General features: G+C 47.1%; 2 protein-coding genes across 5 annotated transcripts; one reads left to right on the plus strand and one right to left on the minus strand.

The window, feature by feature from the left end:
* Nucleotides 1–5,872: 5,872 nt before the first annotated feature.
* NOCT (nocturnin) lies at nt 5,873–13,192 on the plus strand. 2 transcript variants are annotated; one of them, XM_084264069.1, is made up of 3 exons: nt 5,873–6,092; nt 10,236–10,505; nt 11,038–13,192. In XM_084264069.1, the coding sequence occupies exons 1-3, from the start codon at nt 5,906–5,908 to the stop codon at nt 11,871–11,873; spliced, it is 1,293 nt and encodes a 430-aa protein (XP_084120195.1). In that variant the 5' UTR covers nt 5,873–5,905; the 3' UTR covers nt 11,874–13,192. The 2 variants fall into 2 exon arrangements, with proteins under 2 accessions (XP_084120195.1, XP_084120196.1); XM_084264070.1 differs by lacking the exon at nt 5,873–6,092 and adding an exon at nt 10,106–10,120.
* A 5,930-nt stretch (nt 13,193–19,122) lies between these two features.
* On the minus strand, nt 19,123–58,266 carry ELF2 (E74 like ETS transcription factor 2). Of its 3 annotated transcripts, XM_084262828.1 has the most exons (9): nt 58,205–58,266; nt 50,289–50,475; nt 49,130–49,295; nt 29,267–29,380; nt 28,090–28,263; nt 25,954–26,040; nt 22,080–22,272; nt 21,331–21,684; nt 19,123–20,887 (listed from the first exon to the last, which is right to left on the minus strand). In XM_084262828.1, the coding sequence occupies exons 2-9, from the start codon at nt 50,358–50,360 to the stop codon at nt 20,260–20,262; spliced, it is 1,788 nt and encodes a 595-aa protein (XP_084118954.1). In that variant the 5' UTR covers nt 50,361–50,475; nt 58,205–58,266; the 3' UTR covers nt 19,123–20,259. The 3 variants fall into 3 exon arrangements, with proteins under 3 accessions (XP_084118954.1, XP_084118955.1, XP_084118956.1); XM_084262829.1 differs by lacking the exons at nt 49,130–49,295; nt 50,289–50,475; nt 58,205–58,266 and adding an exon at nt 32,401–32,419; XM_084262830.1 differs by lacking the exons at nt 49,130–49,295; nt 50,289–50,475; nt 58,205–58,266 and adding an exon at nt 29,982–30,165.
* Nucleotides 58,267–60,948: the final 2,682 nt, after the last annotated feature.

The following is a 60,948-nucleotide window of genomic DNA, read 5'->3' on the forward strand; positions in this document are numbered from 1 at the left end:
CAACACCTGCACGCTGGGAAGTGCATCAGCACCTCCACCAACCCGGACTCTGGGAAAGCATCAGTCAGTGCCGTGCCCTTCACAGTGCTTGCTCTACCTGCCTTCCATTTGCCTTGTGCTCTCGGTAGAGGCAGGTGAACCACTCCTGCATCACGAAGGGCTCCGGGGCGTGCCAGCGGGTCAGGGGGACAGGGCAGCCCTGCCAGGGCCTGCAGAGCCTGGCCTTCCTAGAGTCCTCGAGAATCATGTCACCATCCAGTAGCTGTTCAGAAGCTACCACCGAAACGCTGACGGTCATGCTGGCGTCCTGAATGGGCAACGTGCCCTTTGCTGTCTCTCAGAAGATGGACAATGGGCTGAACAGAAATCTTGTCCTTCCCGTGCTACCTCCCTGTCCTCAGGCACAGCTGAGCACAGCAGCACAGGTGGCTGCGGCAGCTCTAAGGAGAGCCATTCACCCCCAATCTCCCCCTTGCACCTCACTAGCGTCCCCAAAGGGAAATCACAGCAGCTTGGCCCCAGCAGCTAGGTACCAGATCCTTGGGGCATAACGTAATCATTCCCCAACTCGTTAAGAGCAGATTCAGAGAGCGGCTGAGCAAGTCAAGCCAAAGGCTGGCTGCCACGTGGGGAGGTCGTGGAAGTTGTGATTCAACAGGCAGGCCTGACTTCTGGATCTGAAGTGCTCTGTTTGCTCATCCACACTGCAGCGCGTGTTTGGATCCGAGATGAAGTGACACACTGTTTATGTAATGAGAAGCCAGAAGTGTCACTGTCATTCCCGGTCTCCTCCTTAGCTGCGTGGAAGACTTTACCATCTGCTGCCCAGACTTACAGCTACCTAGATACTGGGTTAACGTGGCAAAGCTCCACTTTTGGAGACACTTTAGTCACCAAAGCACTTAAGACATCAGAGCTGAGAGTGTTGAAAAGCTCTCTCAGCTATCTCTGGCAGCGCTGCCTGTGTAAACATCCATCCTCTGCCCTGCTGCCACATCAGGTGAACCTCTTTAGGTTCACTGACCAATCCTCCATGTCTGCCACCACGTTCTGGCTCCCAGCTTCTTCCCAGGTGCCCAAAACCAAGATGAAGTACAGAGGGGAAAGCTGGCGGGCACTCCCAGTCCTGCGGCTTGGGGAGGGAGGACACCTGTCAGTCTGGCAATGGTGGGGAGGTGAAGGGCTCCTGGGGACACAGCAGGGAGAAGCAGTGTCCCAGGGATGTATTGCATCCCTGGGCTCTAAAGCATCCCTGGGAAGGCAGCCAGCAGCCACCCCCCAGGTGATGGTGTTGCTCACGGGAGAAATCAGAAGATGCTGGGATGAGTGCACCGTGCTTGCAGCCATCTGTGCCATGCAGAGGCAAACTGCTACCACCTTTTCCCTGTAATCTGATGTGATATTTTAGTGGTTACTGTTCTTTTCCCCCCAAGATCATAGTTTCCTTTCAGATCACACTTTTTTCAATTTGCAAATGCAGGCGGGGGGTACAAAACGCAGCACGGGTGCTTTCCTGACACAGGGACGGTCGGCTGGGAGGGGCTGCCTGGCCAAGGAGGTGGAAGGATTGTTATCCTCAGGTCGATATTCACCCCAAGGAGGTGGAGGTTGTGGGTAGCACTGTTTTTCCACATGGTGGAAAAACGTTCAGCATATGCGGATTTTTTACTATGTGCTGCCGGGCCTGGGATTTCCACAGCATCCTATGAACGGGCTGTCCACTAACCAGGATGTTTGAAACATCAGCACTTCCAGGGTAAGAACAGGTCAAAGAGTTAAGAAAGAAGCATTTCTCAATGTCTTGTGCTTACTGTTCCCACCTCATGGAAACATCAGCCAGATGTGCAGGGGTTAGCAGAGACCACTTTACAAAGAAGCTCCTCTTTTCTCTGACTTACATGTACCTAAAATTAAGTGCATCTTTTGTGTATTTCCAGAAGTATTCTATTTTCCGTGGAAGGCTATTTGGACTTTTGAATCACCCTGAGAGACGTCAAGCCAACACTGACTCATATTTTGGAACTAAATCACCATTCTTCCCGAGTCCTGGGGACAAAGTGGGGAAGCTTTGGAAAACAGCTTCGTGCATCATCAGTAACTTTTTGATTCCTTGAAAAACACCCTCTGTTATTGCCAGGCTGGCTCGTTCACACACACGGCTTAGAAAAGCCACCACACAAAAGAGCAGAGCAAAGCACATTGAGTACAGCGGGGAGCAGGAAAACTCTCCTTCCTCCTCCTCGCAGCTCACATGAAGAGGTGGTTTGGCCTAAACCCAGCTACTTGAGTCATCAGAGTAATAAACTGAATAATAAACATGTCATTCCTCCCGGTCAACAGTTACTTAACGACCGCTGAGGTCTCCAGGCAATGAGCAGGGAGGGAGGATGAGCAGCCAGCTCCAGGGGTAAAGGGTTTTCCATGGGGCGGGGGAAGCAGCATGAAGGGCCACCAGGCTAAGATGGACCCAAACATCAGCGATGGCCTGAGGGGAGCTGAGGACATGGAGCTCAGAGACGAGCCCAGCTGCCTCATCTGCTGAGCGGGACCACAAAGCCAGCAGCTGTCAGCCAGCAGCTTCCCTGTCACCAAGCCTGCCATCTGTCAGCAGTGCTGCAGCAGGTAATGCAGCCAAACCTCTTCTCTGTCCCTAAGGCCACTGCTGCTATGCCATTAGGCCGATTCTTTGCCAAGTCCTGCCAGAAACGGCAGAGCCATTAGGAGAGCCCCTGGATTACTCGGGTCACCAACCACTGTTCCCTTCCAGAAGTGTCTGGGCTTCTAGAAAGGGAGTGGGTGGAAGCTGGTTACAGGTCATCACACACAGCAGGCAGGGAAATAAGCGCTTAGTCATGACTTTGCCCGACTGATAAGCATTCCCAGACAAGCCCAGCCAGGCGCCAAGTCTAGTCAGTGAGGAGCCAGGGCTCACTGCTCCGCGCGGAGACAGAGCCGCTGTCCCCACCGTACGGATTTTAAGTGGAGAGGAGATGAAATCAGAGCTGAGGGATCTGCAAGGAGCGGCCACTGCGTGTGAAAGCAGAGAACTCCAGAAAGCTCCGGTCCTGCCCTCCCCAGCTGCCTCTACCCTGTGCCCCCAGCGCTGGCAGGTCTCCATTGAGGGCAGGCAGCTTCGTTTTACCCAAAACAAAACCAATGAAGTCAGCGGGATAATGTTGCAGTTTGGCATAGCTGGGTCCTGGCAGAGGAGCGGGGGCTGCTATGCTGTTAGGCTGGTTCTTTGACGAAGCCTGCCAGAAACAGCGGGGCCATTAGGCCAGCCCATCATTTCTCCTTCGTTACCTTCATTTAAAACCATTTAGTCTAAATTAGAGTACCAAACATTTTGCTGAGGGAGGGGTAGCCAAGCCTACCCACGGCCAGGTGGGGGTCTAAGCACCAAGCTCTGGAACCCTCCGCTGCAACCCCAGCAGGTCTATACAGGCTCCAGCTCGCTCTCCCTTTGTGATCAAGAAGTGGTGTAGAGAGGAACGTGGTCAGCAGCAGGCTTGCAGGGCTCCCGCCCCCCATGCTCAGATAACTGAGAAGGGAATGAGGAACAGAGACAGGTAAGATTGGAGTTGGGAAGAACAGATCAGCACAAACCCCCAGGGATGAAATCAGGGTGGCTCGTAACTGAAATCAGCCAGAGTCAAGAGGGTTCAAAGCACCAAAATGGTACAAGGCACCAAAATCAGCTCTAGGAATTAGAGGGAGGACGTGGAAAAGTCTATGGGAAAGCAAAGCGATTTGAGGATGGGCAGAGTGCAAGCTAGCAGATACCCCCATCATCCCAGAAAGCTCTAGAAGTCCCCCCCAAGCCACCCCTGAACCCTTAGCAAGCACCTTCCAAAAGCCAGGCAAGAAGAGCGGTTCTAGGTGATGGAGAAAAGACAAATGATACACCTGCCTTCAAAAGGGGAGGAAAGGGTTACTACGGGGACCCTTGCACTACAAAACCTGACATGAGGAAAATTCTAGCAAATACAAAGGTCTGTGACTGGAATGAAGAGTAGCACGGCCTGGCCGCCGAAAAGATGGGGGCAAATTCATGGGGGGCTGTGCGGGAGGCAGCGAGGAAGCGCAGCACCTCGCTTCTGGGTTGGGGCAGGCAAGGAGAGGCTCAAGGAGGAAGCAGTGAGAGTTTTAGAAGAGGTGATCCCAAGGTATTAAGTTACTTTTTTCTGGGGGAAGTAAAAGAAAGACCAAGGGGCCTGTGAGGGCCTTCAAGTAGATTAAAAGGCTGCTTGAACAAGGGTAGTGATCAAACACTCTTTGTGGCTCCCAGAGCCAAGGCTGGATGCCATCCCCTTCAGCGCTGGGGAAACCAGGGCAGGCTGTCACGCTGAGGAGTGAGAAGTGCATGTCTTGTCCTGGGCAGCCAGAGCTCTCATCACATCAGAGCACCAACCCTCTGCAAAAGAGGATTCCCATCTGATGACACCTGGCATTTGCTTCCAGCCCTGGCAGGCCAGTCGCATGCCCAGAAACGTGAAAACTCCCTTTCCCACGTGCCCCGAGCATGCCCGCACGCCCGCCCAGCACCAAAAGCAGACGGAGTTTTCTGGAAGCTCTGTGGGGGTGTGAAATCCCCTTCGCTGGCAGCCGGGATTGAAGCTGAACACATCCTGACAGCACCAGGGAAAAGGGCACAGCTGAGATCCTCTCCAAAGTGTGTTTTCTCGGCTCCTCTGCCTCACCTCCGCAGGCTGCAGCCGCCCAGAGCCGGGCAGGCAGCGGGCTGGGAAACAGCACGCCAGCACCCAGACACCAGAACCAGGGAGCAGCTGTTGGGTCCTGGGAAGCAGAGGGAAGGTCTGAGGAGAGCGGGGACGAGCGCAGACCCGGGTCTCACGCTGTGTCACCTGCCCGGCCTGGCTCCCGCAGCAGCATGGCTGCTGTGCCGCTACACCCCATGAGTGACCTCAGCCTTCTGTCACACACACAAAACACATGGCGCTTCGGGAAGGCTTGCCTTTTCCCAAGGAGAGCACATGCACTCGGCTTGTTCTGAGCACCCTGAATTTAGGGTGAGGAGCACTGCGTCCCTCTGCCCTCACGCACGGCCCAGGGCCCCTCGGCAGGCGCAGGAGGATGCCAGGAGCAGGCACCCAGCTAGAGCATCCCCAGGCCCCCGCTTTGGTTCCAGACCCACCCCCCCCTCCCCCCCCCCGTTACAAGGCATCTCTCCATCACCCCGCGCCTCACAGGCTCCCACACGGGATGCCCCGCGTGGGACAGCCACGCTGGGGGAGCACCGGCGTGGAGAGAGGGGTGCGTGGGGTCCGCACCGAGGGCGAGGCGGGTCGGCGCCGCTCCCGTATGACGCAACACCACGCGTCCTCGCTCTCGCCTTATAAGGCATCGCGCGGGAGTCCCACGCGTGGGGATCCCCCACTCCCGGCCCCGAGGGTCACAGCCACGGCTCCAACAGCTCGGGCGGCCCCGGCGGGGAAAGAGGGGGGAGGGGCGGAGGAGGAGGTCACAGTGCCACTGACCCCCACGCTATGACGTCCGTGGGAACAGAACGCTCCCCTCTCTGACGTCACCAGCGGAAAAACTCCGCCGGGCGATACCACTCCACGGCGGCGGGGGGGAGGGGGGGGTGTAGGAGCGGGGCAGGAATGCGCGGTCGCGGGGAACAGCGCAGCCCGGCAGCGGAAAGCGCGGAGCGGCCGCGGGAAACGCCGCTCCGCTGGTCCCCGTGGGCGGGCTCCGGGCGGGCAGTGACTCCCGCGACGCGCCCGTGTGTGCATCTCCCCCCCGCCGGGTGACGGTGGTAGGTGCCGGATGTACCGGCCGCGCGGGGCGCCGCCGCCTCTATAAGCGCCGCCGTGGGGCGGGCGCGGGAGCCGCTGCTTGGTGCGCCTGGTCCCGTCCCGATCCGCGCCGCCCCGCCGGGAGCATGTACCAGAGCCCCGCACGCTGCCTCTGCTCGGCGCTGCCCGCCCTCTGCTGCGCCCCCGCCGCGGTCTCCGTCCTGCCGCCGCGGCCTCGCGCCCCGCCGCCGCCCCTCGGCCCCGCCGCCCCGCGGGCAGCAGCAGCAGCGAGAGCGGGCGGCCCGCCCGCACCGGGGCCGTCGCCCCGCACAGGTGGGTACCGGGGGGTAGGGGAGAAGGGGTGTGAGGGGCGGCCGGGCTTAGGGGAACCGCGCCGAGGCGGCGGGCGGGGTTAGGGCCGGGGGAGCTCCGGGAGCGCTCGCCCCGTAACCGGGCGGCCGGTTCCTGCTCCCCCGCAAACCGCCTTTCCGTGACCCCAAAACCGAAGCGGCCTCAGAAGCGGAGGCAGCGACCGCGGCTTTCCCGCTCTCAGCGTGAGCCGGCGGCATCCGGGCGCGGAGGGGCAGGAGGTGCCGGGCTGTGCCCCATGGCGGGGCGGGGGGGCCGGGAGCGCTGTCTGGGTGGGCTCGTCCTGCGACCCGGGGCCGGCTGGATGCTCGGGAACGGCGCTCCCGCTGCCCGAGGGGCTCAGCGCCTCTGTCCCGCTGTCACAGCGGAGCTGAGCCGTTCCCTTCCTCGCCGCGTGGGCGGTACCTGGCTCAGGGAAAGCCCGGCTCGCCCGGGGGCAGGCGGGGCGGTGATGCGAAGCCGCCGGCCTCCCGCCTGCCCGCACCGTTAGGTGTCAGTGGCTGCGCCCCGTCCCTCGGTCCCGAAATGAGACTTGGAAAGGCCCCGCGTGCCCTTGGGAAGACAGCACCCTGGCACGCACCGCGCTGCCAGCCCGGGGGCGAGGCGCAGAGCGGGGTGGGGACACGCCTGCCAGGCCTCTACCCCTCGGGTTCAGCCTTAAGCCGCCTCTATTGGTGAGCAGCTCACGTCCCATCCTGGTTGAAAGCATGGAGATGCCCCTGCTGAAAGTGGGGCAGTGGCCACCTCTGCTCCAGGCTGCTGCTGGTGGGAGAGGGGTACGTCTGACACCCTGGATGCAACATCTGAGGCTGCATTGCATCCCCTGGTGTGTGGGAGATCTGCTTTTCCCTGCTGTCTCAGCTGGCGTGGGGATGAAGCGTGTTCATTCCTTGTTGGTGCCAGTAGTCTACAAGCCAGGCAGTGTGCTGCTGCTTTTCCTGCTGGAAGCCAGGATGCCAAACAGCAGGACTGAAGCTTCACATGGGTACCAGGACAAGGAGCATAAGTGCCTGTGAGCTGGCAGAGTGCTGCTTGTGGTTAGAGCACCCGTGAGAAGGGCTTCCAGAGCTTGTGCCAAGCACTGATGCTGTGTATTGCTCGGGGCAGTGGGAGTTGAGGCTCCCTCCTCACCCTGGTGTTGCCTGCAGACTATGCGACAACTCCCTTGGCGTGATGAGCTCTCTGAATCCCTCTTATGAGCATCCCAACTGGCCCAGGTACCAAAATTTGACTCTGAGCAGCAGCACCCAGAGAAACCATTCGGCTTTGAATGAGGGTGTCCAGGGCTGCCATCCCATCACTGGCTCGGACAAGGCTGTACATGTAGTATGACACTCTGTAGCACAGGATTTGTCACGTGGGGGTGGAGTCTGCCAAGTTTCTCCTAGAACTGGGCTTGCAGGAAGGGTATCTCTGGCTGTGGGAGCTGATGCAACCGTAGACCAGGCTGCATGCATGTTGGAGCTGTTCACCCAGCAGCCACATCCCTGCGGTGAGCAAGGTGGGGACTCTTTGCCAGAAGATGTGCTGGGAGGCAGGAGATGAAGGGAAACTAGAACACTGTTTGCTTTACCCAAAAGCTGAGTGCCCTGGCTCTGACACTCTTCTGCAGCTCTTGTCTTTTCAAATGAAGTCCCTAAAATGAAGTCTGTGACTCCTTGTTGCCTGAGATCTTAAGAAGTTCAGCTAGTCTGTGCTACTGCTGGATGACACAAGAAACCTTGAACTTTCCAACCTGTTCTTCTGAAGGTTAATGAACAGTTTAAATTCTTCCCCTGTCCTTAATGTGCTGAGGCACTACCCTTGCTGGGAGGAAGTGTTTTGTATTTTAAGTACCTTGAAGAGTAATCCCTGAACTGGTGTTCCCTGTTGCAATGTTGCACTGAGAGAATCATGTCCATGTTCACCATCCACTGCAAAGTGCAAGCTCTGGAGTCTGCTGGTCCCTCTGCACACACCAGCACCATGGTGTTCCAACTTCAGGGTTGGAAAGGATCTCCAAGATTTATTCCAACTGTTTCCCTACTACCTGTATTACTAACTAAACCAGGTCCCTAAGTGCCTCATCCAATCTCTCCTTGAACACCCTGAGGGATGGTGACTCCATCACCTCCCTGGGCAACCTGTTCCAATGCCCAACCACTCTTTCTGAGGAGAAATTTCTCCTAATTTCTAACCTGAACCTCCCCTGGTACAACTTGCAGCCATTCCCTCTTGTCCTATCGCTAGCTATCTGTGAGAAGAGGCTGACCCCCGGCTCACCACAACCTCCTTTCTTCTGCCTCCGCTGAATGCGGCTTCTTGACAACAACTGTAAACTTGTGGAGAGCGAAAGGCTTCAGATATTGTTCCCCTAGGAAGGCACTTGTGTGGACAGCCCAAGCTCCTGTCTCTGAGAAACTTGTGGTACTGTAACTGAAGGGCTTGAGGTGGGGAGAGATGTCCTGTGTCCTGTTTAAATTCCAAGCTTACATGTACCACCTAAGAACTGTCCAGAGACACTCTTCCACTGGCTTACACATATGAAACATATGTAAAAGTGTGTTTCTGTGTCCATTTTCCTAAAGGTGAGGACATGTGGCTCCTGCTGTCTTCTTTTCCTTTTACTCCTCCTAAGTATGCTTACTGAACAGCTGGGGCTTCTGCCTTCTCCCCGAACCCGCTCCATCACTAGCTCTTGCAGCTGCTATTCAGACTAGCAAATGGCTGAACTTGCCAGGGTGTGGGGCAACACCCCAAATCTGCCCTGAGATGACGTCTCTCCCGTTTTTATGTAACTCTGAGGTACAAAGTTACCTCAGAGCTGCTGTGGGTCAACAGCGACGCAACGCTGAAGTGCTTTTGCTCAAGATTACCTTTGCAAAACGCTGTCAGGGTAAATAAGCTAAGGCAACAGTGAAGCTGTCAGTGCTGCTCCAGCTGTGGTGCAAGCGCTGCCCTTCCTGCCTGTGCTGGAAGGGAAACCAGCTGACCGAGTGTAGAAGAGCGCAGCCTCCTCTCTCCTGCTCCCAGTGCATCCCGGCACCTCGGAGCAAAACCCTCCCCTCAAAGAGAAGTTGGGAGAGATCTTGGGGCATGTGGGGCCATGCCAAAGGGCTCGCTGTGGAGAGGTGTAGGAATATTACAAGCTCTGTGCAAACTCCTCTGCAGAGACCCTGAAGCCCGATGCTCAGCGTGTGCAGTCCCTTGGGGTGTTTATGGCTGCACTGTTGTGCACCACGCTCTTGGGATGACTTTTTATGGCACAGTGCTCGTGAGGGCTGCTCTCGGAAAGGATGGATCTGCAGAGGGCTGCGGCCATCCCTTCTACATAAGCCAGAGGGCAAAACAGAGTGGGGGGCACGCACACCCCCTCACAGCAGCAGTGACTTGATGTGGGACCTCCCTGCAGGTGGCAGGGCCATGCAGGGTTACCTGCTTGCAGGCATTTCTGGGGAGAGCTGGGGGACAGCTGCTTGCTTAAGGTGGCCAAAGGAGCTGGGGGCTGCTGGAGGCTCCTGAGCTAGGGCAAAGTGTGAAAGAGCAAGGAGCTGAAGGGAGGAAGGAGGGTGAGGTGAATGAGCATAGGGGCACGAAGGGGGAAGCGGGAAAGACCTCCTTCTCCGCTCCCCACCCTTGGGCTAAGCCAGCAGAAGCGCCTGGCTGCTCTGGGCACATAATTGCTGCTTTCAGAGCAAGTGAAGCACTGATCAGAGGTTCCTATTAAATATTAACCCAGGGAATGAATGTGTCACCCTGCTTGGTGCTTTGCAGGCAGGAGACCACAGCCCAGCAGCATCCCAGAGAGGCACCAGGGGCTAGGCTAGGCCATCTCCGTTAAGACAAGAAATTAGGAATGGAGTGTGTTTGCTTACCTATTGTGAGAATGAAAAAAATACTCTCCTGTTTCTGCAACACGTGCAGGAGTTGAGCTGCTGCTGTGGATGAAAACCTCCTTCCTTCCCTTGGAAGACACCTGCACGATACCTTAGATCTGACCATGTGGTGCAGAGGTTGGCAGCCCCGGGGAATAAGCAAAACTGTGGACAGGACTGCCCCTGTCTGTGCATCTGTATCTCCTGCACAAGCCCCAGACTGCACTCTAACAAGGGTTCTTTTACTTTCCAGTGTGTTCCATGGGAAACAGCACCAGCCGGCTGTACAGCGCGCTCGCCAAGACAGTGAGCAGCAGTGCCGTGTCCCAGCACCAGAACTGCCTGGAGCAGGCAGACGTGGCACAGCTGGATCCTATAGACCCCAAGGATTTGCTGGAAGAATGTCAGATGGTTCTGCAGAAACGGCCACCCCGGTTTCAGAGGGACTTTGTGGACCTGAAAAAAAATGCTGCCAGTAACCACCGCCCCATTCGGGTCATGCAGTGGAACATCCTTGCCCAAGGTAAGAGCTGCCTCTGAGCTCAAGCTGTGACCTTGAGATCAAATGCAGCAAGGGAAACCTTTCCATGCAGATGTGTGTACAAGGTTCGGTGTGCCTGGGGCAGGTGGAGCAAAGGGAGGGGTGAATTACATGAGGCATAACTGTGGGGGGGGGAAGCTTTTCAGCACCTGAAGTAGTGGCTTGCTTTCCATTCTATAGGAAAGGAAAAAAGGTCTCCCCTTGCAACTGTGAGGGCTCTGAACGCCCATCTCATGCCCATCAGTGAGCTTCACGCACTTAAAGTCAGCGGCTGCTCCTGAAAATCCCACCGCCTGCATGTGTAGAGTGATGTACACGCCTTCCAGAGAGGAAAGCAAAGCGTTGCCACAGCCTCGTGCCACTTCCTCTCACAATCTCTTGCGCTGTGACCCCGCTGCTCTCGTGCGGGGCTGCAAGTGCCCACTGGCTGCTGCAAGGTGGCAGCTGGCTCCTGGAGGAAGGCAGCCTGCCTTAGCCATCAGTAACATTTTCTCCCCCTCTCTGCCAATTTCAGCTCTCGGAGAAGGCAAAGACAACTTTGTTCAGTGCCCCATGGAGGCGCTGAAGTGGGAAGAGAGGAAGTGCCTCATCCTGGAGGAGATCCTCGCGTACAAGCCTGACATCTTGTGCCTGCAAGAAGTCGACCACTACTTTGACACCTTCGAGCCACTCCTCAGCCGACTCGGGTACCAGTGTACTTTCTTCCCCAAGCCGTGGTCCCCGTGCCTAGACGTGGAGCAGAACAACGGGCCGGATGGCTGCGCCTTGTTCTTCCTCAAAGACCGCTTCGAGCTCATCAACAGCGCGAACATCCGGCTAACTGCCATGAAGCTGAAGACCAACCAGGTGGCCATAGCTCAGACACTGAAGTGCAACGAAACTGGAAGACTGTTCTGCATTGCTGTCACTCACCTCAAAGCCCGCACTGGCTGGGAGAGGTTTCGGTCTGCGCAAGGCTGCGATCTTCTCCAGAACCTGAAGAGCATTACCCAAGGTGCGAAGATCCCTCTCATCATCTGCGGAGACTTCAACGCAGAGCCAACCGAGGAGGTCTACAGGGAGTTCTCCAACTCCAGCCTCAACTTAAACAGTGCGTACAAGCTGCTGAGCCCCGACGGGCAGTCAGAGCCCCCATACACCACCTGGAAGATCCGGCCCTCGGGAGAGTGCCGGCACACGCTGGATTATATCTGGTATTCCCAGCATGCCTTGAATGTGAACTCAGCCCTGGGCTTGCTGACTGAAGAGCAAATCGGGCCCAACAGGCTGCCGTCGTTCCATTACCCCTCTGATCACTTGTCACTGGTGTGTGACTTCAGTTTTAACCAGGACCCTGATAGGCTGCTGTAAGGTGTTGGAACACCACCTGGCATCGCAGTGTCTTAACCCACAACTGTTGTGTTTCAGAAAGAACTCTGGAAGCTGTCAAAGGACTAAGTTCTGTTGACTAGGCATTATTTCGGGCACTTGTTTGGAGTTACGCTTGCTGTTCAGCGCTTGTTAATCTGGAACCTCCCAGGGAGGACAAAAGCAGTTGGTGTTGTCCTCCTCATGGTGTTCTTGCCACATTGGGCTTTGAAAACTGGAAGGCAAATGAGCTTTATCCTTTCACTAACCCCTCTGTTTAAGGATTTAATCCTCTAATGAATGTGGATGCCTTAGGATTTAAATCAAAACACCTGTATTTGTATAACAACTTGCCCTGACAGCATGCTGATTTTATTTATTTCATGTTAAACTTGTCCAAGTACCAAAGGGAAGGAGGCTCAACCACCCAGGGAGATGCTCTCAGATCTGTGTTGCAATACGATCAAAGCTTAGTGCAGTTTAGATAGGAACAAATCTAAGATCACGCAAGCCTGGTCGTCTTGTTTTTACGTGACTCGAGACGAGGGTGTCATTAGAAATGAATGGGTAACACAGCAGTGTGAGGAAGGCCCCCCCAGCCCCAGGAAGAAGAGCAGGTGTGGAAACAGAGGCTACTGCTCTCCATTGTGCATTAACACCCTCACTTCTCCAGATGGCTGTGCACGTGTCTGTTACACACCTACGGCCCGTAGGTATGCATACACAGTGACTGTTACCTTTGTCTCTTCTGTGCTTCCCTCACGAGGACACCCCGAACCAGGGAGTGTTTTCTTCCCTTGCTTCAGTTACTACTTTTCTAAATGGTTTGAATTTGTAGTCTTGTCGATCTTGCCGTTTCAGTAAAGAGACGATCTTCACATTTAAAGACTTTCCTTTATTTATCTTCAGAATCTAAAGCTACACTGGAACCTGATAGGAAAATAAAATTTATTTATTGAGAGAAGTTGGCGATCCTGCATCTGACTTGAAATCACACAGCAGCAGTGTTGGGGAGCCTCTGTCCATGGCCCAGGGGAATGCTGGCTAAGCACCTAGGCTACAACAGAGCTGTGTTAGCGTAGTAACTCTTGTGTGTGGAGTGAGTGGTGCTCGTTGGTATGATGTAGGTATTGCATATATGGATTGTAAACACACTGCTGTGCCGGAAAATGTGGTAGGGAATGGAGAGGGAAAAGAGATGAAGCAACAGCTGGCATTGGGCTGACAGCTGGGAAAGATGAGTACAGTACTTCTGTGTAGAGTAAGGCCCATAGTAACTCTTAAATGTTCCAGGTGTTTCTTAATAAAAGTTTTGGAGAGAAAAGGAAAAAAAAAGCAATGTCTCTGCTGCCATCTTTTTCATTTCCCTATCATAAGCAGGCATTTCAAGCCAGGGGTGATGCTTCTCATTCCGGACCCCAACTTCACAGCCCTGCTCTTAAAAGTTGGCAAGGCTGCTTTGCCTTCATAGAAGATGCTCTCTCTCAGACTTGTCAAGCCCGAATTCCACAGCAAACCCCCAGGGAAGGGGGTCGCCTTTAGCAATGTTAAGATGCTCTCTCCCCTAGCTAAAAGGCAATGCCCAGACTCTGTACTACTGTAACTGCTGCTCTTCATCACAGTTGTGTGGGGCTGCAAACCTGGGTGGTGCTGCAAAGCAGGGCACAAGGACAGTCCCTGCATGCCCTCAGCACACGAGCAGGGCTGGCTCCTCCCAACAGGCATCTCCCTCTGTCATTTCTTTTAAAGGATCATTTGAGGTGCAGGAAAAACCACAGGCACGTGTGCTACACAGCCCAGAAGTTGCTGGTAAGTACAATGCAGAGTCTGGCAGATGGAAGTCCTGCATTCCCACGCAAACACACTCCCTTTCAGGAGGATGAGTGAAGCACTGTGTTGCGCAGCTGTAATGCACACTGCACCTCTTCCCGACCCTCTTTGGATGAGGGTGATGATCTGCACCCCTAAATGGCCAGGGGTGCAGGACTCCACGGGCAAGTATGGATTTTAAATCCCCCAAACAGCATTTTACAACCACGGAACCTGACTTCATTGGTGATTACTCTTACCTAGCTGATGTTGACATATTGACTACAACTAGCCAGGGTCCCTACAGCTGAAATTACAGGAAAGTAATTCCTTGTGTCCCTGGCTCCTGTGGGGGGAGATCCTGGGCTGGAGGTGAGGTGTCCCTAATGCCCCACAGAAAGGCAGAGCTTTGAGCACCCCTGCCATAGGAGTTTTCATATCGGCTAGACTGAGATGGCTTCCTTCCCGAGGCGGGGGCGAGGTGCAGTGCTGTTCCTTTAGAGCTGTCTTCTCTTAGGATCTTCCCTAAATCCTCTTTGCAAGAAGATGACATAATACGATTGCCCATTAATGGAGTTATCTAGTCATCGGTAGCTAAAGGCTTCTAAAAGCAACAGCACAATGTAGACCTGTAAGATGATGCCTTCAGAAAGTCAAGTCCTTGCTCATCTACCACAAAAAGTAACAGCAGAAGCTGTGGAGTTTCTATTCAGCCTCTTCTGGAGGTTTCTAGAAGAAACTACACTTGCAGTACAAAGTCCTGACTTGAGAGCAAGGATAATACTGTACCAAGAGCTGTATGTAAAACAAAGCAAGCCCCAAAAACCCACTGCCAAAACAAACAACTCACCACCACCCCTCCCCAATAAAAAGTCCTTAATTTCCATTTTACTTCTGCATAAGCAGCATTGCTTTCCTAAGGCCAGCCAAGGCTGTCCATCAACATGGTACCGTCTCACTGCTGCCAGGGCACGGAGCTGCAGCAGCAATTATGGTAGGGTTTGTTTCCCAGCGGGAGCTACAGCCCCCCTACCATCGCTCTCACAGCGTGATGACATTTGGTTATCCAGACAACCCTTGCACTGCTGTCCTTTGCTTTCCACCCTAACTGTCCTACAGAAGAACCCAGACTGCAGGGAAACAGCATGACTTCTAGAGCACTGCCATCACCACAGAGCTCCTCTGAAATGGGAAGAGCTGTGATTTTTATTTCACCCTGGACACGTGGCAGGAGATGTTCACTGCTTCGTGTCCTTAAAGGGAGATTTTGAAGGCGAGGGGAGAGCGGAATAACAGTGAAAAGCCCAGGGAATCTCCCCATCACGGTGCAACTCTTGGTATTTGTCATACTTGGAAAATCATGCAGCCCTTCTACAACAACAGCGCAGCCGCCTTCTTTCCTCTTTTTTAATGAAAAGTAGACAAGACACAGGAATTAACTGGTAACTTCCCAGTCAGCGTTACCCTTTTATTCTGGTACTTGCTATAAAATACATTTTGCAGGCACTCTCAGTAAACCTAAGTGAAATAATTGCCCGTGCTTTGTTTTGTTCAGCACGGGGCAGGCAGCCTGCAGCCCTGAAAAGCTATAAATAGCAGCACACTGAGTAGTTTTCATAGGAAGGAGGAAGGCTTTAATTTTATTTTTTTTTCCCTATATAACAGTATGACTCTTACAGTAAAAACGTCTTCAAAGCTCTTCTTGTGGCTGGCTGCCTTATAAGCACACCAAGGCAAAAATAGTCTCAGCAGATCCCTTGCTCTAATCTCGACGAAAAGCTGCGTTAGCTTTAGCCGTGACAGTTTCCCCCCACCCTCAAGCTAGCTGAAGGAAGAAATGACCCACTTACTTAATTTGCTGAAAGGCAGGAGCTGTTGCAAGCTAATTAGAACACTATCTCTCTTAGAGAACAATCAGATCAGAAGCAGATAGTGTCACTTGAATCTGCTTCACTTAATAAGCTTAATACCTGCTATTTGAATTGTCTCTCCGAAGCAGGAATTGAATTTGGCTTGTTCTGGCTGGGGCAATCGTTAGGCGTAACTGAGATCCCTGCTGTACTTGTCAAGGTGAGCAGGAGCCAAAGCTTCAGGCACCTCTCCACTTCCTCATCAACTGTCCCTGTCTCACCCATCCCTGATCCGCCCAATGTAATTCCCCAACCTCCTGCAGTTGATGAAATCCATTAGCAGAGGGCCCCAAGAGCTCAGCCTGCCCTGCAGCACACTTCACCCGATCTCTCCTCCTGCCCAGGCACAGAACCCTTCCCTGAACAAGACGGGCTTTGTCCAAGAGAGTAACAGAACCAGCGGTCTCTGGGGTGGGGGTCCCCTTTCAGCTTTTCTTGTCACAACCCAGAGATTTTGATACTCAGATCGTTACTCCGAGTTGCAACTCACAGATACTTTCCTGTAGACCACATGGCATCACCCTGCCTGTCCTATCGCTCCTAACAGCAGTTCCTTGGAAACAAAGCATGTTTGTGTTTGTACCTGTAAAGTCAGTGATACCTGTAAAGTCAGTGATACCATGGCTGTCTGCGCCTCGATGCCCGCTGCATAAAGCATGCTTGCTTCACACCAGTTTCATTCCACACATGCATCTAGAAAAGCTACTACCTGCCAAGGATGAGTGAAGCCTGGAGCCTTCTCTGTGAGCCACCAGCTTCAGATGTGAAAGTGAGTTTTGCTTTCACACGTGAACAACAGTTGCTTCACCGGGACTGCAGAAGTCTGAGCGCCTACCTAGCTAGGTACCAACTCCTTCAGTGTTTTAGTGTCCCTGTGTCCTTTTCAGATGTTACAACCCTGACCAAAGCTCCCTCATGCTAAGGTTACGTCCTCCACCATCACCAGTAAAAATATTAGAGCAATTAATTGTGTGGGCATAAAAGCAGCATGTTGAAGAACAATTTTCCACAGACCCAGAGGGACCTCACCCCTCTGACACTGAGCTGCAGTCATCCCAGGGAGAGGCTGCCTCTCGGAAGAAGCACAGCTCATTACCCAGACTGCACACCGCTTCCAAAGAACAACCAGACCTCAGAACAAGTCGGAGGAAGCACACACACGCAGAGCAATGCTGCGGCGCTGGGAACACCACCTGACTGTGTGACAAGAAGCCAGTCTGTACTTCTGGCTAGCAGCTGAATTTAAAAAACCAAAAAAGGCAAGGAGTCCAAAGGCAGATGTGGGAGGCCAACAAAAAGCGTCTTCACTGTCTGGGTTAAGTACCCTTCATGTCTCAGTGGCAGCGCATCCTTGTACAGCACTTCACAAGTCCCGATCGATGTCCTCTCTGGCAGCACGTGTGCCGCTCGCCGGGTGGCCAGGGGAGAGAGCCAAAGGACCACGGGCAGTGGAGTGGCGAGAGGCAGCACCGATGGGAAGAGCAGGGTCTGGAGCCCGGCCTCAAGCTGCCCTCTCGCCAGCAGCAGTCACGTGCACCCTCATTCCTTTCATTTTTGCCGTTGGTGGTAAAGTCTTGGCTCTAACTTTAAGGGAAGGAGGTCATCAGCTGGAGATCTTTATCTATTCCCAGGAAGATAACTTGTCCCCATTTGACTTCCAGTGCTTCTAAATTAAGTGTCGGAAAGGTCTTAACCACAAATACTCCAGAGAGAGACATTTCACACTCTGAGATACAGCGTCTTTCATACACGATCAAGTAACAGCCATTTATCTAAAGTTTTCTTACAGAAAAGACTTACTAATGTGGGTTTAAAAATACTACTTTTCTTTCTTCCTGTCTTCTAGCTCCAATTTGTTCTACCTCTCTTCACACTGCTCCATGTCCCTTTGCCCAGAACATCAGTGCCTCTCAGACTACCGAATTAGTCAACCCACTGCCCAGCTTCCCTCTATTTCCCTTTCTGTACTACCTCTTTCTTGGCAACATAAATCCTCTTCTCCTACATTTCCTCCTGTGAAGAAGTCTTTGTCCTCTATCCCAGCCCAGAAACACAGCACATCTGTAAGAACCTTTGGTTCCTGCTGGTGGGAGGGATTGCTGCCTTCTACACCACACCTTTTTTACCTGCTTCAGCTTCTTCATTTGTTCTTAAACTCTGCTTCCCTGCTTAGAGCATAAGAATCCCTTTTTTTTAGAAGACTTTCCCCACATGCTGGCTTGGCTGTATAGAGCTATTCCCATATTTCCTACCAAAGGGATGAAAGGGGCTTACTGCTAGGACTCTAGAAGTAACTATTTTCAGCATTAAAAGTAAAGTGAAAAAATAAACTCCATTGTAAGTATTTAATTCTGATCTCCTTTCTCATTACTGAAGACTTCAGTTCCATAATTCTGATTAAATTGCTCCTCTAGGCACAAAACACAAAGGTGGGTATTTGGGCTTAAATTCAAGATGGCACACGTTCCTGGTCTGAAGGACTGTCCAGGGCATCTCACCAGGAACTGGGGGTGCCACTGGGTACCTGACTACCCACAGGCTGATGTGCTGCTCCTCCACCAACGGCTGTAGTGCCACTGTGGTCTCCAGGAAAATAGGGCAAGCTACCCTGCTTCTATTTTAAGCCAAACTCTTGCACATGGAGTGACTTGTGTACTGTGTGTTCTCGCCTGACCTTTACCCTAATGTAGGGTAATGTAGGGTAATGTAGCATGATACCCAAAACTTTCCATTATAAATGGAAACATATTTAGATACTTACTTCATTCAGAAAAAGAAAAAACAACAACAAACTCACACGCATCTACCTGAAGCCATGTATTTGCGCTGAAGGCAAAGTAGTAATAGCTGGAAATGGCAACAGCAACAACATCAAAAGGAGCAGCACAGTAACTCGGCGCTTCTCGTTCTTCAATGCTGCCTCTGAAAGATGCAGTACTTTCATCCTTCCCCTATGAGGGCTCAGAGAGATTAGTACACTGGAGCAGCCCACTCAGCTCACTGCTACCTTCCCTTGGCCATGCAGCCTCAGGAAATGAAGGTGCAGTGGGAGGAATGGTGAGGTGATTCACAGATCTCTACACCTACGGAATCTCAGAATCAGTCAATCAAACCCTGTCTTCTTTGCATTAAAACAACCGGCAGCACGCACAAAGTTATCACCTGCCAGCTGGAGGGCAGCAGCTCCTCCAGCTACTCAACTTACTCCACAAGCACTGGTGATCAGCCACAAGGCAAGAGCACCGCGTACACCCACCTTCCTGAAAGAGCGCCAGGGAACTGAACTAGGCCCTGCCAGAAGTCCCCGCCGCGACTACCGCCAGCTTCAGAGACACTTCCACAGAAAGCATTTCGGTGCACTGTGTGAGGGAGGGGGCCAGCCATTCGGAGTACCTGAGCAGTGAGGAGTTCCCAACTTCCACACTGTATCAGCTATCTTAGGCTGAGTGCCTGGAAGATTTCAAATAAGCAGAGAATGTGGTTATAATGGGTTGAAAGGCCAGTAAAGATAAATAAATAAATGTATAAAAAGCAGACCGAACACCGTTAAATTTCATTTCTATATTTCAGTAAAACCTACTTGAATACACTTTGAAACAAGAGTACAACAAAATAGAATATACTTCAAATGTTGAATATACAAACTATTATAGTTCATTCTGAACACTGGTACTTCCCTCTTAACTTCAACTAAAAAAAAAAAAAAAAAATTTACAGGTTTAGAACTACCTGACAAAAGCTCATGCTGGGCGTGACCTTTCAAGTGACAGGGTAGAGCCGAAACTGAAATGTATGCACGGATGTCAAGGCTACGTGGGAGACACAGGCAGGTTACAGCAGGAGGCCGAAAGCCCGCTGCTATCTTGTCCACAATTAAGAAATTTAGACAGACTTTTAACTACCATACAAAATATGTTACATGTAATTCTATAACAATACTGTGCTAGGTACAAGATTTTTTTTTTAAAAAAATTTGTTTTAATAAAAAAGCTTTACACAAGCCATTAGCTTATTTCAAGAAAGGTAACTGAAAATCAGTCTAAGGCTTTCATTTTGAATTTGCTTAAGCTGTATGATACAAAAATCCCTCTAGGTCTCTGTCTTCTTTTAGAAGCTCTTTAATCTTCTCCTTTAATTCATATTCTACCATACCTAGTAGCAGAGTTTTTCACATAGCACCAGTTGAGTACTGCGGGCACACAGTAGTAATTGCTGGTATGCATATAAAATGCATCGAATTTGCCATTTGTAACAATGAGACTTTCCTCTCCCCCTGAAAACTAAAAACCAAGGCAAACCTCTCACACAACTCTCTCTTAGTGTTCCAGGGCTTAGTGTAACTCAGTAACGGGCAACGTAGTGAGCTGTTTGGTCCCTTTTGAGTCCCTCTCTCTCTCCTTCTCCATAGGTTCAGCTGTTTCCCAACTGGCAGAGGCGGATTTTGTCAGCGTATCAATGTGGTTCAATTCCCACTGAAACACGGGAAAACAAATACTTTTTTTTTTTCTTTTTTTTTTTTCCAGTAAGTCTTCAACATGTGCACGTTTATTAACATTTCAAAACTCTCCTTTTCGACTTGGTGATCGCATCCACTTCCCTCCCCCAATCATGTCAGTATATTCAAAACCGTAACAGTCTAGAAGAAGTCCATGCCAGAGGCGAGCTGTTCTTCATTTCTCGCACGTCATGATTCCTTCTGATTTCATTGTTACCGGAAGGGCAATAGCTGAGGGTGTGCTAACTACTACTACATGGGTCACAGTCTTGCTTCCATCTGCCGGCTTCTCTTCTTTTACCAGCTGCAGCGTTTTCACTTCACGTTCCTGTTTTAAAGCCGCGGTGTCTGATTTAACTTCTGGACTTTTTATAACCGCACTAATCACCCTGGGAGGAGTCTGGGTTGATGCCTGCTGAGCAGGCACCGATAGTCTCATTACTGGTGTCCCATGAGCTATAGACACCGGGGTAAGTGCTCTAACAGCCAAGGGGGTTCCCACGATGTTAATACTTCCTGACCCAGACAGGCCTGTTTTCGTTTGCAACTGGCACTGCGTAAGTTGGGTGGCAGGGATCGTAATGATTTTGGCAGGCTGCATGGTGATTTTCTCTCCGTTTTCAGCAGAGGTTGGCATCACAGTAGGGATTGTCTGGATTACTACCTTTGGAGTTGTCGCTGTGGTGGGACTCGTGTTGGTTATTAACGGTGACCCTGCGTTTACTGACTGCACAGCCACGGTCGAGATTTTCTGCCCCAGAGAGGTCATTACGACAGGCACTTGCATGGCCACACGTACCGTCCTGCAAAACAAAGGAAGATGTGGGTGTTTGAGCCGGAACGCAGGGCGCTGTTGGAGGTGACAACAGGGACAGGCAAATCTGGGATTTACAGATTTTTAATTGACTCTTACGCAAACCAACGAACGAACAACAAAACAAACCCACCCCAACCTTTTGCACATTTGGTAATAAGGCTTCTGAAATTCAGCAGTCCTCATCTCTTTCTTTTACCCTCCCTCTCACCACCTAATTTTAAAATACACGTGAGTGTGCACTGGCAGTTGATTCAGATCTCATCAACCAGACTTTCATGGTCGTCTACCACGTTTCTGATTTGCAAGCAGCAGCGTTAACGATTTCCAACCTTTAAAAAGTAAAACAAAAAACCCAAACCAAAACAGCTTCCTAAACCAGGAACTGCTCGTCATCAGGAAATGACAAGCCCAGGCCACATGAATACAAACCTGGGAGCTGTTGTTGCTGGGACAGTAGTGGTGGTACTCGAGGGCCGAGATGACGATGTATCATGCGCTGGTGAGGCGATATTCACAACTCTGGTGACCGCTTTTTCTGTTCTAGTACAGTTTAACTGAGAGGAATTTTTTCCGCCCCGTGCAGACGCTGCCGCTTTTAAAAGGTTTTCTGCAGATAAAGACACTCTTTCCAACGATTTTTCATCTGTAGGCATTGACAGATCTTCATTGCAGGACTCGCTTTTGTCATCATCGATGACAACTATGTTTTTTGGCATCTCCTTAAACTGATAGACAAGCCTCTGCCCCTCAACTTTTGCAAGGATTCCTCTTTGATAGTAGTACCTGCAAGAAAAGTACAACTAAGTAGTAACCAACAGCGACAGATTTTAAAGAGAACCTCATTCCAAGCTAACAGAAAACCTGAAGTTACCACAGCAAAAACCTACAACATGAGAAGGTATGGAAAGAAGCTGGCAGAACATTCTGGCAAAGTATCTGAAGGATCTAGCTGGTGAAAAAGATCTGACCTTTTAAATAAATACTTCAGGAATTAAATTGCAAATTAACTGGTAACATAAAAAGCAACAGGAATTGCAAGACTGATGCTTTTTAACAGTTAAGCCAGCAAGAGGGCAAAGTTTTTAAAGCTTTTAAAATTTCAGAACTGCTCTATTTCTATAAGCAAACTTAAGAATCAGATTTAAAAGGACAGCAGATAAATATGTAGGAGTTTTTACCTCAGAGCTCTTCCCATAGTCTCATAGTTCATGTCAGGTTTGTTTTTGTGTTTTCCCCACAGTTTGGAGACAGCTTTCGAGTCCACAAGTTTAAAGATTCCCTTCTCTCGCTGAGTCCATTTAATGTATCGAGGACAAGTATTTTTGTCCTGGAGAAGGTCCAGAAGAAACTCCCATAAGTACGTTGTATTTCCTATAATCAGAAGGTGTTTAAACATTAGAATCCCACTTATAAAGATAACAGGAAGGTCTCCATATATAGTTAACTCTGAATTGACCTGCATGCCAAGCAAACGTTACAGCGGGTGGCATGTAATGTAGCCTGCACGTACCCATTCATTCTGTTAAGTTTAGCAAAGCTTCCATAAATATTTACATTCTGAAAGGAGCTAATCCAAGCGATCTGCTATACAGCACAGGAGGCTCTTCAATCCAGCACCCTTTCTCCATTCCTGAAAAGAAGTGTGAGAGGGCGTTCCAAGTCACTACAACCTACAGCTGCTCAGCAGACAGGATCAGAGCTCAGAATTTTCTCCTCATTTTTGCTCACACAGGGAATGGAAATGCCAGTGCATTTTATGATGCTGAAGGACAGGAGAATATAAGTCAGTCATTTTTAAAAGGCACACAATCTTCAACAGCAAACCATCTCGGCCGTGGTGTTTGTAACAGAGCCTCCCAAACAGGATCTGGGCTCTCACACCAACTGGTGACAGGCCCACGTTCAGACCCTTCCCAAACACACACTGCAGAGTGGCCAACTTCCACCTAGGTCCAAAGCCAACCCAACTTCTTGCTGCAAGCATACATATGGCAGAATTGCCGTGTACCTTCCTGCAATTAGGGGGATCTAGAATGATGTCAGCCTACAGAAGAAAAACACGATGCACTTCTCCAGTATTCAAGCAGTAGGCCATTTCCACCGGAGGAGCCCTAAGGCAGGGTTTATGACCGAGACTATCAGGATGGCAATAAAGTGCAACACAGCGGTAGTCTGCGCTCTGACTATGCCATCTGCATCTAAGGAAAAGGGGAAGAAAAGCAGAAGAAAAAAACCCAGATCACATTCCTGTTTCTACAGCTGGAGAAGACTCCTCGAGTTATCTGCGAAGGGAGAACTAAGGCAGAGCTACAAGAACAGTAACTGCGGAATCTTAATCCAAATTCTTCACTTGATCACACTTCAGGAGGTCACATGGGCCTAATAAAATTATATTAAATATTTTTTCGTGAAGAAAGGTCATTAATTCCTGAGATTTAGTGGCCCAGCATAGCTGCTGTTATACCATAATGAAGACAATTAAAATACATTAAGACAGGTTAAAGACTACTGTTGCAAACTCCAAGGAGTTAGCTATATCTGAAACACCTCAAAGGGTTAAAAAAAAACCCAAAACACAACACAATTTCCATCTTCTGGAAGACCACTTCACAGACAGAATAAATGTATTTTAACACATACTCCAATAAACAGCAAGTAATGATTCAAGAGCTACCAAAATCCATCTTCCACAGGATTTCAGAGATGTCTGACTAGGACTGATACGAGTAAAGAGTCAACAAGAGAGCTCAGGAATCCTGAAATCATTCCAGATTTTAGGGGATTAATCCCCTCCACTTTTTTTAAATTAGCTCCACAGAAACAGGATCTCTGAGTCCACTACAAAATGCTGTGGGCCTCCAACAGATTCTCTGCAAAAAATAAAAGTAGTCTTCAAGAGAAATCATTCCTTAAAGTGCCTAATTTTTCCCCACAGAAACAGTGCTGCTGACTAAGCATTTTTTTTCTTTCTCCTCATACTCTATTGTGACCTAAATAATAACTTTCTTTTCACAAGAGGAGTATGCAATACCTACACTATTCAGAAGTCATCTACTAGTGCCAGTAAGATCCAGTGACACTTCAGGTAGGCTGCTGCATCAGCTTTAGTAGCTATGCATTTAACACAGAAGGCTTGTTTTAGGAGTATTTAATACAATTTTGAACCATTTTTAAACTCTTTCCCCATAGAACCAGACTTCCCTATACTATGAACCTAAGCTTACATGCTCCTGAGGAAGAGAATGACATGGCATTACCTTAACAGGTTTGCATCTGTGCCACTCTTAAGCACACTTTGCTACGCAGAGAGACCTTTTTAACAGCACACAGCTCTCATCTGGACTCCCAGATAGGTCTCAAGCTATCCAGCACTGCAAGCGACCACTGAGCTGGACATCATTATTACCCATCTTTACTTCAATACAGATGAGATTTTGCCCAATCAAAGCCATTTTTGTGGTTGGCTGATGATGACAGCTGCCAGCTAGTTAACAGTGTTAGCTGTTGTCTCAAAACAGAGGATTCATGGCCAGAAAGCATGTGAATCAGGCGCTGCGTGTATCAGTGAACTGCTGCCTCGTTGCCAGCATCTATGTGGAGAAGCTCAAAGCCCGTTTTGCTCCTTCCAACTGCATGCACTTTAAAAAGAGCATTTATGCAAATGAAAAACAACATCTGGAAAGAGAAACCACGCCTGAACTCCCAGCCCACTATGTGAGAACAGATACTACACTGTCACTGCAAGGAAAAATACTAAGTCTCCAGTTCCTGCTGTGTAACAGACTGAGGGACACAACCTCAGATTTGCCACTGTGCACCAAGGAAGTATCAGGAAAGCACCTACACAGGCCATAAGTGATCCCCTTTCCATTTGCACACAACCAGATGTCCTACTCTTTTTTTCTCCTCCAACTCTGCTCACAGTACTGAGCTCTAGGAATAATTACTGGTTTTCCAAAAACATGCTAATGGAAAGCTGTGCTAGCAAAATCAGGATTAGGGAAAAAAAAAAAAGCGCTAAGATGGCTTTAAAAATGCTAAAAAAAAAACCCCAAACAAACTCCACCCAAACAAGATGTAATTTTAAGTACTTCAGATGCCAAATCTGTGCTCTTCATTGAGGCCCACTGCTACACCGAAATCCGACAGTGGCCAGTTCAGGGAAGTTTAATTACTGTTTGCACTGGTTTTCCTGAGCTAACATCTTTTCCTTGCCTCACTGACAAATGCGATGAATTATGTAAACAGTGGAGATCTTGCTTCCAAACAAATCCCACAATAATAGCGGAGCTGACCACTGCACACTCTTCCAGCTAGTATGCTGCCACTAAAAGTCACTGAACTTTATTTCTCCCAGCAATAGCAACATCCTCAGAATGAGGAAGAGATCCACATTTTCCACCTATAACCAGAGGAAGAGCTGTTGCACTGCATGCCAACTCAAAGGTAACCTGTGAACAAATGCCCTGGTCTGTCTCTCTGCGGGGTTAACAGCAGCAGCTTGGAGTCCCAGGAAGGACTCACTATTTTATCAGGAGAAACATGAGGCAAGTATGACTCTCCTGCACAAAATCCCTCACTCAACCAGTGAAGAAACACATCATTGCTTGTCTCTCCTTCAGCCAAACCGAATCTGTTAGTCAAGGGACATACTTCCACTGATGCTTGTCAATCAACTAAGAGAATGTATTTTCAGCCATGACCATTACAAACACCCACCAAGCTGTCTCTACTCAAGAACAAGGCTTTCAGCAGCAGCTTAACCAATTACATGTCTGGCAGTAAGCGAACACAAACCACAAAAGACAGCGCGAGTCAAAAAGCAGAAAGCAAAGCAAATGAAAAAAATCAGTTACAGGGCACTGACAGCAGTTCCCTCTGACGGATCTTGTGCACATAAATTTGAAGACATCAAATGAAATTAGAACTCTGATGAAGTCAGTGCAAACTCATCTACTTAACTGTAAAGATCTGCGTATTACCTATGACAGATCCAATACATATATAACGCCGCATAATTGTAAAGGTTTGATAGATGGAAAAAAAATATACCTTTGCCTTCTCTTGGTTTCTTCTTTATACCTAGATCTGGAGAGCCATCAGATAGAGACGACTGTTGGGTCTTCGGCTTACGGCCAGCTGCACATGAAACAAAGGGGAGGGGGAAGTATTAACCATATGCAGAATGGTTAATGCATTAACCAAATGCAGTGTTTTACAGTTTGTCTTCACTGAAAGAAGCAGTTTGTGCACTTTTTTTCCACTTGCCACTTCCTTGCTACAAGTATAGGTGAACTCAAATCCTTAAATTACTACTAGCACATCCAGTTAGATTCATCATTTGGCTGCTTATTTCAATGGCAGGCTTAACTCTGCTTCAGACAAGTTAACGGCAGGTGAGGTAAGCACCAAAGGCATAATATAAAACTTCAATCTATTTGCTTTCTTTTAGTCCAGTGCCTGTATTACTCTGAAATGTATTATTCCTTCTGCTGCTTTGTCTTTGGTGTTCCTGCATGGGCGTTAATCAAAGCATCAGTTTTCCTAGGAAACTTTACTACTGAAACCGTAACGCTGCATTCCCACCTTGCAGCTGCCCGTTAAAAGCCACAGATAGACACTCCCAACTCAGCCTGTGAGTGGTGCCGCACGGCATTCACACAGGGCAGAACAGTAACAGGGGCTACAAACGGCACCCGCGGCCTCAGCAATGCAGGACAGCTCCAGGCAGTGCTGGAAGCCCCCCTGCACCATGCTGGAAGCCCACCTTTGCCACAGCCCCCAGCTGCCTCCCTCCTGGCTGGAAGGGTTCCCAGGCACCCCCTGCTACCCTTTGCCTGCCCCCAGGAGGAGGCTTAGGAGGGGACTCCTCAGCAGGCAGCAGGCTTAGAGCCGCCTATCTTCGGCTGTCAAGGAAATCCCCTCCCAGCAAGACTTGCGGTTCTTCACCCTTTCACACTTCAGTGACCTTTTTACTCAAGGTAAGCAGGCCCAAGCAGGGAAGAGGATCATACCCCACAGCAGCAGGCTGTCAGCAGTCCCTGCTTCTGCCTTTGGTTAAAGGCAAGCAGCAACGATTAACTCTCCTACCTCAGGCACGAGAGCTTTAACTTCTGCTGATCAACAACGCTCTTCACTAAACACTGAATTTTAAAAGGCATTCATTATGAAGATCAAAGTTATGGCTCTGCATCTAGGGCTGAATAAACTTACACGCTTAAGAGCAGGGATCTGGACTCTGTAATAGGAAAAAAAATATTTACAAAATAATCTGTAAAATTTCAGAGCTTCCTGAGCACAGCCCAGTAAAGCATCCTGCCCAGAAGTGACCATTCAAACAGGCAGTGGAATATAAGAATTAGCTTAAATCCAGTGTATAGCTACAGCAAAACTTGAACTATTATTTTCTTATGTAATTTACAGTAGACATACAATTACCTGTTACATGTGTGTGTTTTTAGTGTATCTGAAACTTACAGATCTTAGATTTCTATCACTTTATCACTACATTGTATTTTTTCCCCCTCTAATTTACAAGTAGAACTTCCACCTCGGCCTGTCTGGAAGCTCCACTAAAACAATATTCCAGCAGTTACGTGCATCATATTGGTGCTTGTAAGAAACCTGACAGATCAGAGAGAAACCTCACCAGGTGCCAACCTCTCATGTGGCTGCTGGATGCTTAGAACTCACGCTGTTCTGAATAGTTTCTCCTCCAACACATGCCTATCAGACATGTAAGACACCTCTCTCACAAGGAAGGTCTCATACTGATTTTGTAAGCTGATTTGTGGGTTAGTAAATTAATATTTACCCTGCCATTTCACTGGAAGATCCCTGAGTCTACCTGCTCTCCAAATACACCCATATTTCAGACACCAACGGTTACCCATGCAAGTCATCTCTGAATCATTCTTTACCCTTCCTCCACTCCGTAAACCATACTTAACTCATCAAAAACATCATTTCCCTTTATGGCTTGAAAAAACCCATTCTCTTGCTAGTTTTTTTTTTTATTATTGCAAACTCATTTTCTAAAAACTCACCTTTCAGACTCCAATCAGTCTGATCAGATTAGCAGATAAATCAGATCATCTAACCCATCTCCACCAGCATCAGCTGCACTATCTGCAGCAGCACACATCAGAAATACACTTTGAGACTGCTGCTACAAAGAGCATTACTTACCTTTTTTCTTTTTCATTGGCTCATGGATATCAGGGGAAGTTGGAACAGGAGATGCATCCATTGGTTCGGATTCCTCCGTCGATACCTCCACCACGGTTTCTGTGATCACATCAGGTCTCATGGCTGCATGGATAAACTCTGGGGTTGACACACAAGGAGGGACAAAAACTTCCACTATGAGGGGAAAAAAGAAAGAAAAGAAGAGCATCTGATTAAGTTCCTCCTGATTATTGTAATGTATCTCACACAAAATTACTTTATTAAATAAAGCTGCTGCAGTCTTATAGCAAGATTCTGTTCCAACAACCTGTCACTGAGATCAATCCAATCAGAACACACATACCTCTAAGTACTGTTATGCTTAACAAGCGTATCACACCAGTGTTCTTTAGCACTAAGCTAAACTTTAAAGGGAACAAATTAAAGCTTCATATTTGATCCTTATTCCAATCTCCATTTCCTACTAGGTAACTTTTGGGTTTCAGTTTGACCATTATTTAATCCAATATGTATTAAGTAACTTCAGAAGAAATATCAAGTTAAAGTAACAATCACAATTAAGCTCTGGGTTTTTAAACTGAAAACACTTTGCAACAAAATGCATTCAGATCTCCTTTCTAAAATAGAAAAGCAGACAAAAATACTTTTCCCTTAGAATAACCTTTATTTTAGCAATTTTAAATGCCAAATTCACAGAACCCCAGAATGGTTGAGCCTGGAAGTGACCTCCAGAGGGCATCTGGTCCAACCCCCTGCTCAAGCTGGGCCACCTAAAACCGGCTGCCCAGGATGGCATCCAAGCAGCTTTTGGGTATCTCCAGGGATGGAGACTCCACGGCCTCTCTGGGCGGCCTGTGCCCGGGCTCAGTAACATCCCCACAGTGAAAGAGCATTTCCTGACTTTCAGAGGGAAAAGTTCATTTTAAATGTGAAGCCACTCAAGGATCCATACCTATGAACCTCTCTCACATAAGTGATTCAATCTGTAAGTATGCTTGTTATAGGGTGGACAGATCACATAAAACCTCTAAACAAATCAGCAGTTCTGAAATAGGCAAGCAAACGCTTTAAATAGCACACAGAAGTCCTCCACAGAAGCAGGTTCTCCAATTGCCTTCTTTTACTGATTAGTGGAAAGGAGAAGCAGCTCACAGAGCAGACACTGTGGCTGACATACCAGGACTCCTGTCATCTCTCAGGCAGGTAGGAGACTCCATATGAAGCAAAGCCTCTGCAGCTTCAATTGTCTTATCCGTGCAGTGCACATTACTTCCATGGACCGATGCTTCCACTGTAGAAGAATTAAAAAAGAAAAAGTAATGAGAACAGATTACTTAGAGAAGTCCACAGGTATTGCTGTACAGCTGCACTACTCAGTTTTCAACACAAAAATCCCAAAGTTGTCATGTGTCTTCACACCTTCTGCCAACAGAAATATTTAGGGAAGACACGAGACAAGCAGAACCACCACTGTCACTTCTTAGATTAGACTTCTGGTTCACAACCAAGCTCCTTGCTTCTACGAGGTGTTCAAGAGAAGGAGGCTTCTGGGATTCGCCTTCTGCCTTCAAGTTAACCAGAAGAAATCAGACTGTAATGAGGATGGTTACAAACACAGCAGAGCAGAAAAGCAGTACCATCTCCAGCTATTATCTCATTAAAACCTAGAGGTCACCTCTCTTCAGATTTTCAATCTATCTGGAGAAATATATATATATTAAAAAAATACAAGACTAGTTTGCAAAACCGGTATATCCAGTTTCATTTTACGACATGAAAAATATTTGTGAGTTGGGCTTAGCAGACTTGGTTGTTAAAAAACAAAACACAAAGCATAACAAACAGTATGCAGGGGTGGTTTTTTTAAGCAGTCTCTAAGAAGGTAAAAATACCTCTTTTTTCAAGTTTGGAAAGTTTATCAGAACTTAAGAATTCATTTAAAATAATTTAAAGTAGATTCAAGAGAGCACGTTTAAGTTTGATACAGCACAGGCCACTGCAACTCGAATACAGCAGCAACACTGAAAACCCCCAACTCAACAATTAAAACTCCAATCCTATTCAGAGCCAACTCTATATTCCTCACCCCTGCAAAGGTTTTTAAAAGCAGGGCTTGCAGAAACACCTGTTGCACATCATCCACACTCTCGGGAAGGTACTGGGTGCTCTCCAGTTGCTCTTTCCATTTATGGCCATCTGCTCAAAGCTGACCTGCTCCAGCGAGGCAGCCGGCAGCCCAGGAAATCTATCTTTAGCCTAAGTAGGGTCACCTATCTCCAGCGTCAAAGAGCTAAAGAGGATTCGGTAATAATTCTCGATGAGGACTTCAAGACACCTACCCTGTTACTGAAAATGTCCAAGAGACAACTTGAGGTTTGTTTAGGGAACCGCAAGGAAAATACTGCCAGCATTGCTTCCGACTTAGGAAAACCCCAGAGACAGACAGATTCACACAGGGGGGGAAAAAACCCTTCCAGCAAGTCGCAGCTTGTTTAAACACAAGGATTAAGAACTTGGAAACCCTACTAGCCAACACCAAACATGTAAGCCAGAAGTTGCAAGTGAACAAAGTCTGGAAGGTGCACAAATGGGAAATTCTAGGTGACTGAACCTGCCTGGCTGCTAGGATCCCTACCACAGCCTTCTCCTGGGGTGATATTTAGGGGGCTTTATCTTCCAAAACAGTAGGTGACTGACAGAGCCGCACTCAGCCAGCACTTTCAGCCCAGGTCAGGAACAACAAAAGCCTGCCTAGGAGCAAAGGACCACTATGGCCACTAGCAGGAGGTTTGCAGGTGATCCCTTCCCCAGGTCCTGGCTGTTCCCGGTGCTTCCCAAGGAGCGCTTTGTGGGGATGTCCAGAGCTCGAGGCCGAATACCTGCACCAAACCTGCGTGGCCCTATGGGAAACCCTCTATGCAAACATTTTTCTTTCTACAGAGACACTTCAGTCGCAGAGGAGTTGGTGGCTGTTTCCTTTCCAGGAACAACAATCAGCCAGTCATTCTGAACGTATCAATCCTACACCAACATCCAAGTTAGAAAGTCCAAATCAGCGTTTCACATGTTGTTATTCTGAAACACGAAGATGTAAAGCAGGCCAGCAAAGCTTTTCCACCAGCCCTGCTGCCTCTCTCACAGCAAAGAGCTGCACAATTTTCATTTCTGTTTATGCTGGTTGCCACTTTTGGGGCAAGTAGTTAGTGTGCTTCTGCCCAGATACCACATTCAGCATACAAACGGCTTCTATGAAGAAACTCGGATTTCAGCTGTGAGAGAGTACTGGAAGTCAGCGTATTGAAATCAGCTGCCTCTGAACGTTTAAAAATTTTCCTACTTTTCCATCCCAAGTATTTCCTATAGGAAACAGCTCAGATGCCACACTACGAGGAAGAGGTGCTTAGCAGACACAGGTTAAAAAGACAGCTGAAAGCCACTTCTGTGCTTTGCCAGTATTATGGCAGGATGCCGAGGTGCTAGAGCAGAAGGAAAGGAGCTACAGACACACACACACACCAGCATTAGGGACCAGGGCTGCAATATCCTAACAACCAAGAAGGAAAGGAGCGCCCAACCTTTGCCCTAAGTAACCCTTCCATTTCCAATAAAAACAGCACTATCTACTCCTCAAAAGCCTCTGACATTTGAACATACACACCTCACCAGCATGTTTGCCACAGGAGTTACTCAGGACTCCACTGAAATTGCTACCTAAAAATGATCAAGCAAAAAATAGTAACACTTGTGGCTCTGGCTGGAACAACGCACATGCTGCCTGTCTATCATGACAGTTAAAAAAACCACTGACAGCTATTTACCGTGCAGTACCTTTCAGACCCATACAGTTTCTGCCTTACAGGCATCATCATCATCATCATCATCACCATCACCATGGGCGCCTTCCCTCAGTGCATCCAAGGTTGTGATGTGCAGGACCACAGCGGGCAGAAAAACTTCTAACCAAAGAATGGTGTGTATGACCTGTTTTAATTTTGAAAACCACCAGATTTGTACATTTCTCATTACACCTAGCTATCAGCTACAGTACCACTGCACACACGTACAGGGCTCCCAAAGCTAGGATAGGCTGCGCCCCTTGAGTAAACAACTTCAGATGTAGCTCCATTCACTTACACACTCATTTCAGGAAGAGTATCACTTGCCCAGAGGAAGCAAAGGAGTTTAAGCAGGTGGAAACAAACATTCCAGACTTTGGTAACTAACAAAAGCAGCACTGTTTACCGATCCAGAACGCATTGGAGCTAACACCATCGCTTCTCTTCCATTATTTTAAACCAAATATCCTCTTACCCCTTTTATGAAGAAATCTGATTCCTTGGCATTTTATTTTAAATCAGGTCACTTTTTAAAGTTTCTGGTCTGTTTTCAGGAAAAAAAATGTTCTTAGAGAAGAAAACAGTTGCAATTTTTAAAATGTAAACAGTTAACTAGGCTAGTCAATGTCTGTTTTCACTGTTGCCTTCTAGCTCTGCTTTCTAAACAAACAGCATATACATCAGACTACTCAAGGCTCTCAACAGCTGCTACAAAATACCAAACTTGGTAACTAAGTTTAATAGGGCTGTACTTTAGCTTTACAGAAGAGAATCTGGCAACATATCCAATTTGTAACAATGCCCCCAGTTTTAAGGTAAAACAAGAGTAACAAAATGAATTAAAGCAAGTGATGAAAGGGAAAAATCAGACAGGAATTCTCAATGTGGTACGTTTTGAAACTGCAGTACACTTCCCACCCCCTCCCTTTATCTGAAGGGCTATCAATGTCTGCATTTACAAGGTCACCACTTAACTGCAGCACCTGATTTACAATAGCTTATCCTTTAATGCTATCAGGCAACCAGAGCCATACTTAATGAAGAATTCACAATTCCAAGCATGGAGCTCAGTCAAGAGTGACTACACATACGCTAACAGACCTCATTAAAGTTTACTGGTGTTCCCATGCTTGTTTCATCTCAGCATTTAAAAGAGCAGAGCCAACAGCAGTGGAAAGAAGGTAGTAACAGCGTTTAAGCCACATTGTAATAATTAAAACCAGTTGAATTTCCCCGTACAGGTAATACCCAAGAATCTTTCCGTACGCAACACTTAAGTGGAAAAGAAAGCATTTTCAGTTTGCTGCTTGTTTTATGGCAGACTGTGTTTAGAAACTGAAGAACAATTCCTTGGTCTTTTGAGCATTTCACTAAGCTTGGCTTTGTTAGTTCAGTATTTCCAGCTGCATACAATTTAAGGCTGATACATAACCCACCGGGTAGGGAAAACTACAGCGATTGTCTCAAAACACTTGTTTCCCTGTGAGCCGCGCGTAATCAGCCTCCTATTCAGAAAACTACTACCTACAAAGCCAAAACGTATCTCTGTAACGGCGTTTAGGAGTTGCTTTTACAACCAGCAATTAAGATAACCTTAAGCAATAACAATTTTGGTCCCGCTTTCTTCCCACAGTTATCAAACGCTCCGAAGATTTGTCAACACCGGGGCCAGCAGCCACAGGAAAAGACAAGGCATAATTAACATAATCCCTTAGGATAAAGGATTCCTCTCTTAAATCCACGTGATACCATCTACATACATAAATAAGTAAAGAGATACGGTATCCTGATAGTACAGGGAACACTAGCTGTGCATAGGTACCCGTATCCCTCACTGCAATGCAAATATATTTAAAAAATAAAAGAAAAAAAGAATGAAGTTGGCTACGCTAAGGACATCAGATAGAGCAATACAAAGGTCATCTCGCTATTTCTCTAAGGGTTGGCTCACAAGCAACCTAGCTACAGTGCCTTAAGAAGGTGCTGACATATTAATCAACTACTTGAACGTCCTCTATTCACCAACAATCAAAAGTGGAAAAAATCCCGAACTGGAATCTCCTGCAGTAGGGAGAAATAGGAGGTGTGTTCTGCTGGCAAAGTGAAGCGATCTTCTCCGGCACCTGAATTGTTACAGCATGCTCCCCTTTTTCTGTTCTGCAGCAGAACAGCTCTTCGCTGCTTTGTTGTAAGGGGGCTGCGTGCCTGGGTGTCCTGGGTTCGGCTGGGATAGAGTTAATCCTCTTTCTAGTACTGGATGTAGTGCCGTGTTCAGGCAGTCGGGATGAGAATAACTTTGGCCTTTTGGTTGTTGCTGGGCAATGTTTACACCGAGTCCAGGACTGTTCATGTTCTCACACTGCCCTGCCAGCGAGGAGGCCGGGGGTGCACAAGAAGCTGAGAGAGGACACAGCCGGGACAGCTGACCCCAACTGGCAAAGGGCTGCTCCATACTGTATGATGTCTTGCTCAGCATATAACAGGGGAAGCTGGCTGATGGTTTAGACCACAGTTTGGGACCTAGCTCAGTGGTCTGCGGGTGGTGAGTAAATGTGCTGCACATCACTTGTTTTGTATATTCTTTTATCATCACTTTTATTATTCTCTTCCTCTTCTGTCCTGTAAAACTGTCTTTATCTCAACCCACAAGTTTTATTTTTCTCCCCAATTTTTCCCCCCATCCCACTGGGGTGGTAGGTGGTTTATCTGCCTGCCCCATGAGTTACAACCACGACGCTGGGGTTTGCATCAGTGTGTGTCCCTCCAAACCCCTGGGTGATTCTCCACATTAAACAAATCATTATGAAGATTAGGCAACTTGCACCTTTTTTTCAAGGACATCTTAGGACAGTGGGAAAGGACAGAGCATTTACCTGACGCACATGTCCATGCCTGTACAAACCTACCGCCATGCCAGCGCAAACCCAGTATTAAGTTATGCTCTCAATTAGCTTGTGTCCAGGCCACTAACCACGCAATTCATTACCTATAGCACTGTATGCTGTCCTGCGGCACGCCATTTCCAAGCACTACCTAACACAGCTGAGCTCCACATTACAAAAACAAACCACAGCCAGTACAACCTCCGCAGACAGCTGAAGGTTTGACATGGCAGCTGCACTTCTGTGCAGGGTAACCTTGCTCTTGTTTGCTCCAGGGCTGTACCACAATTAAAGACAAATCACGGGATCACCGGAGTGTCCCGTTATCAGAAGCGGCAGGTTTAGTGACAGCAAGGAAGGCCAAACCATGCCCAGTTCCACACACACGTCTGGGGGTACACGGTCCCTGTCCCAGCAGCGGCTGGGCTTCGAGACCCAATCGTGCAGAGGAGCAGCCACGAGTTGCAGGGCTCCCACATGAACCAGCGGCTGCGAACGGACCGCCCCAGGCTTCGCACCTTCTCCCAGGGCTAGGACCACGGGGCCACCTGGAGAGCGGAGCGCCGCGCCGCTCAGCCGCACCTTTCCCGCTCCCGCCCCTCCTCGCCGGGCCGGCCCGGCGCTTCGGCAGCCCCTGCCCCTACACCAGCCCCCGCAGAGAGGGGCGGCCACGTGCGGGCGGCGGCGCCCCCACTTCCGTGTTTACACTCCGCTTCCCTCCAATTCCGCGTGCGCCCCGTCAGCGCCGCGGGGAGCCGCCACTCCGCCGGCCGCCGCGCTCCCATTGGCGGCCGCCGCGCCCCGCCCCGCCCCGCTGCTCCGCGGCCGCCAACGGCGGTGGCCACCATTGGCGCGCGGCAGCCGCCACTCCCCTCGCGCCCGGGGGGCCCCGGGGGAACGTGCCGCTTCCGCTACGCAGCGTGGGGGGAGGGGGCGCCGCCCCCCGCGCCGCTCCCCCTACACCCCCCCCCCCTCCTGATACACCCCACACGTGGGCCGCGGCCCCCAGCCGCCGGCGCCTCCTCCCGCCCCGCCGCCAGTTTAAAATGGCACGGGGGGAGGGTGGGGGGGAAGGCGGCGGCGGCGGGGCTGAGGGCGAGGGGGGCGGGGGGAGACGTGCGGGTGCGCGGCGGACGGGAGGCCGGGCCGCGGCCCTGCCTGCGGTGCGCGGCGGCACTCGGCCTGCCCGCTCAGACAGCGTGGCGGCAGCGGGAGGAGGGGAGGGCCGGCCCGGGCCGGGGGGAGGCGGGAGGACAACAATCTCGCACACTTCCTGGTTCTCTCCCCGGCCGCGCAAACCCCGCAAAACTCCTCCGCGCGCCCCGCCGCAACTTCCGCCGCGGCGGCGGCGGGCGCGGGGCCGCCCGTACCGGGGGACAGGTGCCGCGGTGCGCCGCCGCCGCCGGCCGCATGCCGGGCCAGCCGCTACCAAGGTGATCACTTCCTGATTGCCCTCCATTGCTTCCCCGCCTGCCTCCACCAGAGCGCGGCGTGCGCCGGCCGTATCGTACCCCCGCTCCCCCTCCGGTTCCCCTCCGCGCCTCTCCCCCACACCGCCGGCCCGGCGCCCCCGCCGGCGCGGCGCAGCTTACCGGCCCGGATGAGGAGGTCGAGCTGATTCGTGGGCCCCTCATGCAGGGACGTCGCCATGTTTACGCCGCCGGAGCGGCTTCGCATTGACCGGCGGGCGGGCGCGCGCCGGGCACGCGCGGCGGCCGGCGGCGAGGGCGGCGGGGCGCGCTCCCGCGGGGCGGCGGGCAGGGCAGGCGGCGCGGGCACCGCCACGGCGCGGCGGCGGGAGCTCTTCCTGCGGGGCGGCGCGGCACGGCGCGGCACACGCGATCCTTCCGCCGCCGGCCTCAGACAGGAAGTGCCGCGCCGGCACTCGCCGCCGCTGCAGCGCGGGGCCGCCCGCGGGCGGGGGAAGCCGCCGGGGTCCCGCCGGCCGCCCCGGGGAAGCAGGTAGACGGGAGGGGGAGGCGCGGCGGGGACGGCGCCTCCCCGCCCCCGCTGCTCTGACTCCTCGCGCGGCCCGGGAGGCGACCGGAGCCGGGGGCAGGCGCGGACGCAGGCAAGGACGCGTGCGGAGCCGAGGAGCGCATCCGAGAGCGGTACCGAGCAGGGACCGCCTCCCCCGCCGCCGCCTTCCCCCCACATCGCCCCGCTGCCCCCGACCGCTTGCAGCGACGCGCCCCGGTGACGATCCCGGCTGCTGCAGCCGGGCACCCCGCGTCCCAACGGAGCCCCTGGCTCCGGGCTGCGTTTCTCTCCGGCTAAGCCTGATGGAGACAGCTACTGACACCGTGCCAAGTCTTCTCGACCAAGTCCTGAGCTACCTACTCTAAGCAGCGTTCTCTCAAGAAACTGGAGTCTTTCTTGAACACCATCCCCTTCATCTCCGTGACAGGAGCGGGGCTGACTCCAAGGGAACGTCAGGTGCCTTTGCCAGATAGCCAGAGGCCCCACCCTCCATCAAATCTAGCCACTGAGTAGATATTGGGGAGGGGGAAAGAATACCACCTCCACTTTTCAAGTGGACACTCTCAAGTGTCCTCGCCCAGCTGAAAGGCAACCTGCTTCTGTAACACTGTATCCCTTCCCTGCCAGGCCCCTGGCACACTGCAGCTGGACAGCAGCAACTGTCACAAGAACATGTTCTCCAAACAACTCCATTTTCAGTCCCTCAGCTGCTTATTCTCAGGATGAAAACTTCAGCACATGAAGCAGCTATGCCAAGAAAAGCAAAGCATGTCCCCCATGGGGCTGTGCATAGAGACCAGGCATAGAAACTCCATTGTTAACACCACGCACACCTGACTGGGCCTATAGGAAGGATCCAGCAACCACTTACTGTGCAGACACTTCCCTGTACACAACAGCTTCACGGCTCCATTAAAAAAAGGTGAAAGGTACCAGCTGCACCAGTCTGAACCTTTTTTCCCCCTCCCAAAGTTTAGTTGTCCTAGGATTTGAACCATAAGCAATAATTTGGAAGCATTTTTTCCTAGCACAGAAACCACAAAGTAGTACCCAGCGTAAATCACCTCCAATGTAACTCAAGGACCTCAATCTATTGACAGATTGTACTATAACTCTCAAGGCTTCTTAGGAATATGGTTTAAATTACTGTCTTTATATATGCAAATAAAAATGCTGGCAATTTGTAGATGGCACTCATCTACCCCCAGCTGTAAGGAATTAAATTTGTTCAATCAGCTCATGAGATAACAAACAAGACCCGCAAGAGAGATCATTCACTAACATTCAAGCCATGCATGATATTTAAGGGTAGGTCTGCACTAAAGTTTTGCCAGTCGAGCTCTTTCCAGACAGAAGCATGGACAAAAAAGGCACTCTCCAGCCAGCTGTGACGGCAACCTCCTCTCATGCAGGCAGAGCTCTGCCAAGAGCAGAGCGCTCCTGTCAGCTTATGTTATGCAGAGGTGGCAGAACAGCGCTGACAAGAATGCCTTCCCTCAGCATATTTCCACTAGGGGACTCTGCTGCATTCCCCAGCAGAAAGTTTTTTAGTGGAGACAAGCCCAAGGACAAGTCAAGGCATTTTAAGTAGGCACACACATATGCAACTCTAGAACTTCATACCCTTTCATTAGAACACCTTAAAATTGAACTAGACACCTCATGCCATGTAGTTTAACAACACTGTACATATAGCTTCCATGCCCAGGACAGAAATAACTGTGGACTCGCATCACTCTGTCCTGTGTTCCTAATGTTGTTAGAAATCATAATTTACCCACACTTCTCTTCAAGCAGTTAGGTCTGCAGCAATGAAATACATTTAAAAATAGTCCATCAGCTTAGATCTACATCAAAAGGTGCACCGGGACACCAGGGACCTCTAAAGACCCAGAGCTGTCTGTGTCACTAGGAGTTCACATTTAGATGCTCTGGAAAAGATGCATTCATAGTATGTTGCCTTACTGCTTGCTATGTAAATCGGTGAGGATGGTTTATCGGTTGCAATTTCCAGTCACAAACTGAAGCGTGTGACTCATATCCCAGTTGTTGGCTCTATCCCCTATGAGCAGAATGATGTTTTGCCCAAGATGTGCAGCAACTGCATTCAAGTAGTCTGTGTGTGCATTTCTTGACAAACACCACACGCCTGAATTTAATGTGAAAAATGGTATAAACCATCAAGCTCTCGGTTTAATACCAGTTTTCTAAGAGGCATTTCTTTACCACTGCGAGCAAAGAGGTAGCAGAGTATTTGCCAATTCACATGAAACAGACTTGAACAGCTGCACGCATTAGTCTGGTTCTTCGCTCGCTCTGGTTGTACACAGAGTAACACTGGATGCCCAAGGGATTCCAGTCAGCTGAGAAAAGGCCAAGCCCACGCACTTTCAAGATTACAATGTAAGATACTACATCAAACCCATGAAGTGATCATTTTGACCAGTGACCAACTTATTTTTACAAGTATAGTACTAAAATATAACACTGCCTTTAAGGAGGAATGCCATTTCCCCAACAGTTCTGCAGTTCCATCCATTTAAACTACATGAGTTCCAGTATTTTATGTTGAACACTAATTGATTTGTCATGCTAATAAAATCTTACTATTTCATGGAAAAAAACATTGTCAAACAGGGGAGAGAAAAGTAAACACGCACTTTTTAATCTATTTTAAAGCCACCTTTCTATGCAGAAGGCTAATATAAAGGCATACAAAAATCTATGTACAGTGGTGGATGGCCCAATGAGACAAGAAATAGTTACTGTCATGTACCAGGATCACATGAAATGGCAAGTTATGTCTCTCTGGCATGAAAAAATTGGAAAAAATATACAGAAACAGATCCCCCAACAGGATCATTCTTTGTCAGACACAAATATATTCATTAGCCTATATTTTCTTTTCCTTTTTGTTTACTGTTAAAAGTGTACAAAGACTAAGTATTACTGTAATTTTTTTACCACAAGCTCAGCTGTCAAGACAGCCAGATAGACCTACACACTCTCTCATTGCATGCTACATCTACCTTGACCACATTTTCAGCTGACACCACCTCTACCCCTTTGTACTTAAGTCTCCAGTACTTAAGGAACTTGAGACAACAGGAACACCCAAGTAAATTGTATCCTCCTACTTGCAAACATTCGAGTAAAGTAGGTATCAACTCATGCTTTCTTGTTGAGGGATACTGACCGCTTTGTCTACATTACAGAAAGTAAGCTTCACCACTACTTTCCAGTATACACCAGTTAAATTTCACCCTGATTATTCTGAGAAAGTGAAAGGCAACTCAAGAGAAGCTGGATGTGATTAATTGCATGTAAGACAGTGGATGCAGAAATTCAAAATATGAAAAACTGGAAGGTTTCAGCAGATTTGCAGAAATGGATGGAAGCAGGATCACCAATTATCTTAAGATAATTTCCTTGAACACCCCTCAAAACTAAATACAGCTTTCAGTGGCTGTAAAGGAACTGTCAGTCTCCTCTCCCATAGTCTCCTACGCAAAGTTGACTTTCCCACAATTCTGACAAATACGTAGAGAACATTCTCCTCTAACAGACTATAGTTTGTCTTGGAAAACTAATTCACAAGCTTTATAACTCAAAACACTTCAAGTACAATAGAGAGAAAGGAGGCCATCCAGAGGGATCTTGACAGGCTAGGAAGATGGGCCTGGGGGAACCTAATGAGGTTCAACACTGCCAAGTGTAAGGTGTTGCACTTGGGCCGGGGGAATCCCAGAGATAGATACAGACTGGGAGAAGAGCTCCTTGAGAGTAGCCCTGCTGAGAAGGACTTGGGGGTTGTGGTGGATGAGAAACTTAACATGAGCCAGCAGTGTGCTCTTGCAGCTCGCAAGGCCAATGGTATCCTGGGCTCCATCAGAAGAGGGGTGGCCAGCAGGGACAGGGAGGTGATTGTCCCTCTCTACTCTGCCCTCGTGAGGCCCCATATTGAGTCCTGTGTCCAGATCTGGGGTCTGCAACACAAAAAAGATGTGGAACTGTTGGAGAGGGTTCAGAGGAGGGGCACAAAGATGATTAGAGATGATTAGAGGGCTGGAGCACCTCCCCTACAAAGAGAGGCTGGGGAGCTGGGCTTGTTCAGCCTGGAGAAGAGAAGGCTGCGGGGGGACCTCATTGCAGCCTTCCAGTACCTGAAGGGAACATACAAACAGGAGGGGAATCAACTTTTTAAAAGGGTAGACACTGGCAGGACAAGGGGGGATGGATTAAAACTAAAGGAAGGAAGGTTTAGATTAGATACTAGGGGGAAGTTTTTTACAGAGAGAGTGGTGAGGAGCTGGAACAGGCTGCCCAGAGAGGTGGTGGATGCCCTGTCCCTGGAGGTGTTCAAGGCCAGGTTGGATGGGGCCCTGGGCAACCTTGTGTAGATCCAGGCCTGGAGATTGGTGTCCCTGACTGTGGCAGGGGGATTGGAGCTCTATGATCCTTGGGGTCCCTTCCAACCCATGCCATTCTATGATTCTATGATACAACCTTCCAATAGCACCTTTTTCCTTCACTGACAGCAAATGATGAACCAGAAAGAAGAAAAAAATTCCATATATTTCATTACTTTTAGCCATAGAGGATTCCAGTATGACAACACTACTATGGGAAGAGGCAGTTATCAAAGCAGTTACTTATTCCATCAGAGGTGACTCATTTTACTTCATTTAAGTCAGTAGCCATGGGTAGATAGCAATCTGTTTGAGGGTAGGTATTTGTAGGCTACATGAGAAATTGCACACGACAACAGAAGAATAATCCTGAAATGTCAACCAAGCTAAAAAGCTTCAACTTCAGAAGTCCAGGCAGGTCCTGTCCCCAGTTGCAAAAGCATCTACGAATTTTAAATAGTTACCAAAAGGTCAGATCTAATTCACATCTAGTAATTACAGAAGTAGTTGCTGTCCTCATCAGCAGGCTATCAAACTGTTGATCACCATCACTGCACTGCAAGGGTAACAATACAAAGGAACATTTTAAGTTAGATTCCAGAAACACATTAGATGATGTATCAGTCTCCTTTATCAGCACACTAGCATCATCATTACCATCCACTGTGGATTACAGGGTAGACAACTGCGTAAGTAATAGCAAAATAACCACAAAGTGTCCACAGAGGAACCAGCAAAATACCAAGGAAAGTAATGACCATGCCAAGCTCGTCTTGACTACACCATATGAAGTCCGGGAATACCAAAGCTATGTCACATTCTGCACCTGTAATCAGCCTCATCACTGTTCATATGGCAATTCATAATTCCACACAGAAAAGCAAATGTGATCTCAGGATTTGATACTACCTTTGACAAACAGAAAAGGAGTTACTCAAAAGAGCAAGTGTCTACATTTCAGCATTATTAGGAATGGAGAATAAGAAAAACTTGGCTGTGTCAAAAAATATATATGCACTTCCCTGCTTTATAATGAAACTCTTGAATTTCAGGGCAGTTTAGAACATTATTGCAAATCAGGCATAGCACATTAGATTATTTTACGAAATTTATGGTACTTGAGATAAGCAGTATGCTTATTAACTATTAAGCAATCTCTCTGTTCAACACCTAGCATTTAAAATTCCTTAAGACTTCTCTAATAGCAACAAATGCCTATTCTGTAAGTCCAGGGAATCTTTATAAGGGCTAAATGTCCTGCTCAAACACATACAAGCTTTACTGTGATTCCAGAATTGCTGTCAACTGCATTCTCCCTTTTAATATGCAGAACACCTCTAAAAACATATTCTTTTCTCAGTTTTTTTACCAAAAAGACCACTAATCCTCATGCACTCATACCACAATGGTTTTGGCATGCCACATTGCATTCTAATTTCAAGATATAAGCCACAAATTTTTTCAGCTTACATTAGTAAAATGCTGTGCCTGTGTCTTCAGAGTAACATCCTACAATCTCTCACTCCCAGCTGCAAATGGAGTTGGGAGGTCAGAGGAGAGGGCACCTGTACAACTGAAGTCCAACCCATAACTCCCCACACTAGCATGTCATTCAATTAGCCTCATGACAGCCTCAGAAAATAAAAATTATGCCAGAAATGTGTAGTTGAACTCGGTTTTATTACAAAATACTTAGTCTTGACGTGTTCTTTCAAGTACGAATGGAGCACTGAGCACAACAAGGCAAAAACCTGGAATCTTTAAATAACTGGACACCACAGTCAGGCTGTTACTGCTATGTAAAATTTTGTCATCCAAGGAGCTACATGCTGCATTTTTCACTAGATTCTCAGAAAAGGAAACACCAGCAAAGATGACACAAAATTTAAGCATCAGTTGAATTTGTTTCTGAATTAAGAATGTTACTGAATTAAGAATGTTACTGGTTTAACTGCTCCAAGTGTTACACAATAGCATATGTAACAGGAGGGGGATCATTTTGTTACAGTCATCAATATTTAACTAGCAAAAAAGCAATGGATTTCTTGGCAGAGTGAGAACTCACAGGGATGTAGCAACAGCACAGTATCAAAACAAAATTAGCTCACATTCAAAGGACAAATTCTTAACCCATGAATGTGTCAGAGACATTTAATTCTTGCAACAGAGCAAGTACTGCATGTGAAGTTTTATCTTGCTTTTGTCAAGCTAGTAGGTTACATCTTAGCTCTTTGATGAAGGTGGTACCAACTAAAGCTGAGAGTTTAATCAAGTTGTTAGAATGTCCAAACTCTTGCTTGTAGCCAGCAGTGTCTTCTAAAGCAACCTGCTCTCCACTTTTAAAATCTCATCAAGCTGCCAGTGAAGGAAACGAAGTTAAATCAATAGGACGTGTCAGCACTACCAAAACGTACACCAGATGTTCATGCTCACTCATTTTTTGTAAGAGGCACTTTAATCCAATAATGTCTGGACAGAATGAATGATAACGTTTGGTTTAGCCCCTAATCAAAGGTAAGAGTCTAACCAGATCTAATACTGAGTTCTTAGCATATGATATTTAACAAGTGATGAGAACTCAACTGAGATAAACAAAATAGTTCATAGGCTCAAAGTCAGATAAGAGAAGTCAGAAGGAATCAGTTTTAAACATGAGAGCAGACATACAGAGGCAGAAGGAAGAACATGCAATAACTAAGGACTTTAGAGAGACAAAGCTAGTTCCTACAGTTGACACCAGTGTAAGTAGCAATATGAAATTTCATCAGTAAAAGTAGGTTTGCCATAAACTATATATTTTATTCATTCATTTGTTTAAAGTAGGAAAGGAGTTAAGCCTAAACTCACTGTTTATTCAACCTTCTCCCCCTCCTTAAGGATGGCTATCAATTTACATGATACTGAACATCTTGGTGGAGAAAAAAAATAAAATTAAGACATTATAGACACATATACCATCATTGTTGCCTTTGTAGTTCAATATTTGTAATATTACAATTCAAATACTCTATTTGTTAAATTACAATCTCAATTTTTTCCCTGCAGATCTTCCACCCCCCCGCAGAAATAACACTTTTAGAATTAAAAGACTTTCAACTTGCACCTCTGGGAGGATTTCTGATGGAACATCAAATTTTAAAATGTAGTGACAGTTCACAAGTCAAACGATATCTCAACTTCTCAAAAGCAGTAGATGTGTTTCCTTTGTAATGTTAAAGTAGTGAGGAAGAAAAAATTCCAAACCTGTACTTGCCACTTCGATTATTAATTAAACAAAGGTGGGGATATCCTGTTGTTGAGAGATGTTAAGAGTCACTGAATCAATTAAACCAGGGCCTATACTAGCAATACGATTTTGGTGTATTTCTCTCACAGGGATCAAGCTTTACTGTACTTAGAGAAACATTTGCTTAATAACTGCCTACTTTTCAAGAAGATTTGTACACAAACAACAGTGGTTTTGCAAATTAATTGTGAGATAACACAGAAGGAAAGTAGTGCAGGCTGAGATCTATACAAAGGGAGTTCAGAAAGTACTCACCCATTTTATTTACAGTGCTCCAGATAACAGCATTATCCTACTTAATCATCAAATGCCTTATTTGACTAAAAGACTAGACATCATCCATGTATAAGATCTACAGATCATGAATGTACCTTCAGGACTACACATACAGTAAATCCAAATATTAGATCACCCCACTAACACACCTACACATCCACATTATGAGTTGTGTCCCATGACAGACAAACAGAACTGCAGCATCCGTTAATTTCAGACTGACTTGCTGCTTTAAAGACAGCAGATTTTGCTGTTACATAAACAACAAAGGTTTTCCTGAGTAAATCCTAAAATTGAAGAGCTGATAACTTTAAGGACAGGTAACTAACTGCTCAGGAAACAGAAGCCAATGAAATTTGGCTATTGTTATAAAATTGTTCAGAAGGATGCACTGCTCACCATATGAACACTTTCACAATTGCAGCAAACAAAACGTTAAGACTCGGTCCCTGTAATGTAAAGGTACCATTCCCCAGAATGACATCATATGTATAGGAAAAAGAAATGTAAATACTATGTCAATCTAAAGCTTGTACATTCCCTTTCAAACATTACAAAAGGCACTCACTACTTCCACTGTCATAACATCACCTGAAAAGACAAAAATCCCCATGTTTTGTTTCTCCTAGAAAACTCCTTTGTCAAGACATTTTCTATTCCAAGCAGACAGGCAGTTTTTTCTGGAATAGGACAAAATAGGTAACTTGAACTACTAAGTCTTTTTTATTTGTTAACACTCTTGGGTTTTACTTTCATAATTAAAGGATTAATTATAATTAACGATTCTTGATTAATGAATCAATATAGAGTAGCAGGAAACAGACTAGGAAGAGTCTGGCAGGCAAAAAAGCCCAGGTTCCACTAGCATTAACTAAAAAGTCAGTAGTATTTATAGGTATAGCTATTTATAACCATTATATAGCATATTTTATTTGAATTATGGTTTAATAAACACAATAAGTCTTTTTTAATACAAAAGATTACAGTCCAAATTCCACCCTTGGATCAGCACTGACAGTCCTTTCAGCCCACACAGTCTCAAATCCAGTCAGAGCACAGCATAAATAGAGCCTCCAAAGCACAGCACAAATCCTCTCCTCTGTCCTAAGGAAGTTTCACCACTACTTTGATCACAGAGTACCCATCCCTGTCTCCAAAGGCTACAGTAATGCTACATTTTACTAAGTTGCACAGCTTCAGATTAACTAACTGCAAAGCATCTTGGAATATCTCATGTTGCAAATCAGTAGTTACTGGAATTACCAGTTACCAATAGTAATTCCAACAGGTCCATGGCCAAGCGCAGAGAGACTGACAACTGGGTATGTATTATGTTTTGTGGATACGTATCACGTCAAATACTGCCAACGCTTCTCTTAGTATTTACCATGCTGTCTGCACAGTCTAGAATCACAAAGGGTATTAAATCTACTCATTCTTGATGCAACAGCTCCACAGTTATCAAATAACATGAAATTTTGTGTAGCAATCAATTCTGACATTTATGAAGTAGAACCAATCAAGAATAATTTAGCAACAAGGGATTTTTCTTCTAAGATGCGCAGAAATCAAACTGTTGCACCCATCTAAATTAGGCTCATTAGCATAATAAAGTATGCACTTAAGAAAACTAGCATCTTAAAATGCTCTTTAAACAAACCTTATTACACCTTGTTTACTTGTTTCTGCCTTTGCCAGCTTTCTAATTAGCATTTACTATGGCACCTTTTACCACCTCTCCAACATGAAATTGCTCCCCACCCACAGCCTCTTCCCTTCCCCTGTAAGAATATAAATTAAAACACACACTTAGATTACCTTCCTGCAACTCACTGCTAATAATGGCACGTTACCAAAATGAATGTTTCTCAGAGCCTTTGTATTTTCTCTCCACACATTTTACCCATCTGTATGAGCAATAAATTCAGAAAGACTCTCAGTTGTACAAAAATGTGTTGGTCAAAACACCCCCACACGAGATCGCCTTCCCCAGAACAGTCTAAACCAAGCACTTTTCATCAACACTAGGTACAAGTTCTGTGCAGGAACCTTTTATTGGCTGTCATGTATAAAAATACATTGCATTAATGGTGGTTATATTATAGAAATAATCATCAAAAGTGGGAATATGGGAATGGGTGCGCAAGAGGAGATTGCCCCTCTCCCCAAAGACCTTTTGGAATCACAAAATTTTAAAAATTACTAAGGAATACTATAATCTTCATTAAAATTTAATTTCTCCTCTACACTGCCGTAAATTGGCATTTTAATGCACATTATCTTTAATTTTTGTATAAAAACTATCAAAACAAATATTTAAATACTTGAAGTTATTTTAGTATTTTATTATGTTATCGTACTACATTTTTAAGGACGCATTAATGCCAAAGTTATTGTGAAATAAAAATAATTTACAAAACACAAACACAACCAAGCCACCTGCAGTCAAAACACAGCCATTAGCATCTCCAGCTACAAACTCACCAAATTATCATAGCTACTGCCCTATAGATCTTAATACTGTATTTTCAAGCACCAAGCCTCAGGCACTGCCACACATCTCTTTCTTTGAAGAATAGCTTTAAAAAATAAAAAGTTCTGCAGGCAAGCCATAAGTTTTAATTAGCATTTCCACCAATTTCTTGTGACCATAAAATTATACTTAAAAACATATAGAGTTCATATGCAGCAGCCTTTTATCCTAAAAGAACTGTTCGATTAGCTGTTAATCTACTAAATCTTATCAGAAACAGCATCTCTTGAATGTTTTCAAATTGAAGTTTAATTCTAAAACTCAGTTTCTTGGGAAGAACATCCTTGCTTCTCACTTACCTTAACAGCTTTGTTACCACAGTCAAAAATAATAAGATAAAATAAAAACCCCAAAACCCAAAAAACCCCATGTTTCATATCCCTGCTTTACATGAACTTGTGGAACTTGTAATTAGCATATTTAATTCAACGCACATTTGAGTACACTGGAATTGCAAGGTACTTTCCCAAACCCTGAACCATTAGTTCATGCATACCTTGTGAAGTTGATGCATGTTGTTTCTGATGCAATGCTACAGTAGATTAACATCCAGACTCAGAAAGATGCATGAGCAATTGCATCCACTGTTTAGGGAGAAATTTGAACTGAAACCTGTCTAATCCAATGGGAATGCACATATATTTACTGGGCCACAAAATTAAGCAGCTGAGAGAAAAGAAGAGTCTCTCCACTTTTTTTTGCTTGCCTGACATCACGAACTCCAGTTCTAAATTAGGCAGCCCAAAGAGAGGAACATACTCTACTCATGTTCTAGTCAAGTGGTCTCACCAGCTCAGCATGGAGTGACCTGTCCTCCCCTGGGTAGCAGTTCTACGAACTCCAGGCCCCAGTACTCATCAGGCCGTAGGCTGAGATGGCAAAAAGTTAACCCAACAAAACCACAGAAGTTGAGTGGTTCCCTGCTACTTTTTTCTTGCATAATTAGCATACTGAAATGGCTAAAAAGGGTTTAACAAGTACGAGACGTAGCACAAGAAAGCAAGCAGGAGCAACAACAGGAATTGCAGCACAGCAGCAGCCAGGCAGTTGGATATAATCAGGCTCCTGTAAGAGCACAACTTTTGTTTCTTCAGACAGTTTAAATAGACTACGGACCCCCGCAGAAAGCTCAAAGCTCCTGATTCTGTTCTTTGGAGAGGGGTATACAGAAAGATACCTGCTTATCGCTGAACAGGTCAGCTGCTTTAACGCCAAAGCTCTACTCCCTTCTTCGTTTTTAACTTGTTATTTTACTATATAGCTGAGTTCATGTCAACCTATTAGGCTTTTCACCCAAAAAAGGACAGTCTGACTCCATTCACCCCAGCCACATACTCCTGACACTACACCAGCAACAAATCTGCTCTTGGACCAAAAAGGCAGGACAGCAAGGACAAAGGATACTGCTCATGGGAAGAGGAAAGAGTTGGAAGACGGGTAAGTAGTGCCAGACATCCATGCTGACAGCCGCCCTGAAGTTACTTGGCTCAGACTCACTGTAAAACTACGTTCTTCCTAGCTCAGCTGATTTTTAAAAACTCCAAGTTTAGTTGCCTAGTTAACTCCCTGCACAAACAGATAACAAAGACGTAAACGAAGACTCGCCTTCTCACGAGGACACATGGTGTTACAATGGAGCGCCCCAAACCTAGCGTGACATTTTTACCTGCCAAGCCCCCATCTTGTCACCACTAAAACTAAGCCAAACTAAGTTTAGAGGGAAGAGATGTGAACCCAGGTCAGGACCTCCATCCTGTGGGTAAACACAAAGTCACATTCCTCAGGGATGTCTAAAAGTACAAAAATCTCATGGAAAAAAAATATTAAAATAAGTCTACCTGTTTCCACAGTTTCAGTCTCAATTTCTTGCTCCTCTGCTACATCTTGCATCAGGTAAGTCTCGTCATCATAAACCAGGACCTGAGCAGCGTAACCCTGTTCTAGTCTGGCACTAGGAACTGGCTCCACAATCACTGCTGGGAATTCAGAGACTGGCTCATTTTCCTATGGGGAAAAAAACAAAACAAAACAAAAACAAAAAACCAAAACCAAAACACAACCACGCTCTAAATACTGCACTGTTGAACTCTACATCAGCATTTTTCTCTTATGCCCTTACATATTTTATGGAATAATGGCAACTATTTTAAGGATTTTTAAAGGAAGTTTTCTTGCAAAGCATGAGATTAAGAAAAGATAAAAAGACAGATTATCGTCCACCAAAGGAACCTTTCTGAATCTCGGAAGATTTTTTTCCTGGCTTTAAGCACTTAACATTTAAAGCATTGGACAGCTTTAAGATGTTGGAAAAGAACAAACTTTCTAATGAAGACATTCAGCTGTAGGAACTGATTCTTCTCCCACTGCTCCACAAAAATGTAAGCAAGATTTTGCATATGTCCTGCAACATACCTACATCTGACCTGTATCTCGTGAAGACTCGTGTTTTGGATTAAGTATGTAAGCTATCACAAAAGAACTGCCTACTTCAAAGCCCATATGCCTATCTCAACTTATTTAAGGATCAAAATGCCTGTAACAGCATATTTAATCTGTTAAAGTGTTGCAAAAATGGAACACTGCCAGATTCAAGTTACTACAAGCTACAGAATAATAGAATGTATTTGTTCTTTGTTGATAAGAATGCAAAATACAAGCAAATACATTGTGTTGGCTAACTTTGAAAAAGTTAGGGTATTGTTCTGCTCATCTCATTCTACACCTTGACACATCTGAGATCTTGAAAGAGATGCTTAGCACAGAACATAATTTTCTAAACATAGTCTACAGTTGTTCTGCAGACTTCAAAACTTACTTCTACTTCGCTGTGACAATAACATTTTCTAATAAGATATTTGAAAAATGGGCTGCTCTCTTCTTCACACAACAATTTCTAAGTCATTTCACTCGCTTTCACAGCAAGTTTACAGTGAACTCTTCTTTCAAATTAAGATAAAAGGTGTAAGATTTCTTAGTAAATAAATGCAATTTTCTAACCTCTTGATTTTTTATTCCATTGCTGTTGAACTCCAGGCCAGGGCCTCCAGTGTTAATCACTGCTGATGTCATGGTGCATCCCCTGAAGAGCTTTGAGAGATGTTCTCTATCCTGAAGACAGCAATGTTGATAGCCTGAGGTTCTCAAAGGCTTAAATTCACAATCCACTTCAGCTAGGCAGAGGAGGCTGAAACAGAAAATAATTTTAAGTTATTTTCATAGTTTATATTCAAAAGCCTTCCATTATTTATTACATGCTACATCTCTACATCAAAAAAAAAAAAAAGAGGGCATCAGTGAACACAACAGATGTGACAAAACATGCTGACCTTGGTAAAGTTAACACTGAATAATGCCACACAATACAAGTTTCACACTGCATTTTAATACTAAGGTAATACAATTTCAGTTTGGTTCTTTGTTAAATTTCACACAATTCTAAAAACAAATACTGTTCTTACATATTATCCATGGGCCAAAATGACAAATTTCTCACTAAGGTCAAGTATCAATTATTTGAGACAGACAAACATTTGAGCTTGTGCAGCTTTTCTAAAGCCATTTTTTCCCTATTAAATTCAGAATTTTTTTTAAATTGCATTTTGTTGTTTGTTCGACTAGTTTCATCGTCATTCCATAAAGCTATTTTCATAAAGTGTCATAAATAGTTTCCTAAAGATTTCAAACACACTGCCTTTCTAAAGCAATGCACACCTAATACACCTCACAACTACATATCTCATTTCTAACCTACAGTTTTCTTTGAAATAAAAAGTATTGTAGCAGTTTCTGGTTTTCCTATAGAAGAAATTCTTACGAGTCAAAAAGAAGTAGTTCCACATCATAGTGATTTATTTTGTATATACAATGGACTCACTGAACTTACAAAGATATATAACCTCCACCTTCATGAATTTCTTTAAAACTAGATTAACAGCGGTGCTTTGTTTCTAAACAACTGCTATTTATTTATTTTGAATAAATATTATTACTCATATCCTGTCTTTGGAAAAGACAAATAATCTGTCTTCATAAACCTTGGGCTGTGAGGAGCAGTTTACTACTTCAAGATGCAAACTAAGAAGCTTGGCTTCTAAGTTGTAGTCCAGAATGCTCGTATTCCACGTAAGACTTAAGAACCCAGTCTGATACCAATTACCCTTGTGAGTAACTCCACTGAGATCAATGCTTTATAACAGAAGCCAGAATTCAGCCCAACGTTTTTAATAAAATCCATCCATTTAGAAAGCTAGCACAATCACAGAGGTCTGCAAGAAAACAGGATCCTCCAACAGATACAGAAGAAAAACATATATATAATTAATACTCCAGTGGGTACACTCAATAAGCCTGCTTTTCAATAGCAGGCAGCCAGCTCAAACTCAGTCTTGCACGTGTAGGGAAAAGGTAACTCAGGCTTCCTATGGGCACGGAAATCTCTACAGGCATAATAGCTTAGGTACACTAGTAAAAATTACAATTACTCATCTCCCCAACTGGATGTCAGCTAAGCAAGAAAATCAACAAAAAATACTTTGCAAAAACGGCTTAAAAAACTTTCATTCATCCTTCATCACGCCACAAAAATATGCTCAGAAAGGCATCGTGTATGTTGCCACACCATCCTAGCACAAAAGAGTCAGTAGCCACACAGCAGATGGCAGGTTACTACAAAAACACACCAAGCAAGCAAGCAAAACAAAAACAAAAACCAGACTAGACCAAACAACAAAAGCCCCAACACAACAGAGTAAGATATTAATATTTTCACGCACAGAAAAGAGAAAATTCTTATAACAGCTTTCTAGGAAACTAATCTTCATGAAATAAAATTGAAGAACACAAGATCATTTTAAATCACTGTCACAGTAGCACAAGAAAAGGAAAAAAAATTAATTTAGAAAAAAAGGCATATTGTGCTTACAGAGGCAGTCAACTTGACATGAGAAAGCATGACTCATAACCTAAAAATATTTCATTTGTAATAGCACAAAAAACCACCCCACAGTAATACATTATTTTCCATTGTTTCATTTGTAAAGCTAGTACCACCTTTATATTATCAATATTTTCCTTCATGAAAAAGAAAGGAAAGACATCCTCTGTTCATCAAGCAACACTCAAGTTGGAAAGTCCTTAAAGAGCACCCTTGGAGCCATATACCCGTCACCCTCCAGGCTGTCAGCACAAAAAGCCTATTCCTTACCTGCCTAATAATTACATTATTTCAAAAATGTAAAGTAAAAAACCACCTGTTTATAAATACACTAACATAATCGGGAGGAAAAATTTAAAAATCACTTTTACTGTAAAAAGACTTTTTCCTCTCTGACAATTTTCCATCTACAGCCACACTAGACATTCCTGCCAAGCAATCATAACCCAAAAGAGAAGTCCAAAGAATGGAAATCGTATTTTAATTTGGTGGCACCACCTTGGATGGATTTCCAACATCAGCATTATTTCTGCAACTGATACTTCTTTCTGTGTAAGAACATACAGCACTTCGTGCAGTACCTCTGTATAGCTTCAGCATGTCACAAAGCTCACTTGGTTCTCATGCAGTACATTAATGCAAATAATCATCCACCAGACCACATGTACTGTATATCCATATTTTATGTACTATAATCCTACACAGGTGGCCAAACAGCTGCCAAATCATAGCAACTGAAAACACTTAGTACTGAGTACTAGATCAGATTATGTCAAAAACCTGCTATTTATCCATCTCCTAGGTCACAGTAAGTTTAGATGACTTTAGCACTGATTTATCGCTACATGAACTAACAATTACCTATAGAAGTGAAGACAGGGCAATGCAGTAACGTAAACAATAACCCTAATTTCCCAGTTCCAGCGGAAATTGTAGTAAGAACCTTACAGGGGGAAATTTACTTAACGAGTAAGATGCTACATCTCAGCATTCACGGAAAGGATGGCATCTTTAGACTGAATGTACAGAACAGCCCAGGCAAGGACTAAATGAAAGACACAGGGTCTTTATGTAACCGGATTTGAACTTCGTACCGCAAGCCTCGCTGTTCAGCAACCTTTTCAAAAACCCAGCAGGGTGGGGGGAAAAGGCAAGCCCCACTGGCCAGCAAGTGGAAAGTTCAAAGTTTCGGTTCAGTCTGGTTTAGAAGTTTTAAGTTAAAACAAACGCACACCTAAGCCTATGTCAGAGTCATGCAGATACTCCTCTTTTTGCATGAACCAGCTACGCGTTTGCCCTCTTCCCTGTGCCAAGCTGTGTGTCTTCGTGGAAGCCTTCTCGCTTCTCCCTCAAATTTCAGTAGAATACTGAATCTGCTTCCCATCCTCTCCCTAGCAAATCACAACTAATTTGACTTCTGTGAAGGCAAAAAGACTGCCTAGCTGCTTGGAGAAATCAGTTCCAAACCTCATACTTCCCAAGGCTAGCTGAGACAAAAAGGCCAAATGACAATTACACTTAAGATTCTTAAAGAGATGACTCAGGTTTGTAAGAAACCAGGTTTTCCCTGGCAATATAATTAGCCAACATAGAAGTTGTTTCAAGAACAACATGAAATGACATTGAGAAAAAAAACACAAAACCTTAAACAAACAAAACCTAAACCACTTCACACTACAAATTTGACTCCTGTCTGGACATGTGTTTACAACAAAGCAAAATATGGAATGACATCATTGGGGGAAGAAAGAAAGAAAAAAAATTAAAATCTAAGCTTTCCAAAAGAGATGACCACATCACTTCATTACAGTTCTAACATCCACTCCTGTTCTCATCAGCCATGGAAAATGCAGAGAGAAACTGGTTCTGAAACATCTGGAATATCCCTTACAACAGGGAAAGCAGCTTTACTGCATCATCCGTTATTTTTATACATACCTTACGGGAAAACAAAAATAAGCCTAGGTGTTCCCACACTGAAAAGGAAAAAAAATCTGAACCTTTGCCCAAAGAGCAAGAAGTTTCTAACTGCTTACTGCTACAAAAGACACAACAAAGACTCAAGGTTTTGACAGTTTTCAGCGGTCAAGAAGATCAATAACAGCACATTCATCTTACAAGGCGACAGAGCGCTAGTCATAAAGGCTGCAAAATATCAGAGAGTTTATTCATGTGTTTAATAGTATATTTATACAGCCTACATTACATACCACCATCCCTGCCTACAGCAAATCCAAATGGTCCTCTCACATTTTCAGCAGCTACCAGAGAAGCAAAGAAACGCTGCAAATCACAGCTGTGAGGAACTCATAGTAGTCCTGTAAAAAGCAAAACCTTGAGTCGATCCCCCTGCGCATAACCACCTATCAAGCTAAGAGAGAAGTGAACATGCAGCTCAACAGAATTAAATACAATTAATTGGGGAAAAAAAAAAAAAACCCAGCGTGGAAAGGATGGCAGTGTCAGGTCTACTAGGCCAGGCTCAAAGTGAAGTTATTTAGGACTGGCTTCAAAACAAATATAAATCTGCAAATAGTTCTAGCACACTTCTATTCAAATTAGAAAGCAAACAAACCCAACAATCAATGCTTGAAAGGAAAAGATGCGCACGCTCATACCCACACAGGAAAACAAGGCAAACATGCAGGAGACTGGGCAGCAGTGACTAGAGGCAGCTGCTCCCACAGCACTGAGAAGGAACGTAAGAGGACTTGAAACAATGTCTCCCTTTTATTCTGCTGGCATCCCAAATCCCGAGGAGAGATTTATGCAGATACCTACACAGATGCGACCACAAGAGCAGGACCGCAGCCAGCAGTCGCATCACACGCAACTTTTGGGAAAAAAAGGGCCTTGCTTTGCTTTAATGAAGGGAAAAAAAATAGAAGTTAAGGAAGTCAGCTTGAAAATGAAATTAGCTGTATGTACAGAAATACAGCAGCCAAGTTCACTGCAGAATCCCATTAACCGTAACAAGGCTTCCAAGGGTACAAAGGTGGTCTTTCATAGGCAGCACCTCAAACACAGCAGCGAGTGCCACTATCACTCTGACAAATACAAGCCACAGCACACTCTGTAAAAAACTGTTGTCGACCGAAAGGTCTTTTTAAAGACGTTTTTCCCAGATAATTTTTACAGCTCTGGCTAACCGATTCACATTGGCATGTGCAGAACAAATGGTGAATTAAATTTTCTTGTTTGTTTTGAAACTCTGAACAAGTCTAAAAACTGAAAAATTAAGTTACTGAAAAACCTGATGGAATGACAAAAATTTAACTCGTAAATCGCTGAAGAATCAGGGGTCTACTCAACAAGATGACACAAAGGAAATCTTTGCATCTACAAGGTCAAAGGAACAAAACAGACATTCCATGCAATTTATAGTACCTTGTAAAATACACCAATCACTAGAAGTTATGGAAAAGGAAATCAAACTAAGGAATACAACAAAGCAAGTAGTCCTGGCCCCATCATACTTCAAAAGCTTCCATACAACAGGAAATACTCGTATTGCTGAATGCACAGGTATTATTACATTGGATCAAATTAATGATGTACCAAATCCAATAAGAAACTAGAGGAATAATAAGAACTCCTTCCACACATACATATTATGATAATCTGATCATCCAAAGTTTGGTCTGAAACCTCAATAACTAAAGCTGATGAGCCTCAAAACATATAAGCTTATAATGACTTAAAAACTCCTCATGTTCTGCAAAAAGCTTTGTGGCTGCAGCAGCCTTCTTCTGGACCTTCCCGTATTTCATCCTATTAGCAGGCTCTCTTCCCACTGCTCTCTATTTAAAGATGCCCTGAAACCTTCTCTCTGACACAAGCCTCATACACATACCCTTATTTGTAAGAGCACTTCTCTTCCCAGCGTGTCAATTGTTGGTCCTTAACACCCATTTCCACTCTCCCAGAAGCCAGAGCAATTATTCATCATTTTACATAATAAAAGAGCAGGGAGGGTAAAATTCAATGGCGAGGATGTGGCTTTAAAAAAACAAAACAAAAAAATCCAACACACACACGCACAAAAGGAAGCAGTGTGCACAAACTATGTCATTCATTCTCATATGATATTCTAGAGGTCAAAAGAATAAGTTACAAGATTTACGTTAGACAGCTTTATGGAAGTAAAGCCTCTGAATGGCGTATGTGACTATTAAACACAAAGATGCGTGTACAGTCTGAAGCGTAGGGATCTTCCCAACCTTACTGAAACCTGAGAGATGGGAAGAGCACATCAAAGAAGGTACCATACAAAATAACCATCCTGCTCCCAGAACCTTTCCTAAAGCAACTGATCCTGTCCAACACTGGAGAGGAAGGAAAAGGACCTGGGATCAGACCCGTTACATAGAGTTGTGTAGAATTTAATCTGTTTAAGATCGTTGAAACTAAGTTTTGTGGTACCAGTCACTGACCCAGATGTCTCCTGCAGTACTCAACATAGTAGACGTCTTTAGGACATCCCTCCTCAAACAGGGGTGTTCAACATACCCTAGTAAAAGGCGTCTGGATAAAGTAACCAAAAATCTTGCGTTCTCCAAACTTTCCCCACATCACCAATCCTCACACTTTTGCCTCATTTCGAAGTTATTGCACAAAACATGCAAACAGGCTATTCCTACATTTTACCTCGCAGAAACATCCAAGTTGCTCTTAAATTTTATTGTTAGAGCACTGTTCTTATGAGTCTCACAAATTCTCTAATGCTTACAACTCCTATATCCCTGGGCTCAACTTCATCCTATTTGTCTTTAATGATTCAGCAGCCCTCAAAGTTTGATGTTTATATATACATACTAATCAGAAAGTGCCAAAAAAAGCTTTATTAAAGGCAGCAAAGGTGGATAATTATCAACACGCAGAGGACACTCAACCTCGAAACACGACCAGAGATGAGCACAGCGGAGGGAGAACCGTCCCCTCGCAGACTGCCTGTTCTCAAACTGACAGCCGGCAAGGTTTCGCTAGCAGCCTTCGCTAAGGAAGTTAAATGGTTAAAAAACAAGAAGTCACAAGGACCACGGCAGCGCCTAGACATCAGGGAGGGGACACGCACAATGAAGAACTGAATTATTTAAGTAAGGATAAAGAAAAAAAAAGAGACGTGAGAGAACCCATCCCGAGAAGGTGGCAGATATACACCAACACCGGAGCAAACCCCACGCAACGTTTCCCAGGCACGGCGAGGTACCAGCAAAAAACACGCCAGGGCTTCAGCTATTCAGCCCGAGTGGAACCAGAGCAGGGCGCGCGGGGATCTGAGGGCAGCGGAGAGGGTGCGCAGATGAAGCCGGGGCGGGAGGCTGCAGGCCCGGCGGGGATATCCCACCGCCAGCACGCATGACAGCGACTGACCAGCGCGCCCGGGCTGCCATGTTCTCCAGCCGCCCTGTGTAAACAAGGCGCTGCCCCCGCGGCGCTGCCCCCGGACACCTCACCGGCCCGGGAGGGGCTGCGGGGCGCGGCCCGCCAGGCCGCGGCCGCACAGGGGCCGTGTTTACACTGACAGCCGTCGGGAACCGCCCGACGCCCCCTCCGCCGGCGGGGCGGCAGCCCGGGCGCGGACTCCCGCGGGCGGTGGGGAAGCAGGGGGCAGCTGGCAGGGGAAAGGCGGGGGGGAGGAGGGGGGGAGCATGACATGACACACGATACAAGACACGACGACACGGCCCCGGCCCAACGGCTGCTCCCAGCCCCGCGCCCTGGAGAAACCGAAAGTGCGGCTGGGGAGGGGGGTGGGAGGGTGCCGCCGGAGCAGCCCCCAGCCCCGTCACCCCGGAGCCGCCCGACACGTCTCGGCGGCCCCTCCCGGGACGGGCCGGTCCCGCACCCCGCGGCCCCCTCGCCGTGAGGGCAGGCAGCCGCCCGCTCACCCCCTCCCTCCCTCCCAGGGCCGCCTGTCAGCGCCCGTCCCGCCCGCCCGCCGCGGCGGCGGCGGCAGCAGCCAGCGCCGCGCCCTTACCGTGCCCGTACTCCCGGAGGCCGCGTCCGTCGCCCGCTGGACCGTGAGCAGGAGGCGGGGGGCGCCGCCCGGGCAGAGCCAGGGCCGCCCCGCGGCGGGAGGGGAGGGGCGGGCGCAGCGGCGCAACCTGCCCGGCCCCGCGCCCCCCCCCTCCATTCTCGCCCCCCCGCCGCGCCGCCGCCGCCTCTGCACATGCTCGCGCCGCCCGGCGCGCGGGGGCGCTGCGGGCATGCGCGGCCGCCCCGCGCCTGCGCAGGGCCCCGCCGGAGCCGTTGGCTTGGCCCGGGCGCGAGGCTCTCCTGAGGGAGCGGCTGTCAGCGCGGCGGCTCGCCGGCCAGCCGGCAGTTCCCCGTTCCCGCCTCCTCCCCGGCTCTGCGTGTGCGGAGCTCACGGCAGTCTCGGGGGAGGATTCAACCACCGAGGCTGAGGGGAAAACTCGTGGCAGGCGGGGTCTCGCTGAGCCGCAGCCCTGCGTCGGACGGGGCGAGCAGCTGCCTGCTTTCAGCAGTCCTCCCCCGGCCTTTGCATACAGCCCCCCAAGCGTAACATGTTTCACAGAATCACAGAATTATCAAGGTTGGAAAAGACCTAAAAGATCATCCAGTCCAACCATTCACCTATTACTACTAGCTCCCACTAAACCATGTCCCTCAATACAACATCCAGTCTTTCCTTGAACACCCCCAGGGTCGGTGACCCCACCACCTCCCTGGGCAGTGCATTCCAGTGCCTGACTACCCTTTCCGAGAAGTAGTGCTTCCTACTGTCCAGCCTGAATCTCCCCTGCCGCAGCTTGATACCATTCCCTCTAGTTCTGTCACTGTCTACACGGGAGAAGAGGCCGACCCCCAGCTCACTACAACCTCCCTTCAGGAAGTTATAGAGAGCTATAAGGTCTCCCCTGAGCCTCCTCTTCTCCAGGCTGAACAATCCCAGCTCCCTCAGCCGCTCCTCGTAAGGCCTGTGTTCCAGACCCCTCACCAGCTTAGTAGCCCTCCTCTGAACGCGTTCCAGGGCCTCAATGTCTTTCCTGTAGTGAGGGGCCCAATGTCTTTCCTGTAGTGAGGTTTCCCGCAGTTGATTTTGGTACGTAGGAGAATGAGCTGTCCCTGTGCCTGAGCAGCTGTGGAGCTTCAAGCACGCAGGGCTGGTGTCAGCCACTGCCTCGTGCTGAAACCCTTTCCTTCTGTCACCGCCATCTATTTTGGAGCGCACAGGTTGGGACATGAGCCAAGTTTGTAACGGCATTTGTTGTTCCCTTGTCAGCCTGAGATACGGCATTGTCAGAGCCTGCTCGTAAAGCAAGTACACACCCAGACTGTCTTCATCGAGCCTGGTCTGAGATAATTCATTTCCTCCTTTACAAGTATTGGTCTTCAACCATTGTACCCGTCTTGGTGTTTCATAATAACGAACAGAAGAGCTTTAGCTGAATAAGAAGCATTACATTTTTGTTACAGACCAAAAAAAAAAAATACCCCCCCCTTGCCAAGGAGACTTTTAAGTGGGTTGGATGAGTGGACAGCGAGATGGGCTGAGAACTGGCTGAAGGACGGGGCACAGAGGGTGGTGATAAGCACCACAGAGTTTAGTTAGAGGCCTATAGCCAGTGGTGTGCCTCAAGGGTCCATGCTGGATCTGGTCTTATTCAACATATTCATCGGTGACACGGGCAAGGGGACAAATTTGCTGATGGTACAAAACTGGGAGGAGTGGCTGACACACCAGAAGGCTGTGCTGCCATTCAGCAAGATCTGGACAGACTAGAGAATTGGGTGAAAAGGAACCAAATTAAATTTAGTAATGGTAAGCAGAGGGTCCTGCACGTAGAGAGGAATAACCCTAAGCACCAGTACAGATTAGGGGTTGGCCTGCTGGAAAGCAACACTGCAGAGAAGGACCTGGCAGTCCTAGGGATAACAGGCTCTCTGAGAGCCAACAGTGTGCCCTTATGCCCAGGAAGACCGATGGGATCCTGGGGTGCATTAAGAGCAGTATGGCCAGCAGGTCAAGGGAGATTATCCTCCCCTTCTACTCTTCCCTGTTGAGGACACATTTGGAGTAGCGTGTGCAGTTTTGGGCTGCCCAGTTCAAGACAGAGAACTACTGGAGAGAGCCCAGGTGAAGGCTACAAAGCTGACTAGGGAACCAGAGCATCTCCCTCATAAGGAATGGCTGAGGGAGCTGCGACTGTTCAGCCTAGACAAGACTGAGAAGGGCTCTGATCAATACTTAAAAATAACTAAAGGGCAGGCATCAAGAGAGCCGGGCCAGACTCTTTGCAGTGGTGCCCAGTGACAGGACAAGGGACAACAGGCACAAACTGCAACACAGGAAGTTCCATATCAGTATGAGGAGGAACTTCTTCACTTTGAGGGTTACTGACCACTGGAACAGATTGCCTAGAAAGGTTGTGGAGTTTCCTTCTCTGGAGATACTCAAACCCCACTCACATGCAATCCTACACAACCTGTCCTAGATGTTCTGCTTCAGCAGAAAGTGTGCATGTGGGGTGGACTAGATGATCTCCAGAGGTCCCTTCCAATCCCTACTGTCCTGTGAATGCAAAGCCATTTGCTCAAAAGGAACTCTAGCCTGAAGGTTTTCTGTTCAAACTGATTTGGGCCCCCTTGTGCCTGTACATTGTAGAAGTCTGACATACTCCTTTTTAACAGGAGCCCTCTGAGCAGCCGTACACATGCAGCACACAATCACACACACATGCTCCTTGCCTTCATTAGAGT

Source organism: Gallinula chloropus, assembly GCF_964237585.1.
Source record: "Gallinula chloropus genome assembly, chromosome: 4".
Classification (NCBI taxonomy): domain Eukaryota; kingdom Metazoa; phylum Chordata; class Aves; order Gruiformes; family Rallidae; genus Gallinula; species Gallinula chloropus.

What these genes read in the sequence shown, in the direction of transcription:
- ELF2 (XM_084262828.1), bottom strand. Translation starts at nt 50,360, where the DNA reads ATGACATCAGCAGTGATTAACACTGGAGGCCCTGGCCTGGAGTTCAAC. An exon ending in GCCAATGAAAAAGAAAAAAG is followed by an intron (nt 26,041 to 28,089) that starts GTAAGTAATGCT and finishes TTTCATGTGCAG; the next exon opens with CTGGCCGTAAGCCGAAGACC. An exon ending in ACTATGGGAAGAGCTCTGAG is followed by an intron (nt 21,685 to 22,079) that starts GTAAAAACTCCT and finishes CTTTTCTTGCAG; the next exon opens with GTACTACTATCAAAGAGGAA.
- NOCT (XM_084264069.1), top strand. Translation starts at nt 5,906, where the DNA reads ATGTACCAGAGCCCCGCACGCTGCCTCTGCTCGGCGCTGCCCGCCCTC. An exon ending in GGGGCCGTCGCCCCGCACAG is followed by an intron (nt 6,093 to 10,235) that starts GTGGGTACCGGG and finishes TTTACTTTCCAG; the next exon opens with TGTGTTCCATGGGAAACAGC. An exon ending in GTGGAACATCCTTGCCCAAG is followed by an intron (nt 10,506 to 11,037) that starts GTAAGAGCTGCC and finishes TGCCAATTTCAG; the next exon opens with CTCTCGGAGAAGGCAAAGAC.